Raw genomic sequence first — 72,089 nt, 5'->3', positions numbered from 1 at the left:
CTCATAGTCATTATTTCAGTGCCAATTAAAAAGATGTCTCTGACACTTTAAAACTGCACCACTGCTGTTCAGAAGAAATGTAAGACTCAAAAACATGTGACACCATGTTAGAAGAAATCAGCTGGCCACATCAAATGTTTGAGCAAAAGCATTCTATGGTAGTACAGATGGAACTTTCACAATATTTAGCTTAGATAAACAATGAGAGGGAAGAAATGATTAAGAATCATTAAAACAGTGGGGATATGGGTTAAGTAAAAAGATAAAACACAACAAGGACACATCTTTCTCAAAACACACAACAAACATTATCTTCACACAGTTGAAAAAATAAATAGGAACGGTGGCACAGTGAGCTATAAAAGAGTGCCATCATGCCACAATAGGAAGCTAGCACAACACAAGATTGACTGTATTATCCAAATATTATTAAAGTGAAAATCCACATTAAATACAAAATCGTACTCCTGTCGAGATAGGCATTTGCATGTGAACACTTTCCCAAAGCTGGGAAACTGTCACCAGTGTCGGGGCTGTTTTCACACGGCCTGCAATTTGTTTAAATCGTGTACCATTATAGGAAACACCTTTCAGTTTGAAAGATAGTGTGGACAAATAATATACCAGCAAATAGAGTACTGTTTACTAATTTTTGGCCATCATTCCACCGTTAACTTCACAACACACTTTTTGGCTACAGAAATACAACTGATATTATATCAGTTGAGGGTAAGCTGTGTTAGCTTTACAAATGTTATGTGTAGTATTGTTATCTAGATTGTGGTAAATGGCTCTGTCTGTGGTTGCAGCCATGGGTGATGCCAATGCCTGCAAAACACACATAGCGTCAAATGGGTGTAGAGTTGGAGTAGGATTTGACCATGTGGCTCTGTCCGGTCGCAGCCCCTGTTGACGATAAGGGATGATTTACAATTCTTTGGCTATCATTGGTATGCAACTTCCATAGCGCTGAGTCAGCAGAGGCTGCCTTGTTTAACCCATTTAGACCAGAGGCTGATTCTAAAAATGACTTCTAAATTCTGACCTAGGTTTTCTGAAAACCTAGGAATTACAAAGAATTAATTGCGACCGTCAGGGAGCAGTTTACTATGAAAACCTCCACCGGCCGTCCGTCCGTCGGTCGGTCACACGTCACACGTCACACCTTTGCCCTGCTCATATCTCCGCATCAGTATATAGGGCTTGTTTGTTTATTGTATGACATCACGCCACATCATCAGCTGTGGACTCTGTGATGTCATCGTATCGCATCAGTATATAGGGCTTGTTTGTTTATTGTATGACATCACGCCACATCATCAGCTGTGGACTCTGTGATGTCATCGTATCTCCATATATGGCCATCTCCGTATATGGAGATATAAGTCGTCCATGCCCAAGTATGGGCTGGTGAGGTCAGACTTTGTGTGATGCGTAGGTTATCTCCATATATGGAGATTCAACATTCCAGGCAATGCTCTCTTCCCTGGTGAGAATTGCCCCTTTATATAGGGCTTGTTTGTGTATTGTATGACATCACGCCACATCATCAGCTGTGGACTCTGTGATGTCATCGTATCTCCATATATGGCCATCTCCGTATATGGAGATATAAGTCGTCCATGCCCAAGTATGGGCTGGTGAGGTCAGACTTTGTGTGATGCGTAGGTTATCTCCATATATGGAGATTCAACATTCCAGGCAATGCTCTCTTCCCTGGTGAGAATTGCCCCTTTATATAGGGCTTGTTTGTGTATTGTATGACATCACGCCACATCATCAGCTGTGGACTCTGTGATGTCATCGTATCTCCATATATGGCCATCTCCGTATATGGAGATATAAGTCGTCCATGCCCAAGTATGGGCTGGTGAGGTCAGACTTTGTGTGATGCGTAGGTTATCTCCATATATGGAGATTCAACATTCCAGGTGTAACTATGGCTACCCGTATGACGTGAGAGGTGGAGGTTGTGATATTTGTGGAGATAAGCGACCAACGGTCGCTTATCTCCCGATTAGGGAGTCTTACTGGTGTTGCTATACTGTACATAGCAACCAGTAAGACTCCCTAATCGGGAGATAAGCGACCGTCAGGTCGGCAACCTCATGGTGGCGCTAGAAGACGGGCATGTGAGAAATCAGTGGTGGAGGTTGTGTTTTGCCAACCAAGGAGTGTGTGTGCAAAGTTTGGCATGGATAGGGGTAACGGTGCCGGAGATAAGAGTAGGGCCAAAAGTGTGACGTGGCGTGACGTGACGGACAGACTGACTGACAGCGGGTGGAGGTTTTGATAATAACTGCGACCTGACGGTCGCAACAACAACCTCGGATTGAAAGGTATAGTTAGGCGTATACCACTTAGGCATTGCCACATAGGCATAGATGCCTGGCGGCGGCGGCGGTTCGTTTCCCAAAACCTAGGAATTACAAAGAATTAATGTTGCTATACTGTACATAGCAACCAGTAAGACTCCCTAATCGGGAGATAAGCGACCGTCAGGTCGGCAACCTCATGGTGGCGCTAGAAGACGGGCATGTGAGAAATCAGGGGTGGAGGTTGTGTTTTGCCAACCAAGGAGTGTGTGTGCAAAGTTTGGCATGGATAGGGGTAACGGTGCCGGAGATAAGAGTAGGGCCAAAAGTGTGACGTGGCGTGACGTGACGGACAGACTGACTGACAGCGGATGGAGGTTTTGATAATAACTGCGACCTGACGATCGCAACAACAACCTCGGATTGAAAGGTATAGTTAGGCGTATACCACTTAGGCATTGCCACATAGGCATAGATGCCTGGCGGCGGCGGCGGTTCGATTCCCGATCACCTTTGCTGCGTGTCACCCCCCATCTTTCCCCCATTTCCTGTCAGTCTACTGTCCTTCTATCAATAAAGGCATAAAAGCCTTTTTGTGTCAACTTGAGAACGGCACTTCTGCATTCCCCAGTTGGTGGGACAACCTGGGACGTTGAATAAACGACATGACAGGGATGTCCCATCAAACGGGAGACGCATGGTCAGATTTTGCTCCAACTCGTCACTATATTACGACATGAGAGTGAGAAAATGTTGGTGATGGTTGTTAATACTGCTACTACAACCATATTAGTAGTAATTTTAGCTCTACTGTGATAGTGCTATGTTAGACTAACTGCATTGAACAAGGTACCTGCCAGTGTACTCTTTCACCACATATCGTTTCTGTTTGTGGTAGTACTCATGGTCGAAAGTCCCCGGTTTGATCAACATTGACATGGTGACACTGTAAAAACTGACCTGACAAACCAGTACGCGCACACACACACACACACACACACACACACACACACACACACACACACACACACACACACACACACACACACACACACACACACACACATCAGACACAAACATGCAGACACATGCACATACACACACAGGCACACACACACACACACACACAATATATTGTAAGACATTAAAGAGAAATGCCCTGTTTTGGGCATTTCCTGATGAGAGCAGTTTTTCTCTGGGCGGGGCTAAACATCAAACCTGATGACACGCTCAGGTGAGTTTCGGTGATGTCATCAATGTCATTGATGGCATCATTCCTAACTACACCAGTCTTCTGCCAAGGTGTCTCTGCAAGGGGTATTCAAGGTTTTCAGGCCAAGGACCCCTTAGTTGAGAGAGAGATGAAGCAAGGACCCCCCACAACCTTTTCATAGATTCCATATAGTTTCATTGTTTGACAGCACAATCGTCAGTGTATTTTGGAGTCATGTCAATTTGTGTTTTCAGATATTTAACCACTTGAACCATCAATACTTAATAAACTTGACCTTTCACTGTACTTAGTCTGCTCTTTTTCCCCCCAAAGCTCTTTGCCGAAAATAGCCGATCTACAAGCTTGTAGATCTGCTATTTTTGGCTAAAGTTCTCAGAATATGGACGCTATAGGGTTCAAGTGGTTAATGTAAAAAACAGAGAAAAAAAGTTTCTATCACACAAAAATTTGGAGGACCCCCTGTAGTAACTCTGAGGATCCCCTAGGGGTCCCAGACCCCCTGTTGAAGACCCTTGGTCTATGCTATACCCTCCTAGAGTGCATCGTCGTATTTTGGCTAGATCAATGGCTAGAACTGCCTATACACCTAGCCTATACTCATACATGGGTTACTGGGTGCATGGTAGCAGGTGGGCTACAGCAACATAAAAACACACATTACAACAGGAACACATAACAATAGGAATGTCATCACACATAACTGTTCATGACTCATGACTTATTTATGAACCCCATAAGTTTCAGCAATGACAAGGACAAACTGACACACACACACACACACACACACACACACACACACACACACACACACACACACACACACACACACACACACACACACACACACACACACACAGTACCATAGACACACACTAAACATATTATGCATATAAATACACAAACACAGACATTGCATATAGATGTATATAGACACACACACACACACACACACACACACACACACACACACACACACACACACACACACACACACACACACAAATATATGCAAATAGACAGACAGACAGACAGACAGACAGACAGACAGACAGACAGACAGACAGACAGACAGGCATGCACATGTAAGGGCACACACATACACTCTCGGTGTGTGTGTGTGTGTGTGTGTGTGTGTGTGTGTGTGTGTGTGTGTGTGTGTGTGTGTGTGTGTGTGTGTGTGTGTGTGTGTGTGTGTGTGTGTGTGTGTGTGTGTGTGTTAGAAACACTACATGCAGAAAGACAGCCTATTACACTATTGTTACAGTATAATAATAATCTGAGGAGGAGTACAGTGAATAAAAAGTAAGAAAGAAAAAACAATTAAAGGGTCTTCCCCAGATGAATAGTATTTTTGTACAATGTATTTTGTGCAAGACTTCTTAGCACATAAAGGATCATGAAAGTTGACAATTAAAGCAAGGAAATACAAAACAGTTGTTTCCATTTTGCTATTCATAGTATTCCATTACATCACCAGAGCCATTTGGCTACCTCACAGCAGTGCCATACCGTATTAGTGAGTTTGGCTTTTGCACATTTCAGTGGCAACCATGTTACCTCCACAGTCCTAGAGTATACTATCACACCATTTGGCACAATTATACCTTTGTAGAAGAATAAGAGCAATAACCTGACGTTAGACTTTTTCTAACAGTGTAGGAATATAAATATCAAAATGTATAATTCTGTAAAGGGGGGGGGGGAGTGGGACTGAGTTACTATAGGGCCCAAGGTGGAGGGGCCTTAATTATGTTATACTTTATCTATGGAAAGATAGCAGATATACAAGCTCACACCGTGGCACTGAGTGCCGTGCTGCGAGCTTGTAGATCTGCTGTTTTTGAAAGGTTGTGAAAATGTGTGCAAATCTTTGAATATATGTATTTTTAAGCGAACATTTGTATCTCAAATTTAGCTTCTGGGGGGTCCCCGGGACTAAATATTTTGAGATGGGGTTCCCGCAGTGAATCCTTGTACCCAGGGCCCAGAATTTGGTGCGACGCCCCTGGTCCAGACACAGATTTATGTTACACACTGCAGTGCAGTAAGAGCATCACTACTATGTCATACGTCATACAGTACACACACTGTGGAGTGAGAGCATAATTGTCTTACATCATCATCGTCTTCAGAGACCAGAAATAATGTCAGCTGAAATATGAACCTCTAACTCTAACCCAACTCCCAACCTCACCCTGCACACTGCAATGTTCCTAGACATATTCTTTTCACTCTGAGAGAGTAATATGGACCCAAATGAAACCCTTATTTTACCCTCTGTTTCTACAGATTCTTACAGTGTTAAATTAACACTGAAACTACATAATAACCACATAACAAATTGTAATAACATGTGACCTTCCTACTATTATTATTCAATGATAACAACTACTACAACTGCACAGATAGCAGAGTGTAAACATGTTATTTTTTGTTTGTCAGTTAGCTAATGCTCTTATTCAAGCAAGCTATGGCAGACAGAATAAAGAGAACGATTTTGCAAATCTCCCCTTGCTTCCAAATAGAATGACAGCCCTAAACCCAACATGAGCCCAAAAGCTAGTGGTCCGTACTGACAGTCATAGATATGCTAATCCAATTAGTCCTATGTCACTTGCAACAGACCTCTGCAACTTAAATTCCCAGCAGTGCTGTAACTGCTCACAAATGCCTGCCAAATGACACCCAAGCCTTTCTGATCTCTAAAATGCTCTCAAGCTCCCAGCCATACCTCAACAAGCTCTCAACCAGCCATAAATCAACAAACCTCTTATGTCCTTTAGCGAAGGCTTTCCCTATCTGCTCACAAACACCTTCTATTTGAATACAATTTGCATTAACAAATTGCTCTGGTGATACCAGGGAATACAATAAGCATCCATTTGGAGGCCGAATTGCCAGTGAATTGATGCATGCAGTCTGGAGTCCAAAAACAGCACACCAACAATAAACCCAATATAACCAAAGGAATCCTACACTCGCTCAGTGCATCAACAGCCTATTGGCTTCCCCCCTGGAGTCCATTTAACTACTTAGCCAGTCATTATGATTATATCACATGAAGAAAGAAATATCCATTGTTATGACAATCACACATGAACACAGACAGACCACTACAACAGTCATTCATCTCATCACATTGATTCTCCTGTAAAATCACTGCGAAAGAAATGACCACATGTCAATCATAATTGATGCAACATCATTCATCATCTTATTTATAGTCAGCTTGGGTAAGTTCCACATCACGTCTCTTGGCCCACTCCAACCCTCTTTCTGCTCATTTCCCATCCCTCTGTCCTACTTTACGCCTCACACCTTCCACACCTGACAGAAATAAGGAGAAAAACAACAGAGAGGAGAATAAAATAGTAGTTTTCTTACCCCTTGAGAGATCCTTTGCAGAGCCTTCCGTCGTCAGCCTGAATCCACTGGGAGTCAGCCTAAACCAAGTACTGGGCCATCAAAACCTCCACCACCCATCTCCCACGACCCCCACCTGCCTTTCCTTGGAGCCATATAAGGAGAGGGAATAGCCTATATATAACCAGGCCCCTTCAAGACTGTGCAGGCTGCTAGGACCAGAGCCTCTGAAGAAAAAGAGCTTGGCCGTTACCGTTTTCAATGGCAGCCATGTTGGCTCCAAAGCCCTGCTCCAGGGCCGTTGCTAAGTTACTGGAGATCCAAAGACAATTGGGAATCCCACCATGCTGATAGTATGGAGGGCATACTGTACATATATAACATGTGCTATTGGAGATAATAACCTACTGGAGCCATAGTACTGGATCCATAGTACAATCTGGTCAAGCTGTTTTTTCTATAATAATAGTAAAATAAATTACATCAATTCATCCTAACCCAATTTAATTGCTTGCTAGATTTTAAAAAAGTATTTCAAAGGACAGAACGGGCTACAGTGTACAGAGAGTTGACTTCTCAATGCTCAGTGTGCCCAATTTAGTTTTATAATTATTATAGTATACATTTTAATATGTATACTTTTAAAAGTCCCTAGCTGCAAATTACATAGTATTGGGGTCTATAGCACTTCTGCACATCTCTCTTAAACATCTTAAGATGCAGTGCTACATGCTGAACTTTAACCAGGGCCTATTTATAAAAGTAGCTACAGTTACAGAGCAGGACTATTCCTGACTCTGCTGAGGAACAGCAAGACACGCTTCACTTCAGAGCAAACCCTAAATAATATGGGAGAATGGTGGTACAGACTGTATAGGGAAAGCTGTGCCTGAGAAAAAGAGGGGGGAAATAGGGAAAAGTATTTGTGAGTCATAGACAGAAGGAGAATATGTGACAAACAGCTGAGAGACAGAAAGAGAGAGAGGGGGGAGAGTGAGTGAGTGAGTGAGTGAGTGAGTGTGTGTGTGTGTGTGTGTGTGTGTGTGTGTGTGTGTGTGTGTGTGTGTGTGTGTGTGTGTGTGTGTGTGTGTGTGTGTGTGTGTGTGTGTGTGTGTGTGTGTGTGTGTGTGTGTGTGTGTGTGTGTGTGTGTGTGAGAGAGAGAGAGAGAGAGAGAGAGAGAGAGAGAGAGAGAGAGAGAGAGAGAGAGAGAGAGAAAGAGAGAGAGAGAACAGACGCATCTACAAGAGTCACATGTTGTGAGCTTGTATTTTGGGTGCAGGGACAGATGCACAAGTAACTCTAAATTGGGTTTTTTCCTTCAGTGTGACTTATTACATTATCCAATATCAATACATTGCCTTTCACAAAGATTTATATTGGGTTTTTTATGCCTTTATTGATAGGACAGACTTACAATGGGGAGAGAGATGGGGAGTGACAGGCTGCAAAGGTCGTTCGGGATCTGGACTCAAACTGGCATTGCAGCCTAGCCCTAGGGTGTCTGAACCGACACATCGGTGGCTCGGGATGCAGTTCACTAATTTAAAAGCCATATAAGCTGAGTAGACATTGCATGGTAGGATAAACTACTGGAGGCTTACCTATCATTGAGGTATTAGGCACAGCATTCTCACCCACCTCTGGTACACCCTGGCATACATACGGGACACAAAGAGAGAAAACACAGGTGGTGGGTTTATAAGATTTGCACATGAATGGTTAGTTTTTTCTCCTTGATTTCTATTCTGTGTGCGTCTCTTTTGTTATATGTTCACTGTTCTCTCTACCCGTACTGTGTACATTTGCGCAAAACCTCCTATCTGAAAAATTCACTTTGTTGGGAAAATGAATAAGAACATTTGTGTTCAACATCAAAACCTATCTACTATTTCTAGTCACATGACATTTTTGGCAAAATGAGGGGCAAAACGATCTTGGACGTGCAGCATAGCCTGTTGTCCTCATTTCAAGTGAAATCCAAAAATCATGAAATTTGCAGATAGGAGGTTTTGCGCTTTGGCCATCGAATAGCCTTTTCATTCATGCGGGCATACCTGAAGAATATGTAAAGGGCAGGGTTTGAGCCAGAAAATGACATGAGAAATGAGACTCCACTATAGCCAAGAAGAGACAGACATGCACCACCCGTAATCATGTCATGGTCCACTAGTGTTCCATGGACCACAAATTGTTCACTCAATGACCTGGTGACCTAAGTTGTGGTTGACAGCAGTTGCTACTGGTAAGTATAGGAGGTCAAGAACTTCTTCAGAAAAGAGTGTTAGAATCTCAAGAAGGGGAAGTGTATATACGGTACACCAGATTGCCTTATTAGGAAATGTGCCCATGTATTTGGGTGTGTTTGTTTGCTCACTCATACATACGTTACAAAACAGTATATCAGGCTGGATTAAGAAATTCTCAAAAAACACTCAATCACTCAAAAATACTCCATGCTCAATATAGCATAATATAATTAATATTCATTATTTAAGAACATGTGTCCACGAACAATTTGTTGAGAAACAATCGTATAAGGGGTAATGCATATTTTTTGTTCTTATAACTATAATCATACATGGTTAAAAGCTGATTATAATGCATTATAGGCATGGGATGCATAGCAAGTGTTACCAAAAACACTAATTCCAGCCCATATCCCCACCCAACACAACAGCGGTCCTCTGGTTGATTATTAGTCGGTGATGTTCCCTGTTCACAATCTGAAAACCCCTGTATGTTAATTCATAAAGGCCTATATTCATTCATATCAGTTAGTCAATGTTGATAATGTATTTATGAATTATTAATGAATTGTTTCAGAGACCCATTGCAGATGAGTTGTCAGAGAGAGCCCTCTGCTGGTCATCGTGAGGCTTGTAACCTCTATGCTTGAAACATGATGCATGACTTAGTTTGGAGGGTGCCTGAAGACTGAAGTGAAGGGAAACACATTCAGAATAAAAGTAGGCTACATCGATTCATAATCATTCTAATGTCAAAGGAATTTAAATATATCATAAGTGATGCAACGTTTAGGAAATTGTCGCCTTGTGGCCATACCACAACAATATGACCACTGCACTTCCAAAATAGCCTAGCCCAGAGTAGAAAGTAACTAAACAGGCCTATACTTAAGTAGCCTACTGTACTTAAGTACAATTCTGAGGTATTTGTACTTGAGCATTTCCAGTTTTCAGTACTTTTACTTCTCCACTATATAGTAAAAAATTGTAATTTGTACTTTTACTCCACTACATTTATTTGAAAACTTAAATTGGTTTACTTTGTAGATTTTGATTATTATTGCAGAACATACATGCACTGACGTCAGCCATTTCCGATTGCAAGCATCGAGCTGGTGGTGCTCTCGCTATTTCAAAGATTTGTAGTAGGCCTATATTAGAAAACCTGACCTGTGGGACATTCTGCATAGGCCTAATGACTATGAGTAAGCTTTTGGTAGCCTACTTTAAGTTCATTTTGATACAATTGTAGAGTAGCCGAGTAGGCTATTTCTACATTGCAGATATTTTGAATTTGAGTACTTTTTCCACCACTGCCACAAACAAACCAGAGTCACGAAAGCTGTTTCTTTACAAGCAGACTGTCCAAAGCTGAAAGTGTGGTCAGTCATATGGTGACGCGAGGTTAGGTCCAAAGCTTGTCCACTCCAAAGCGGTTCCCCCTTTTCTTTGACGATGGAATCATGGGAGGGACCAATGAACTACAAAACTACATGAATAAAACTACGTCTACCAAAAGGGGTGCGCGTGCGTCACGTGACGAAGTAGGATCATGTGACAGACAGATTTTGGGGACGTCCTGTTAAAAGTGTTTGTATATCTATGACTGTAAACAACTGGGCTTTGTAGCTCCAAGAACGCGAAGAAAATAACCACATAAACTACAAACCTACAGCTCTACAGTACAAAGAACCACGAGGCTTTGTTTCGGTATCCTGGACAGTACGTGGACACGATCGAGGTGAGCATTTGGTTATATGGTTTAATACATTAAAACACTGCTGTCGATGCAGGTCGATTCAGACTCTTATAAGTTAGGCTCCTGACCTAGAGTCTTAATCGACCCAAACATGACCCTTTTCGTTTGTGGGTCTAATGCAATTTCAATTGGTTTCTCTTTTCTTGTTGGTTCTAACATCAGGAACAGTACAGACACAAGTGGAACAGAATTAAACTTGTTTGGCCCGCTACTTTGGAATCTGTCAAATGTTGATTATTATGTACAGTAGTTAGTTAATGACTTGATGTTAATGATGTTTGATCATGTAATCTTCTCACTGATTCTCTCACTGATGGGATTAGTCTGAATTTGAGCAAGTATTGCAACCATAAACATTTCCCCCCCACTCCAAGGCAATCAAGCAAGTTGATTGAGTTGAGTTGATATTGGTCAAGTTGATTCCCAAATAAGTAACGTGTGTGTGTGTGTGTGTGTGTGTGTGTGTGTGTGTGTGTGTGTGTGTGTGTGTGTGTGTGTGTGTGTGTGTGTGTGTGTGTGTGTGTGTGTGTGTGTGTGTGTGTGTGTGTGTGTGTGTGTGTGTGTGTGCGAGTGAGTGTGAGAGAAAGAGAGAAATGAGAGGTGCATGATGCATGTGGTCTGCATTTCTTTGATGTGGGCTCTGCTTTTTTTATTACTTCTTCTCACTTCCTCTTTCCTCTTTCCATTAATCATTATGATGTGTATGTGTGTGCACGTACTGTATGTGCGTCTGTGCATTTGAATACAATATAATGAGTAAGATGATGTACTTACTGTCTGTAGTCCATTTGTGGGCTCCTTTTTTTCTCACTTCTGTATATTGATAATTCAGAAAGAAAATCGTCATTTACATAAATGTCTCAGAGACAGACATGTACTGTAATGTAGTCTGGCTAATGGGATTCAGTACCACTGTACCAACAGATGTACGTTTGCCAGACGCACTAGTGCCAATTCCCACTTGCCGCCATAAATGTCTTCTTGATAATGTCACTCATTCTAAAAGCCTAACATGTGGCTTCTAAATCTATAGGACAGACATGAGCCGCTCAGCTACTCTCCTGCTATACCTTGGAGCTGCCCTGGTGTCCTCTGCCTACATAGGGCCACCTCCGTAAGTTATACAGTGTCTCCTGCCTTCATACTGTTGTGTATGTCACCTTCTATAATAGTACAACAGTCAATCTTAAACTGTAGCAATGGTACATACAGAGTACATACCTTCTTAATATCTAGTCATCCACCCATACATGCACGGATGCTCTGTTCTCTCAAAATTTCCTCCAGAATTTGAGGTACTTTCCATTATCAAAAACTAAGCTGCTTTTATTGGAACAAGAAGGAACAAGAAGTGAACACTCCATACATGCAGTGTTTTTAAATACTTTGTGTATACAGTATTTCTGATACTTTCTCTTTGTGTGTGTGTGTGTGTGTGTGTGTGTGTGTGTGTGTGTGTGTGTGTGTGTGTGTGTGTGTGTGTGTGTGTGTGTGTGTGTGTGTGTTCTTTTTCAGACACATGTGGACCAAGCTGATCCTAACTCACCACTGGCCGACCACCTTCTGTGGTGTGAGTTTGCAGTCATAGTCTTGTTCAGATTAAATTAAGATATACAGTTTAACTTCTTAGCTGAGTGTGTCTCTCTAAAACCTCTGTAAGCCTGAGTCAGCACACACCACTTTTGTTCCTATTTTGTCAACACATTTCGTGCGAACTGTCAATCCATTCCTGCATTTCACTTCTTCATTGCTTTCAAATGTTGCCCATAAGCAATTATTTGGACCTTAAATAGCATGTGACTTCTGTCAAGTCACAAGACTTGCTGTGTACCCATCTGAATTATTCTGATTGTGAGTGCGTAGTTTATCAGCTACACAATTCATTGCACTTAATAAAGGAATAGAAATGCATTTATTTTTATTCTGTTTTGTACAGGATTTTTTTTTACCTCCATAGATTAATACTTGTATTCCTGTATTCACAATTGTCTGTAAATGTTGCGTTGAGCACATCCCTAATTCATACACTTTTACTGTATGACTTAAATGACTTCTGTCATATGACTGACTGAAGAGAGAGTTGCGTAACTAGCATTGTACTGAGAATGGGATGTGGAGGTTCTCGAACTTCTCGTTCTCATTGAGGAAGTTACAATGTTTGGAACTACAGCCCATAGCACCCCGCTTGCTTTGCTGTGAGATCAAAGCGTGACGCAACTCTCTTCAACGGGTCTGGTCTGTCTGCACTAGGCTAGGTTTTCTTAGGTAAACATTCTCATTCTGAGAAGTCAGTGGTCAGTTTGGGTGCAGTGGTGTACTTTCACTTCCTCTAACAAGTTAGGTTCTATACCTATTAAATGTTCTTTTTTGGAACTAACATGTTTCGACAGTTGCACCATACCTTTATTTTATTTTTAAACGTCTTTATAATAGTAGTGTTATCATTCACTTAGCAAATCAGTTGCAAAGCAACAATAAAGTGGCCTAATAATAATTGTACTCTTTTGTATTGTAGATGGAACATCACTGTCATGCCAAAATTAACTACTGGACACTGCATGGTCTCTGGTAAGTCCAAAACATGTTTTTGTATTCCATCATCATGACCAACGCACCAATATAATAGTGCCACCCTGCTAGGTCTTACGGCTTTGGCTCTCATAGATAAATTAATGATGCATATTTACTGTTATAAAGACTTATATAGAGAGGAGAAAGTAGTTGGGAAAAAAGAAGAAGAAATTAATGCACCTAGGGTGCAAACTCTGCCTGCACCCATATCTCACCCATATATCACTCATTTGTGACCCAACACATAATCAGCCTACTGATCAATCCCAATCCCAGCAACTTTCATGAAAATCTGCCATTCCATTCTTATGTTATCTTTCTGGCAAATGAACAAACAGACAGGACAGATTAAAATACCCTGCCACCAACTGCTACGGGCAGGGTAAATATGATAACTATGCAAACGTTCTATTCACCTTAATAAACAAGGTCGAAATAAATCAAAGGGCCTGCTGTCACATTGCCTTGCTGGAACCACCTGTTTTATGCTACCCACATGTGTCTTTTGTGGGTGTTTTACAGGCCAGATAAAGGGATTGACTGTAATTCATCATGGCCTTTCAACTCCTCATTGATAGAGGTAGGACACTGTTAAGTGTGTGTGCGTGTGTGCATGTGCGTCGTGTAATCCATCATATTCTCCTCGAATTGGCTAGAGGTTGTTTATGAATGTATACATGAAGGATTCATCATTTATAACATATTAGAAACTGTCTTTTTCCAGTTTGGTATATATACTCATATATGAGTACTTAATTTCCAAATTAATAATTGTGCGTGTGTCTCCCAGGATCTGCGTCCAGACATGGAGAAGAGCTGGCCTGACCTCCTCAAACCAACCACCACTGAATTCTGGTATTGACTGATTTATATACTTCGTTGTGTGCCTTGTCACACACCAACAGCCCATTTACAAGCTCACAATGCAGCATGGCGCGATGAGTGTGTAAATGTTACTCTTTTTGGTGCGTGACACTGGCATGCAACTAAGTATAAATCCCCCGTTTAGTTCATTTGTCTGTCTGACAGGCTCACCGACCTGTGCTTTTACAGGATTGTATTTCCAGGATTCAAATATTATGTCTTATCTATTCATCCATCTCTCTCTTTCTGTCAATGTGTCACTTGTCCATCTGGGGGCCCTAAGCAGGTTTACGTAGGCAAGTCAGATTGAAGATATGTTTTTTGGGGGGCAGCTATGCCTTTATTGATAGGACTGTAGACTGACAGGAAATGGGGAGAGAGATGGGGAGTGACACGCAGCAAAGGTAGTCGGTATCAGGACTCGAACCAGCGACACACTGTCAGGCTATACTGAGCCTATGTGGTATGCACCTGGACCGGTAGGCCAGCGGGTGCCCCAGGCAAGTCAGATTTAAGACAAAAGAAAATAGAGGACACCAGTTACTGAGATTTAGGGTAAATTTCAGTTCAGTTCACCATAAGGTGATGCATACAATTCACCCTTTGTCAGCCTTCTGATTGGTCCCTGACTGACCAACCAGCAGACTCTTTCTGCCTTGTCCCGCCCTGGTTCCCCCTTTTCTATGTTGAATTTGCTAAAACATCATTTTTGGAGAAATAAAAACATGCCCAGTCACTATACTGCACCTGAGAGACTCCTTTTGACTGAAACCAAGTTTAAATAAGAATTGAATACACAAAATAACAATAAGAAGCAACTGAATTTCAATGGTAGTGGATGGAGAGAAAGGACTTTTGTCCCACCAAGACACAGCAACCAATGGGAGCGAAGAGGGGTGGGACAACGGGCGGGACTTGACAAAGGGTGAATTATGCCATACTTTGGAAAGATTTATGGCATGCAAAAACATACTATAATAATAAAATAAACATTAATTCTGTGTGGGATCGTTATTTGTATCCATTTTGATCCGCTTATCAGTCAGGTTCTTTATCGATCCCACAATTGATCCTTTTCTATTATTGGTAGAAAATTGGCAAAAAACGGAGAGTTCAATACCTCCGCTGAAATCATCATCGTCATGGATAGGATGATAATCGCTGCTAATATGAGGCTAATTAATGTTCCCCGACACATACCTACTGTACAACAATCCTCCCTGGCTCCCAAAACAAACGTGTCAATGATGACACTCGCTTGTTGTTCAATCAGTTCAATTGAACAGAAACAAACAGCAAACAAACCTGTTAGTTTGGACGGCAGCCTTCAGGGGCCCTAAGCAGCTGCATAGTTCACATATACTGTAGGGCGGGCCGGCACCGGCTGCAAAGCGAAACTATTTTAATTAGTCTGTCTGTCTGTCTGTCTGTCTGTCTGTCTGTCTGTCTGTCTGTCTGTCTCTGTCTGTCACTATTTCCCCAATGACAAGAATGTCCACAACAAAACAAATAGATTCATGTGTTCCTCCATGACAAAAAGTAAATGGTACCATTATTCTGCTACTCCACTTATCCTACACAACCGACTTCCTGTCTCTCTAGTTGCCACTCTTCACATTGTGTTGCGACTCACTGCCACTGTTTTGTCTGTCCATTTGAACAGGAAGTATGAGTGGCATAAGCATGGTACTTGCGCTGCCAAGGCAGAATCTCTGAACAGCGAACACAAGTACTTCAGCAAGGCACTGGAACTATACCATAAAGTGGATCTGGATGGGTACAGAACACACACACACACACACACACACACACACACACACACACACACACACACACACACACACACACACACACACACACACACACACACTTGTTGTCATTGTGCTGTACTTGGTGTGGTGATGCCTAAAATCTAAACATTGCCTTTTGCTTTCACCACAGAGCCCTGAAGAAGTTTAATGTCATCCCATCAGAGGAACTACACTACAAGGTAACCTTTTTGTGATGTTGTATTTGTTAAGTAAATGTTGTATTTTATAGTTGACATACTCAGTGAGCATTTTAATTAGTTATACCACTCTGTAAGTCAAATCATGTCATATTACAAGAGCTTGTGACTAAATAATACAACTACATTGGATCCATGGGGCATAGCAGGGCGTGGTTTTATGGTGTCAATAAGAAAAACGTCTGTTCTTTTGCATAGAGATTTACACAAATATTCATACCAATTGTTTTAAGCCTAGAACCAAGCCATCAAGGATCATGACCATAAAACCGTGACTGTGAAAACATTTGAAAATCGCTAGACAAAGGGTATTTATTAAATATAGGCCTTGTATATCATATAATTAAACGCTATTTTTATTTCAAGTTTATTTCGCCATTTGCATTAAAATCTTCATTACAATGCATTGGAATGTCTTGTTCACAAGCCACACACAAATAAAACAACACATACATGAACATGACACTACAGAGTAAGACATGGGGCATATCGGCTCAGTGCATCAATTGTATGAAGGAATACAAAGTAAAGTCTGCAACAACTTAAACAATAATAAGATAAAGTTGTTGCTATTTCACAGAAACAAAGATTTTTTTTTTCAAGATATTTTAAACCACGCCCACTGCTATGCCCTCTTGGAACACATTCTTTTTTCCATTTCCTGAAAAGTAACATAGAAGGTTTCCACCTTACAGCGAAGAAATTATGTCCATACATTGTTCTTTTACCACCTACGGTGGTATGTAATGCTCTTTGCTCTTTATGTGGACATACCTAAATAAACCATTTAATATCTCTGTAGTTTGCAGACATTGAAGCAGCCATTGAGAACGTCTATGGCTTCAAACCTAAGATCCAGTGTGCTCATGAAACCCAGGTACAAATTCACATCTATTGTAGACAAAAACAGAAATCCAACAGGAATAGATTACTGAGTGCAATTAGTTTGATGTCTGTTGTCCTAAAGCATCACCAAACAGTAATTATGACAATATTGTATTACTCAGTTTTCACATTACACATTGCATTTGGTGTCCTGAAGGTTTCCCATGTGGGAAAGTGAAGCTTAGAACCTAGAATATAAACTTTAGCTTAGTTTTTATGAACCACTTAAAACCTTTAAATCAGTTGCCCGTTGTCCCCAGTACCTACTGTATACTTGGACCCCCCCTTTTTTTCCCTGTACACCAAAACTTCAATAAAATAGCCCATCTACAAGATCATCACAACGATTTGATCTTGAAGGTTGGCTATTATCACTGAATGTTTGCCTATTTTCACCGAATGTATGACAGAGCAAGAATTGAGACGCTAAGGTTAAAGTGGTTAAAAAACAAATCTCCACAATCGCCAGATCCTCTCATGAAGAGTTCCTCAGGTGGGACTACAGTAAAAGAGGCTTCCCAGATAGTCTGCCACATGCATTTGTGTGTATTGATTTGTGTCTGTATGCATGTATGTGTGTGGGCTGTTTCCAGGTTGTTGGTGTTCAGATCCTGGGCCAGATTGAAATCTGCTTCAGCCCTGAATTCACCCTCGTCGACTGTGAGAAGCAGATCACCATGGAACATGTTGCCCGGGGAGACCAGTTCGTTGCTGCACAAGGGTTCAGGGTGTGTGATCACGACGTGCCTGTTTACTATCCACCTGTTCCACAAACTACATTCTAAAATAGTCCCATACCGTATGTATCCATTATACAGCCTCTATAACAAACCATTACATGCATGAGCACGCACGCACACACACACACACACACACACACACACACACACACACACACACACACACACACACACACACACACACACTCTTCTCAATGAGCTTCATGGAGGTAAACCACTTTCAATCTCCTTATCTGCAAAGATTTTCAAAAATAGTAAATCTACAAGCTCACAACCGTGTCGCAATCAGGTTTACGTGCTTAAGTAGTTAATGCAGATTTTGATATATCAACGGTTTAATGCTGGAGCTACTGTCCTCAAGAGTTACTGTGGACTTTGACAGTGGCCAATATTATTGTTATTGTTTCTCAGGGATGTGGCTATCTACTGTATGAGTATAAAACATTTTATCACACAAACTGAAGTGTATAAAGTGTTGATTCTATGAGTGTAGTTCAGTCTGTAGCATGGTCTTATTTTGTCGGTTAATTATTGCAATTATTCGATTAGTGCAATTACAGTATGGTACGAATTAATTAACAGTTTTAAGCAGCTATTTTGTGTAAGAATAATTAAAATTTTAGCAATGATTAAATGAATTACTTCTTAATTGTACTTGACCATTATTAAATGTGTTCCAAGTGTTAACAAAACATTCGGTTTCTTATTTATTGTGCTCTCTGGCATTCATTTAGTTCTCTTCAAGTCTCAGATTTATCAGTGTTCTTTTAGGCATTTGTTCATTTGGTGCCACCATGTGGCTAAAGCGATTCACTGCATCTCTAAAAACATGCAGTTTCTGTCAGGCAGATAACGATTCATACGACACATAACAAGTTATTACAGCATACATTAATATACAATACCTCCAGAGTCTATTATGCTTTAGGAATTTCCAATATAATCCTATAAAAAAGGGACCTCTGGTCATTTCTATTAAAATACAATAGGAAATCATTCAGAAATACAAAAATGCTATAAAACCATCTTTAAAAAAAATCTTCCCTATTGAAATACATTTCTGCTCATTACAATATCCTTTTACATTACAAATGGTTAACCTGACTTGCGCCAGATGATAGCAGCAGTGCGTATTGCTCTGCTTACTATCCATCTGGGATTGCTCCGGCAGACTCGATGTAAGGGGCGGGCCATTTTTTGAAATTATTTAGCAGCTGATTGGATGGGGCCGTCTGTCTATCACAGTCTGGGAGTGCCAACTCCAACCACTCATATTGGCCTGTCTGCGTGACGTTCCACCCAGAATCCGCCTCCTGGGTTTCCACGTGGTCTGCAATCAGACTCTATTGGCTCAGAGCCGCTCAGAGCCCGCCCGTAGCTGCCGCTGATTGGTCCGGCCCGGGGCTTTACGAGTGTTATCAACTCTCACCGAGAGAACTCAGATGGTAAAGTAGAGCGGTAGCCTACGCACTACTGCCACCATCTGACGAAAGTCAGGTTAACAAATGGTAGGCTAGGCATACAGTTAATAAACATGAGTTAAATTATCACCCTTCGTACTACAATTGTATATACTATATATTAGTAGAGTACAAGACCACAAGTAAACCACCCCACCCACAAAAAAGAACAAAAAAACAAATTGTCTTTAAAATACAAATTTCCTTTCTTCATTTTTTTAACCCAAGAAGCAAGAACATAAGGTTTTACAGGGAAAATGAAACTGGTACAACCGAAAAAGGTTGGGCAGGGAGGAATGTTCCAATGTGCCATCACTACCGTTGTCACCCGCTTGTGACCGAAAGGAGGTTGGGTCTGGGATGTTGGTTATCACTGTCGTCCATCCAAGCAAATGTCATTGTCTTGTCCAGGGTAGTGACGCTCCATCACTGGTAGACAGGGTCACCCAGCATCCATTAACCTCGTCACTGGCGAATTTCGCAGTGCCATTCAGAATCGGCAATTTGATCCATCACGCCTCTCTCAAATCTTTGGATATACCTAAAGAGCTGTTATGGTGCTTACTGTTAAACCAGAAGTCCAATAATTGCTTTGCCACGCCCAATAGAACATACTTACTTATGCCTATCGCTCCTTTTCATGGAGCATAGGCCGTTGATTACAGTCCGCCAGAGTCCTCTATCCTGGGCCTTCTTTTCCAGTTCTCTCCAATAGAACACAATGCCTATCAACATGAACACTTTTCACCTTGTCAAAGCCACTGAAGGGATTCAAAAGTATTAATTGCAAGTGCAACCCTTTTTTTCAATCCCATGGGTAACTTCATCTCCCCACATTCAACAACATGGTTGTGGGCTCTTCTCTCTGCCTCATTAGGTGGATAGACTCTTATGTAGCCCTTTCCTTTACTGTAGCTACGACCCAGTTTTTTTATTTAGTCAGTGCACAGCCATATGCACCATTGAATTGATCACGTATGCCTTGAACCTTATCTCGGGCCACTGCATCATGCATCCATCTTCATCCTCCTGATCATAGTCCAGAGGTTCTGGGAATCAGGGACGTGCTGGCCATTGGGAAAAGCGGGACAACTCCCGAATGGACGGTTCATTCCCGGCCGGTCCAGGCCGGCCATTAGGAAAAAAATTAACTGTTTGCACAAAAGTAAAAAAGTAAACTGTTTGCACAAAAGTTGTGAAAACAGCAGATCTACAAGCACACAACGCCTCGCACCGCGTTGTGTGCTTGTAGATCGGCTGTTTTCACTAGTTTAAATCATTTTTTAAATGATAAATACAAAACAAACGGTTTTGGACATACAAGGTTTCCACCCGACAACGACGAAATATAACTCATGTAATTGGCCCACTGGCTTGTCACTTGTCATGATCTGAAATGGCAAATCTTTGAGTAGCAGCAGCGCTATAGAGAGAGATCTCTCTATAGCGCGCAATGAGGGCCTCTCCAACTCTTTTTCCTGGGCTGAATCGGGCCCAGCACGTCCCTGCTGGGAATCAGGAGGTCCCCGGCCCGATCCTCAGCTCCTCCTGGTTTTAGTGACAAAATGTCCTTAACTAGGCTCTGAGCCTCAACCGTACCCTGAGCGCTGTTAAAAATAGTTGTCCACTGCTACTAATAGGATGGGTAAATGCAGAGGACAAATTACTGGTGCTGTATGTGCAAAATGTTCTCGAGAAATACTCCAACAACAGTTAAAGAGGATAGAATTGGGACGCCCGCTGGCCTACTGGACCAGGCGCATACCACATAGGCTCTGATGCCTGACAGCGTGTCGCGGGTTCGAATCCCGATCCCGACTACCTTTGCTGCGTATCTCTCCCCATCTCTCTCGCCATTTCCTGTCAGTCTACTGTCCTATCAATAAAGGCATAAAAGCCCCCACATTTTTTTTAAAAGAGGATAGTGTAGTGATGCATGGATTGAACCCGGGACTCCCACTCGCCAGTCCAACGCACAACCAGTTGTGCTAATAGGGCTGAGCCCGATTAGCAGGGCTGTTGTCGCTGGTTCATGGCTGGTACTAACTGTGGGGGCTACAATCACCCCCCTGATCTTTGGAGCGCGCCCTCACGCTTCACACTTCACGCCGCGGACCGCCGCACATGACGTGGACCTGTCCCACATGCAAGGATATCACGCTCCTCATCCTGCCGACAACGCCAGATTGTAGTGATGCGCGCAAGCGGGGATTGAACCCAGGACTCCCACTCGCCAGTCCAACGCACAACCAGTCGTGCTAATAGGGCTGAGCCCGATTAGCAGGGCTGTTGTCGCTGGTTCATGGCTGCATTGGCTGGTACTAACTACAATAGAATTAATATTATTAATTCTGTTATAAAAATAAATAAATTGTCAGAGTAGAAGGAACCACTTTTTCCAGGATAACCTTGTACATGGCTTGAAATTGGCCCGAATCCAGACGTGTTTTTTTTTGCTTAAAAAAAAGAATCCCAATGCCAATTGTGTAAACCAGGGGTAAGCAACCTTTTTGAAATGAAGTGCCATGTTTTTATTTTCTAGATAGTCAGTGTGCCATGTCAACATACAGTACATTTTAATGACACCCCATCAAAACTCTGACATATCACCTATCTCCTGTAGCTATCTAGCTATCTATGCATGATCTCAGCCCTGGCAGACATAGGAGGCTGTTTTTTTTTACTTTAGGTCACTTGATGTCATCCTACAGTGAGTGTCACTGAAATGAGTTGGTTGTCATCCCAGTCAATGGAAAGTAGTTTTTGCCCTCTGCCCATCTGGAGCTTTGATGTCCACAATGTCTGCAGTATGACCTTGTTCTTATGAACAGCCGTGTTTGCATTTTTAAGGATGGGAGCAGCCTGAAGCTCATTGTATCCCTCTGCCAGTAACCCCTTTCGTCTCTCAAAACTCAACTCTTTTGGCATCAAGTCTCATTCTAATTACTTTTGAGGATACAAGCTCTGTTTTTGCCAGCAGGTGCAAGATAGTGATGACCAGCATTTCTATTTGTTTGATCAAAGATCCTTCATTTGACCGACGCACACAAATGTGGGTGTGGTTGCCTTTCCCCACTACCCTCATCCTCTCACATCACGTCTCCATTGGAATTAGGAGAATCTCAGGACCTACTTCTGGTCTCCTAAAGAGAAGGGCACGCACATCACTCAGGTAATCTATCAAAGTTTGGAATTCTTAACCCTAACCCCTGCCACTGGTGGCAAATGTGTCTGTGGCAAATTTTATATTTTCTGTTTTACACACCATTAGAATGTTCTTAATTTTTTTTTCATAATACCCAATTACTGAATGTCAAGTCTCCAGGTTTTCTTCAGAATATGTATGACAATGATCTACGACGACACCATGGCACATTAGAAGTCCACTACATTAGTACTGGTGGTTCTCAAACGTTTCATTTGCAAGGACCCCCATATCTCTGCGAGTGTTCAAATCAGAGTTACAGACCTGTTGTGGTCATTCAGGTCTATCTCTTTATGTGTTTCTGGTAATACTCATTGTGTATGTCCGAGGCAAAAATGTAATTCTGACAAAAATGACCACCACAAGCCAACATGGTGATGACAGGTGGGCTGTGAGGATATTGCATGTGGGCCCCCAAATAATTGGCGGCAAAACCCCAAGATTTTAATAGTAATATAACATTTTCAGAACAACATGTTTATAGCCTGACTGTCTTTATCCGATAAATGTGTATGTGTACGTATATTAAATGTCAATATTATGAACTCTTTATGGAGCTTTAATCCCATCAGGATGAAGTCTGTTTCGTAATTCGTCTGTGGGAACACAGGCATCTGGCTAGTGTTGCTACTGAACTGAATATAGCAGACAGACAAAGTCAGTCTGATTACGGTTCCAATAGTCATTAATCCACTTAATGTGCCTGTCAAATATATCTTTAAATACTGGTCAATAACACTTTAGATATGGTTTAAATATAGAATAGAGCAATTTACATGAAAAATGCAGTGCTTAGATTAGTCATGTGTCTATCGAGGGTCTCACCCGGAAAATCATATTGTTGTTTTTTGAATAAATATTTAATTCATACAATTATGTCTTCCCATTATCGCCTGACCACGCCAACCCGCCTTCCTCCCTCTCCCCCTCCTCCCGACCCCCTCCTCTGTCCCCCTTCCCTCTCTCCCTCTCCGTCTCTGTCATTTGTTTCTCACATTCTCTGCTCTTTCTTTCTCTCTCTCTCTCTCTCTCTCTCTCTCTCTCTCTCTCTCTCTCTCGCTCTCTCTCTCTCTCTCTCTCAATGTAACACTCTCTGCTTATGCAACACTGCAGTTCTGCAAAGCTGCTGATATGACAGTTCCAGGTAAACATATACACTCACCACACACACACACACACACACACACACACACACACACACACACACACACACACACACACACCACACGTGGTTCACACAGTGCGCTCAGGGATCAACCAGATCTGTCTGTAACTATTATGTGATTGGTGCCCTAGATTTCTCTCTCTATTTTGTAGAAAAGGCCATTCTTTCAATGGACACAGGTACATAGGAGCAGAACACTTAATGTAGAAACACTGTCTTCACTTACATGCAAATGTATTATGCAACGTTTGCACAACCTTCCATCAGGCAACAGATGCTTCATGAAGGTCGTGTGAACGAAAGGTTGTATTAATACATTTGCATGTAAGTGAAGACAGCGTGCGGGATTACTCTTACCCTATTGAGTTTCACTAACTGTTGTCTGGATAACAGATTATTCTAGATCATCCTGTGCAACAGATAATACTTTTCAAATGTTCACACATTACTGCCTTGAGTCGTGACTACTTGCCCCGTCCTGCACCGACTCCTTCAGTCATTTGGCTTTCCATGTGCTCTTTTACTTTGTCAGCATCCCTGCACGCGTGTGTGCATGTGTCACTGGATGTGAGGGAGGGAGAGAGACAAAGCAAACCATGTGGATGGAGAGAGAGAAAGAGAGAGAGAGAGAGGTAAGGACCATGTGACCCGGCCAGCTGTTGCTGTTTGCTGGTGGGAGAAAAGGATGGGGGGGGCTAGAGGAAGCAAGGGATAACAGGAGGTGAGAGGAGGGGTGGAGAGAGGAGGTGGTAGGGAGGGCTAGAGGAAGGGAGGGGCTGGAGCTCTTTGGCACACAGTGTGACCGGTGACAATCCCTTGTACTGCAGAAAGAGGATACAAACACACTCAGTCAGGACAGACAGAGAGACAAAAAGAGAGAGAGAGACAGAGAGAGAGAGAGAGATCTCCCACACACCTCCTCCTCTCTGTCCTGATTCAGCGGAGCATTAATTTCTCGACTCGTGTTGCCAACCGACCACCAGTAGAAGATAGAAATTGGGAGCTAGAGGACCGTTTCTGTGTCCCTGCCTGCGTTCTCCGTCTCTCTCTGCATGCGTAGGCTTCCACCACAGGTGCCGGTTTGCGAAGAGTGAAGCGAGCAACAATGGATGAAATTCAATAGGCGGGGAGGAGGAACAAGGAATGAATCATGTAAGAACTGTTTGTGCTTTTGGAGGCAATCAAGGAAACTGGGAAAGGAATAACAAATCATATTGATCTCTCTCTCAATCTTTCTCTCTCTCTCTGCATCTGTATGTTCTCTACCAGGACCCTTGCAGATTGATGAATATGGTTATGGGATAGGCAGACCGGCCACCTTTGTTACCATGGATACCAGCTTGCGTAAATTCACTGTGAGAAGATGGTTCTCTATCTATCTGAAGAACAAGGCAGCACGAAACAAAAACAACACCAGCATCTGTCAACTAGAGGTTAGTTGAGGCTCTCTATTATCTGTCTGGCAGGCCTGTAACCTGTAGGAGTGACTGACAAAACTCCCTCTTCCTTCAAAGAAGGGAGTCAGAAACAAGAATGAAAGTTCTGTCAACTAGACTAGAGGTCTGTGTGTGAGTGACAGAGAGAGTGTTGCATTTAAAAGAATACAAGTTGGGTTCCTAAGACACTATCTCTGTATACCTGTGTGCATACATCGGTATGTAAGGGCATACATGTGCCAGTTCAAGTCTTCAGGCTTCACTGATATTTTCCTGCAAATGGATTTTTTTCCACAGGTTTCTTTCCTGGTTTTGCCTTTCTAATTTTGATAAAGAATTGAGCGTATTTTTGCAGAAACCCACAAATGGCAAGAAACCACTCCATTCCCATTGAGAAGCAGAATCCACCTTCATAGATAGATTTAAACTTCGAAGTCAGAGAAGGTCATAAAAATAGCTGATCTACAAGCTCAGTGTTCTGCCAATCCACTAGAAATCTACTGTCTTACAGGACGTGTGAAGTTTTGAAATGGCACATCTCTATGTGTGTGTGTACTTTCCTGTGTGTGTGTGTGTATGTGTGTGTGTGTGTGTGTGTGTGTGTGTGTGTGTGTGTGTGTGTGTGTGTGTGTGTGTGTGTGTGTGTGTGTGTGTGTGTGTGTGTGTGTGTGTGTGTGTGTGTGTGTGTGTGTGTGTGTGTGTGTGTGTGTGTGTGTGTGTGTGTGTGTGTGTGTGTGTGTGTGTGTGTGTGTGTGTGTGTGTGTGTGTCTGTCAGCTTGTTTTGCCTGTATTATAGTACAGGAATGTTTACCATTCCCCTGCTGTCTCTATAGCAGGGGTCTATTTATTACAAAGGTATAAAAATAGATTCCAAAGAGACGTGACGACTGACGAGAGTCGTGCCGACAGTCCCATCGATTGACAATTCAATACAGATACTGACTGGCTGGTGGGAGGAATGGGGCGGGAGCATGGTTCTATTTATATCACAGACGGAGGAGCAGGAGATGCCACAATGGTTGCAGATCATTTACCTGTGTATTTGGGATATAAATAGACACAGCCCTGCTGCCTTGATATGGCCCAGTGCTGCTGGTCAATGACAGTTATAACCTCTCGTTGTCTCTCTGTCTGTCAATATGTCTTTCACTTACACCCATCTATAGCTGCATGGCTGCCTGTTTTGTTTCTGAATGTCTTGTTTTTCTGTTTACCTATTTCAGTGACATACAGTATAGTGAGCCTGCATGTATGGATGTTTTCACTGCATACTGCATTGTCATTGTCATGACTCTTGACATTAGATGCAAGCTTTATTTGGAGGTATTTTGGACATACGGGACGAATAAGGAGATCCATTAGTCGATTTCAGATTTTTTTTTTCCAGATTATTATTGAAGGGATAGCCTCGTGAGATGCAGAGGGGGTCCCATAAAGACACGTGCAACAGACATACTGTAGATACATACAATACAAGTACAGATACAATACAGATATGTTCGACTGTGACTTATCACAAGGCACAACTGCCAGTCAAAGTGACTAATGGCCAACTCACTGATTTGGCGCTTTTATCCGCTCTGTAACATTTTGCTTAGCCACCTGACCTAAAAGGTTGTTGGAGGCCGGGCGCTCCAACAAAAACAATTGACGGGGTTTGAGGGTGGGGAGGACGATCTCTGTGGCTGCACTAGTGACTCCTACAGGTTGGTGAGGGTTCCTGTTCAGAACTACAGTAGGAAGGATAACATGTTCCTGCACATGCATTACGCCCCCCTGGTTCTGGTGAAACATGAGTTTCACCAGAACTTCTGTCCATGAGATTGGTTGAGAGGACCAATGGGGAAAGCCTAGATATGGCCTACATCCTGGGCTGGCACAACTGCTCAAAGTTTGTTGTTCGGTCAAAAACCGGGGGTTAGCATTCACCAACCTCGGCCTAATGACACATCGAAACAACGTTACGCGCCCAAAAATACATGCAGAGATAACTGTGTAAAGCTGATTCACTGGGATTTGTTTTCTTTTGTAATTATAATTTTCTTCTTTTTTCCTCAAAAAATATAAACATTGGTAAGGAAAGGAATACAAGCATCACTTCACACTAGGTGTGATGTTTTTCTTCACATGTGCACATAATGCACAGCTAGCGGCTTATGAGCAATACAGTTGTTTGTCTGAGCCAGGTATTGTCTGAGGTTGTGTCAGTGACACTGTTATGTAAGATGTCTTTTTAAGCCTATTCATTTTGCTCAGAGCGGTATTGCTGAATGATCTGGCTTAAAGTATATTTTAGCTTTTCTTAAAATGTATTCATTTTGACAATGATCCCCAGTCCCCACTATTTGGTCTTCAGTAGGCTGCAGACAATCACATGTCTCAGTACATACATACTATTAGAAATATACACTAATGTTATGGTTAATCTTATAGAAGTATAATTATATAACCAGTAAAAATGTCAGTGTTACAGTAACTTATCCAATTCTATCTCAGAGACTGTACAAATGTACCCTTGTGGGCCCATTTGTTAAATGGTGCATTTATATGGTAAGTGGTGCCTTTATTAGTGCCTTTATCCAAAGTGCTTTACACCAGTGGTGGAAAAAGTACTCAAATGTTTTAATTAGGTAAAAGTATACTGCAACGTAGAAATGCTCTGTTAAAAGTAGAAGTCCGGAATTCAATGTTTACTTGAGTAAAAGTACAAAAGTATTAGAATCAAAATGTACAAAGTACAAAAGTAGAATTGATGACGCTTTATTAAACACTGCTATTGCAAGTGACGACTATTTCTCAGTGCTTGTTTTATTCTCTCTCTCTCTCTCTCTCTCTCTCTTTCTCTCTCTCTCGCTCTCTCTCTCTCTCTCTCTCTCTCTGTCTCTGTCTCTGTCTCTGTCTCTATCTCTGTCTCTCTCTGTCTCTCCTCTCTCTCTCAGGATGACAGTATAGTGAAAGAGATAGACATCAGCCACCATGTTAAGGAGGGCTGTGACAAGGCAGACCCCTCTCAGTTCCAGCTACTTAAGGTGCTGGGTCAGGGCTCCTATGGAAAGGTGAGTTAGCACATATTATCCTCCTATCCACTTTTACTACTTTTAAAGTAGTAAATGTAGTAAGTAATGTAAGTAAAAAATAGTCCCTATTATGTACGTCAGCTAAAACCTCAACAAATTTCACAAATTTAATTTAAATAACATGTATTTTTTAATACCAGATCTATAAGCTCACAACTCTTCATATCATGATGCGTTTTTAACTTGTTCAGTATACTAGCTATTTTGGCAATTCATTGTACGATGAAGGCTTATTGGTTATTCATCATCCCAAATCAAATATGGTGGATTAAAAAGATTATCAGATTATATTGTGTAATATGACTAGGCGGCATTCACACAGGCACGTTTTATTGCGATTAAAACGAATCCTCTAACGTATTGTCGGAAAATACACAACGTTTGGGCATTCTTTTTCGAATCAAAGAAACAAATGCAAATCCACAAAAAAACGGTGGTTTCGATTCGCTACAGCAAATGCTTCACTGTTGGTGTGAATCCATCCTTCTCAAATACAGGCAATGAAACATTGTGGTTGGTTATATAGAGCCATGTGCGGGTTAAATCCATAGTTATTTATAAAAGGTTAAATCCCCCTCCAGAACGTCCGCTCTCATTAGATTTCTGACCATTCTGGCCGCCTCCTCCCCTCATTGATTTAATTTCTGATCACCGCTCCCTCGCACATGGTGTATTATTTGTGAGGAGTTGCTCACAGTTAGATACAAGGACCACTGGAGTCACTTGTATATCATATATAGGCTATAGGCCTAATATAATATAGGCCGATGTGTGGGTCTCTCGCCCTTGATCGCGCGCACGCTCTCTCTCTCTCTTTCTCTGTGCCAAATCATGTCCAAATGGAGACGCTTTACGCACGGAGCGCAGAGAGGGAGCCAGGGAGGGCAAGACGAGGGGCAGAGAGAGAGAGAGAGAGAGACGTTCTACTCTTTGTAGATATTCATATCTTGCTAAAGTATTTTCTGTCTGGTTTATTGCTGGTAGATTTTGCGAGTCCCTCCGGCCGCCGCTGGTTTTATTTTTTGATCGCCCGTTTACGACCGCCGACCGCAGATAAATAGGCTAACGCCTGTGCCGCAATTTTGCGGCGGTCCTGCGGTTACATTGTGAGTTGAACTTGAAGAATTAATAAACACAGGGAGATGGAGGAGGCATTATTATGCAGCTTGGATACATGTCCCATGGACAGACGTGGACGATTCCTTGTTTCGGATGACAAAGTGCAGTGGGAGCGCAAACGTATCAATTAAATATGCAAGAATGTAGCAACTTCACCCCTCCCATTCGCACGACTAAACCGAATTATATTATGAGAATGTGGCCTGCCAGGAACAACAAATAAAATCTGTACTCATACTTGAACCAGAATTCTCCAGTGTGATGATGCTAATAACATTAGATGATCATAGAGAGGATAATGACAAGTGGTGATGGTTTGTCCATCACCACTTGTTTGATGGTGTAGGTTTGTCCAATATATCAATATTATAAAGATATTGTCATGCCACTATCTGGGATTAGAATATCCTAATGTGATATAGGCATACTGTAAGTGTTGTCTTCTCCTGGTTTTAATCACTTAAGCCTTATTTTATGCTTTAATTATTGTCAAAGAAATGTCAAAAATAGCAGATCTACACAGCACGTTCGCTACTTTTGATTTTTTTTTTTTTTTTTTTTTTTTAAGATTGACAATACAATGTCATCGTTGAGGTGTTTGGTCAAAAATATTGTGATAATTGATGTTGTCCATATTGCCCAGCCCTATCGTGATGTATGATGGTTATGATCTTATTTGCAGGTCTTTCTGGTCAGAAAGATCAGAGGACTGGACAGAGGACAGCTTTATGCCATGAAGGTGCTGAAGAAAGCCACACTGAAAGGTAATTGACTTGAACAGTAAAATCCTCCTTTAATCAGCAAGCTATGGCAAGGTTCTCATACCAATATTTGAGTTTTGTATGAAAACAACATAATAATGTCCATCTCTTCCAAAAGTTTACACTTGTTTTAACCCTTTGAGCCCTAGCCTAGCGTCTCTATTCTGGGGTGAACATTAAACTTTCAGACTGTCAGCTTGTGCATCGTCTATTTTGGGTGATTTGGTGTTGAGGGAAAAGAAGTGGACCTACAGTAGAGCCCTGGGGCTAATCCTAACCCAGAGATAAACTCTCAAAATTCCAGACATGCAGGTTAAGAGGATTAACGCTTGCTCAAAGATACTGGATAAAACATTCAAATTTAGTATAACCCTGTCTAGTCGGGCATAGCCACAGGATTTAGACATTTAGACATTTTCTTGAATTTCTTCAAATCTAATCTAATTTAGTTGCAAATGCAATTCCTACTTTCATTTAAAAAATAAAAAATAAATATGAATTCTATACACGTGATTTCTATTTATTTTGGGAGCAGAACACATTGTTTGGATTAGGCGCTGTGATTTCCCAATGCGCACACATTGATTGCAATCAATACAATTTAATTAATCCTACTAGGCCTAATAAGAATGAAAACAAAAGGTTTGCGCTATTATGCATCTGAGTCTCCATAGAAAGATGAGTGTCAGGAAAGAGAGAAGGAGAGAAAAAGAGATGCATTTATTTATGTAAGTGCCATCATCTTAAACGTCATGGCACCTGACAAAGTTAAAACATGGGATGCCTATTTCTTTCTTCTCCGTGTGACAGAAAAGACTTTCACGTTGCGTGCACAAAGCTGCTGAAGATCTGGTTAAATGCTACAGGAAATAGCATTGGCAGTCTATCGACATTAGTTATGGCAAAACTATGGCACTAAAAGTGTTAAGATGTCATTTAAGCCCCATAGATTGTGAATGCGGGTTTCCATGAAGCATAGCTGCGGACTGTGTTATTATTGTTTTTGTTGTCATTTGTACTGTAGCTGTTATCGTTGTTGTGCTTATTATTGTTGCTGCCCATCTTTGTGTCTCCCCCTCTCTCTAAGCTCACAACTCGTCACGTCATGATGTGTTTTGATAGGGTACAGAACTTATTGGTTAAACCAGTGGTTCTCAACCTGTGGGTCGGGACCCGCAGATGATCATTGTTTTCTCACTCAACAGTAAACAAACCAACATAAAGTTTAAGTGTGTACTGTAGAGGGTATCTGCACATTTATAAAGTGACAATTTAAGGACTTTGTAATACCTCTAAAATGACAAATTAAACATTGGCCAAATTGTCAAATATTAGGGGCAGAAATTGTTGAAATAGCCGATCTACATGCTCACAACGCCTCGCAACACTCTCTCTATTTTCGCAAACAGAACCGAGTTATACAAAATGTAATTCCTCAACTCTTAGTGCTGGTCAGGGTGGGGGGTCCCCAGTTCAAATATGATTATTTTGGGGGTCGCAGCCTGAAAAGGTTGAGAACCACTGGGTTAAACCACATTCATCATCCCAAATCTCTCTTGAGGGAGATGTCATCAATGACAGGTCTTTAAACCAAATTAAGCATGGGACGCTAGCAAGGTTCCTATAGTGACTCTATCTCTCTCTCTCTCCAACATGGTCGAGGCAGATGTCCACCCACCAAGACCTGTTTCTAATCTGCTCTAGGTTTTTTCCTTGCCACTGTTGCCAAATGCTTGATCAGGGAGCAAACATTGGCTCTCTGCCCTGTGTCTGAACTTGTTGTGATACACTATTATTGACAAATAACTCTCTCTACACAGTGAGTGAATTAAATGTCCCCTCTCTATCTACTCCTCAGTTCGAGACCGTGTGCGGTCAAAAATGGAAAGAGACATTCTGGCAGAAGTGAACCACCCATTTATAGTCAAATTGCACTACGGTAAGTCTGTCTACTTCTGCAACTAAACGTCTGACTATTTATTTCAGAAAGTTAAAAGTAAATGTATTTTGAAATCTAGCTGTTCTCCGGCTTTCCAGCCACCAAACCTTATCAACAAAAGAAGTGTCCAGAGGAACTATCTTATACCACCAGACTTTAATGCAGATGAGAAGCTTAAGGAGCTGTACAAGAGTTACAGTATAAACAGCTTAGCGCAAAAAAAGCTGAGTAGTTGATGGCGAATGTCCGGGGTGATTATGGCTCACATAACCCTTCATTCAGCGCTAATGCCTTGAATCAGCAGTGTGGCTTTAAGCTGGAAGGCTGGCTTACTGCTGGTTTTCACTTGCGGTACTAATAAGGTTGCTTAAATGTCTTCCTGTCATGTTTTTTGACATTGTCTGTGTTCGTGTCCGTGTTTGTGTGCGTGCGTGCGTGCGTGCGTGCGTGCGTGTGTGTGTGTGCGTGCGTGTAGCCTTTCAGACAGAGGGGAAGCTCTATCTAATTCTAGACTTCCTCAAAGGAGGGGACCTGTTCACTCGTCTGTCAAAAGAGGTAGGATTTTGTTACCTTTTCACAATCAGCAGGCTCATGACTTTGGGTCCTTGGGGAGGGCTGAGCACTTCACGGTACAATTGTCCATGCATGCACATTTTCTTAGAATACTGTACATTTTATAAGAAGTGAAATATTAATCTGGAACACTGAAGGGGTTTTGTGCAACCAATCACTAGTTCCTTAACCACATGAAGTGTCCTCCTGACTCTGGGGCGAACAATGGGGGACAATTCATGACTACATTCAGCAAATACAGATTTATTCATGTCAAGGGTCCCCAAGTTGACACTTATTACCCCGCGGACCCGCATTTGAAAATATATGCCAGGGATCCCCATAAAAGAGGATTTGTATGGCTCTAGCATGCAGTGATTCCCAACCATGCGTCAAATGTGTCCTCTAGAACATATTGTTATTTTCCAGGTAAACATTGTGTGTGCTGCAGCTACCGTATGTACAGTATCATAACCAGTAGGACGCGCTAAGGGCGGGAAACGCACATGGGCAGCTCAACGTCGGCAATGGAGCACTTTTCAATGATTAAACAGGGAGAATTCCCAGCGTTGACGCGCACGTGACGCCCAATGGCTGCAGTGGAGCCCTGGTGTGAGACATTGCCTTCACGAGTTGGGTGTTGATTTTGTTTTCAATTAGGCTATTATAGTGCTATGTTTATTTTAATATTTGTATTTTCTATGGTTAAACCTTTCTTTGTTTTTCTTTTTGCTCCAGGTAATGTTTACAGAGGAGGAGGTAAAGTTTTACCTTGCAGAGTTAGGCCTGGCCTTGGACCACCTCCACAGCCTTGGAATCATCTACCGGGACCTCAAGCCTGAAAAGTACACGCACACTCGCACACACATGCGCGCATCACACTTGTACATCTGGCATTTTCCATTGACATTTTTTGCCTTTAATAACATGACCAAAATAGGAAAAAAATACCCTAAACACCAGTAAGACTCCCTAAATCGGGAGATAAGCGACCGTCAGGTAGCCAATCAGGAGGGCAAAATCTGTAAGAACAGAGTCCAAAAATGTGTTTTTAAAAAAACGGCCAGATGGTGGCGCTAGATGGGACAGATGCTTTTTGATGACATGACTGTAGAGATACTGTGTACCGCTTTGCGTGATTTTAGGGCAAAATCTGTAGGAGCAGTGTCCAAAAATGTATCTTGCAAGAATTGGCCTCATGGTGGCGCTAGAAGAGGGCCATGTGAGAAATGAGCCAAGGAGTGTGTGTGCAAAGTTTGGCATGGATCGGGGCAACGGTGGCGGAGATATGAGTAGGGGGAAAGTGTGACGTGACGGTCAGACTGACTGATAGACTGACGGACAGACAGCTGGTGGAGGTTTTGATAGTAACTGCGACCTGGTATGAACTATGAAGTATGCAGTCAAGAGTTAAGCTCACTGTATGCCACAGAAACAGGGAGGGTGTATAGCAAAACATTCTGAAACAAAACAACATGCAGCCATAAGACAGGTGTAGGTGAAACCCAGAAACATATTGACAGACAGAGAGACAACTAGAAAAATATTGTTCCTTCGAAACAATTGTGGGCTCGCTTCAAGCCAGAAAACAATGGCTATAAAAGCACAAAATGTCAAGATCGCAGGCAGTGCTCTCTTTGACGTTACTGACGTCAAAGATTGGTCCATTTTGTTCCAAAAATGTGTTGTGCAAAAGTTGACCCGCTGGTGGCGCTATAACAGGCCAATGTGAGAAGGTTAGTATCTGTTCCTTGACCTATTGGGAATGTGCTTGCAAGATTTCACGCACATCCCAGGCTGTGTTCATGATTTGAGGTGTTTTTGGCTTTGGCCACTTTATCGCTGCTTGCAGCTATATTTATTATTATTATTTTTTTTTTTTTTTGTGTGCACTTCATAGGCATGTTAGATAAAGGTCCTTAGATTGCGTGTAGAATGTTTCATGCAAATTGCAAAAAAAATCCTAGAATAAATTATATAGCGCCCCCCCCCTTTGGCCATTTGGGGTAAGATTGGTTTCAGTGATATTTGAACTAACCTTCTACCACTTTTTCGAGTCACGTGTTCAAATACTGGATTCTGATTGGCTAAATTCCGGAGGTTATGAGAGAACTACTGCCGCAAAGTTGTGTGAGGACTTGTCCGAGATCAATGAGCCTCAGTGTACATCCGGGGACTTCAGGAGGTAGTCGGAACACCTTTCCCCCAACCAACAAATGACCGTGGCAACGGTCCTATGTTCACTAACGTGCATGCTATAGTCGCCGATTTATTTGGATCCAATGCAATCCGCCAACTTTAAAGCCCCTTTTCTCTGAACCTATGCCTTTCTGGAAGCGAACAGCCTCTATTTACGGCCGGAACGGTACTTCTAACTGACGTTAGCTTAGCTGTAAGCTAGACGCATGGATTAGTATGGAGTTGGCGCCATCTGTTGGTGAGTAGAAGATGTTGTTGGTGGAACTATCTGCTGTCTCGCGGAAGTTTTATAGGCAATAATGATTGTAACTTAAGATCCTTGCAAGTTACAACTATGTGTTTTCTTTCATGTATAAGGGAAAAAGTGGTAGAAAAGCTATTTACCACTCGGGGTCGGACATTATGCTCTGATAATGTCCTGTGTTAGGGTGTTATCGGACTCGGCTTCGCCTCGTCCGATAACACCCTAACACAGGACATTATCAGAGCATAATGTCCTCTCACTCGGGGTAAATTGCTTACCTCTACACTATTTTGTCATGAAAATGTGACTTTGCATGTATGATTTAGAGGCAGAAGAATAATTTGCATAAAAATGCAATATTGTTTGAATTATTTAAAAAAGCATGTTTCAATGTTAAAGAAATCCGATCTGACAGATCTTTAGATATCGGTCCAAAGTTCACGTAAAAAAAGTTTTGTGCACGTGACGCGAAAATTCCAGAATAAAAGCGGGTTTACGCGTTTTACAAACTGCTCAAAATGGCGGAAAATTTAAGGGCGGAGCTTACTTAACAACGACACAGATGTCTTCCGCTTGAGTCAAAGCACGCGTGTAACAAGTTGCATGTCTTCAAACGAAACGAGTCATGACTTATGCCCGTTTGAAGTTTGAATTTTCAGACACTTCGTATAGCGCCCCCCTTTGGCCGATGGGAATAAAATTGGTTTCAGTGATACTTTGACTAACCCTCCACATCTTTGCCAAATGCCATGAACGTGTAACTTTGCATGTATGATTTAGAGGCCGAATAATAATTTGCATAAAACCGCAATATATATTGAATTATTAAAAAATCATTATTTAACGTACAAACTTCTCACCACATAGCCTGTGTAGATATAGGTTCAAAGTTCATGTGAAAAAAGTTTTGTGCACTTGACGGGAAAATCCCAGGAGGAGATAGATTTTTACTGTTTTTCATATAATTCCGAATTGTGGGAGACCTAAAGGTCAGAGGTCAAAAGTTAGAGGGTAAAAGTTGTTCGGCATGAGGAGACGCATACGTGTATACAGGTTTCATGGCTGTACCTAAAACACAGCATGAGCTATACCTGTTCAAAGTTCGCACTTTCGAAGGCTTCCTACAGCGCCACCATTTGGCCGATTGCTATAAAAAATAATAGCACACTTCGCTACTGTAAGCTGAACACATTGATGTTTTTATTTTCATTTTCTGTCTAAGTATGTAGGAGTAGAAAGGAACCGAAGTTTTGAGGAGAACTTGATATAGTATAGTATAGAAATAACTCGAAAAATATTGTTCCTTCGAAACAATTGTGGGCTCGCTTCTAGCCGGAAAACAATGGCTATAAAAGTACAAAATGTCAAGATCGCAGGCAGTGCTCTCTTTGACGTTACTGACGTCAAAGATTGGTCCATTTTTTCCAAAAATGTTATGCAAAAGTTGACCCGCTGGTGGCGCTATAACAGGCCAATGATAGAAGGGTGGTATCTGTTCCTTGACCTATTGGGAATGTGCTTGCAAGATTTCACGCACATCCCAGGCTGTGTTCATGATTTGAGGTGTTTTTGGCTTTGGCCACTTTATCGCTGCTTGCAGCTATATTTATTATTATTATTTTATTATTTTATTGTATGCACTTCATAGGCATGTTAGATAAAGGTCCTTAGATTGCGTGTAGAATGTTTCATGCAAATTGCTAAAAAGAAATCCTAGAATAAAAACGGTTTTAAGCGTTTCACAAACTGCTCAAAATGATATAGCGCCCCCCTTTGGCCAATTGGGGTATGATTGGTTTTAGTGATATTTGGAATAACACTCTACATCTTTGCCAAATGCCATGAACATGCTACTTTGTATGTATGATTTAGAGGCAGAAGAATAATTTGCATAAAAATGCAATATTCTTTGAATTATTTAAAAAAGCATGTTTCAATTTTAAAGAAATCCGATCTGACAGATCTTTAGATATCGGTCCAAAGTTCACGTAAGAAAAAAATTGTGCACGTGACGCGAAAATTTCAGAATAAAAGTGGGTTTACGCGTTTTACAAACTGCTCAAATTGGCGGAAAATCTAAGGGCGGAGCTTACTTAACAACGACACAAATGTCTTCCGCTCGAGTCAAAGCATGCGTGTAACAAGTTGCATGTCTTCAAACGAAACGAGTCAAGACTTATGCCCGTTTGAAGTTTGAATTTTCAAACGCTTTGTATAGCGCCCCCCTTTGGCCAATTGGAATAAGATTGGTTTCAGTGATATTTGGACTAACCCTCTACATGTTTGCCAAATGCCATGAAAGTAACACTTTGCATGTTTGATTTAGAGGCAGAATAATAATTTGCATAAAACCGCAATATGAATTGAATTATTAAAAATTAATGGTTTAACGTACAAACTTCTCACCACATAGACTGTATAGGTATTGGTCCAAAGTTCATGTGAAAAAAGTTTTGTGCACTTGACGCGAAAATCCCAGGAGGAGATAGATTTTTACTGTTTTTCATATAATTCCGAATTGTGGGAGACCTAAAGGTCAGAGGTCAAAAGTTAGAGGGTAAAAGTTGTTCGGCATGAGGAGACGCATAAGTGTATACAGGTTTCATGGCTGTATGTATAACACAGCATGAGCTATACCTGTTCAAAGATCGCACTTTCGAAGGCTTCCTACAGCGCCACCATTTGGCCGATTGCTGTAAAAAACTAGAAAAATATTGTTCCTTCGAAACAATTGTGGGCTCGCTTCAAGCCAGAAAACAATGGCTATAAAAGTACAAAATGTCAAGATCGCAGGCAGTGCTCTCTTTGACGTTACTGACGTCAACGATTGGTCCATTTTGTTCCAAAAATGTGTTGTGCAAAAGTTGACCCGCTGGTGGCGCTATAACAGGCCAATGTAAGAAGGGTGGTATCTGTTCCTTGACCTATTGGGAATGTGCTTGCAAGATTTCACGCACATCCCAGGCTGTGTTCATGATTTGAGGTGTTTTTGGCTTTGGCCACTTTATCGCTGCTTGCAGCTATATTTATTATTATTATTTTATTATTTTATTGTATGCACTTCATAGGCATGTTAGATAAAGGTCCTTAGATTGCGTGTAGAATGTTTCATGCAAATTGCTAAAAAGAAATCCTAGAATAAAAACGGTTTTAAGCGTTTCACAAACTGCTCAAAATGATATAGCGCCCCCCTTTGGCCAATTGGGGTATGATTGGTTTTAGTGATATTTGGAATAACACTCTACATCTTTGCCAAATGCCATGAACATGCTACTTTGTATGTATGATTTAGAGGCAGAAGAATAATTTGCATAAAAATGCAATATTCTTTGAATTATTTAAAAAAGCATGTTTCAATTTTAATGAAATCCGATCTGACAGATCTTTAGATATCGGTCCAAAGTTCACGTAAGAAAAAAATTGTGCACGTGACGCGAAAATTTCAGAATAAAAGTGGGTTTACGCGTTTTACAAACTGCTCAAATTGGCGGAAAATCTAAGGGCGGAGCTTACTTAACAACGACACAAATGTCTTCCGCTCGAGTCAAAGCATGCGTGTAACAAGTTGCATGTCTTCAAACGAAACGAGTCAAGACTTATGCCTGTTTGAAGTTTGAATTTTCAAACGCTTTGTATAGCGCCCCCCTTTGGCCAATTGGAATAAGATTGGTTTCAGTGATATTTGGACTAACCCTCTACATGTTTGCCAAATGCCATGAAAGTAACACTTTGCATGTTTGATTTAGAGGCAGAATAATAATTTGCATAAAACCGCAATATGAATTGAATTATTAAAAATTAATGGTTTAACGTACAAACTTCTCACCACATAGACTGTATAGGTATTGGTCCAAAGTTCATGTGAAAAAAGTTTTGTGCACTTGACGCGAAAATCCCAGGAGGAGATAGATTTTTACTGTTTTTCATATAATTCCGAATTGTGGGAGACCTAAAGGTCAGAGGTCAAAAGTTAGAGGGTAAAAGTTGTTCGGCATGAGGAGACGCATAAGTGTATACAGGTTTCATGGCTGTATGTATAACACAGCATGAGCTATACCTGTTCAAAGATCGCACTTTCGAAGGCTTCCTACAGCGCCACCATTTGGCCGATTGCTGTAAAAAACTAGAAAAATATTGTTCCTTCGAAACAATTGTGGGCTCGCTTCAAGCCAGAAAACAATGGCTATAAAAGTACAAAATGTCAAGATCGCAGGCAGTGCTCTCTTTGACGTTACTGACGTCAACGATTGGTCCATTTTGTTCCAAAAATGTGTTGTGCAAAAGTTGACCCGCTGGTGGCGCTATAACAGGCCAATGTAAGAAGGGTGGTATCTGTTCCTTGACCTATTGGGAATGTGCTTGCAAGATTTCACGCACATTGCAGGCTGTGTTCATGATTTGAGGTGTTTTTGGCTTTGGCCACTTTATCGCTGCTTGCAGCTATATTCATTATTATAATTTTTTTGTGTGTGTGCACTTCATAGGCATATTAGATAAAGGTCCTTAGATTGTGTGTAGAATGTTTCATGCAAATTGCAAAAAAGCGTTTAAGCGTTTCACAAACTGCTCAAAATGATATAGCGCCCCCCTTTGGCCAATTGGGGTAAGATTGGTTTTAGTGATATTTGGACTAACACTCTACATCTTTGCCAAATGCCATGAACATGTTACTTTGCATGTATGATTTAGAGGCAGAAGAATAATTTGCATAAAACTGCAATATTCATTGAATTTATTTAAAAAAGCATGTTTCAATTTTAAAGAAATCCGATCTGACAGATCTTTAGATATCGGTCCAAAGTTCACGTAAAAAAAGTTTTGTGCACGTGGAGCAAAAATTCCAGAATAAAAGCGGGTTTACGCGTTTTACAAACTGCTCAATATGGCGGAAAATCGAAGGGCGGAGCTTACTTAACAACGACACAGATGTCTTCCGCTCGAGTCAAAGCACGCGTGTAACAAGTTGCATGTCTTCAAACAAAACGAGTCATAACTTATGCCCGTTTGAAGTTTGAATTTTCAAACGCTTCGTATAGCGCCCCCCTTTGGCCGATTGGAATAAAATTGGTTTCAGTGATACTTTGACTAACCCTCCACATCTTTGCCAAATGCCATGAACGTGTAACTTTGCATGTATGATTTATAGGCCGAAGAATAATTTGCATAAAACCGCAATATACGTTGAATTATTAAAAAATCATTATTTAACGTACAAACTTCTCACCACATAGACTGTGAAGATATAGGTTCAAATTTCATGTGAAAAAAGTTTCATGCGCGTAACGCGAAAATCCCAGGAGGAGATAGATTTTTACTGTTTTTCATATAATTCCGAATTGTGGGAGACCTAAAGGTCAGAGGTCAAAAGTCAGAGGCTAAAAGTTGTTCGGCATGAGGAGACGCATACGTGTATACAGGTTTCATGCCTGTACCTCAAACACAGCATGAGCTATACCTGTTCAAAGTTCGCACTTTCGAAGGCTTCCTACAGCGCCACCATTTGGCCGATTGCTATAATAAATAATAGCACACTTCGCCACTGTAAGCTGAACACATTGATGTTTTTATTTTCATTTTCTCACTAAGTATGTAGGAGTAGAAAGGAACCAAAGTTTTTGATACTTGCACTAGTATATAAACTAGAAAATGTGCAATTTGGGAAATTGCGAGTGTGGTTGCCCGCCCCGCCCCGGCGCGAGCGGCGGGTGACGCGCCTCCCCGAGAACGTTTGTGTTTCGTTTTGAGAGGGTCGTCCACCCTGAAAAACGCGTTTTGGCATGAAACTATTACGTTTTGCGCGTTAGTGGGGCCCCCTATGGGTCGAAGGGGAAATGCTTTTGGGGATTTGTTGAATATCCCACCCGCAACTTGTGGTTAAAATTTGGTGTTGACTGGATGTTTCGTTTGTGATTTATGGCTACTTCTTACGAAACGGGCTCCTCCCGCTAACTTTGGAACCCTGTTACGGAAGAACGGTATGGACTATCGAAATATCCTTTGAATATGTTCATCACATGGGTCCATAGATCATGTGTACCGATTTTTGTGACATTTGGAGAAAATATGTAGGAAAAGGAGCAAAAAGTGTGTTTTGAAGAAAATTCAAAATGGCGGAAAATCTATCCTGACGCAAATGGGCGTGGCCTATATGAGGAGATGCGTCATGACCCAAGGAATCCAGGGAAAAAGGAATTTTAATTTTCCGACCTACGGTTCAAGAGTTACAGGCCGAAACGTGAAGTGGACTGTTATAGCGCCACCATGAGGCCAACTGACGAAATTATTTTTTATTTAATCCTTGATATCATTATACATCTATACACAAAAATATTGAATGTGAGTTTTTGCAATTCCCATTATAAGTCAATGGGGAAAATTAATTCACTAATAAATTAATATCAATTAAACTATACAACTTTTCTCTTAGAAAAGTAATAGCACACTATTCCCGATCAAGCCGGTCGATTTGACATATGGCGCGAGTGTGTGGCGCAAAAACTGTGGGAGGAGATTCGCGCCGAAAAAAAGGTTACATTGAAAGAATAAAGTTTGCCTAGAACTATAGTGTGTTGCCCTGTAAGGGCAACCACACTAATAAATAAATAAATAAATAAATAATGACAATATCTAAAGTGTGCTCGCCTTATAGGCGAGCCCACAATAATAGCACACGTCGCCACTGTAAGCTGAACACATTGATGTTTTTATTTTCATTTTCTCACTAAGTATGTAGGAGTAGAAAGGAACCGAAGTTCCCGTCTACTGTCTGACTGATAGATAAATAATGACAACATCTAAAGTGTGCTCGCCTGTTACAGGCGAGCCCACAATGACAACATCTAAAGTGTGCTCGCCTTATAGGCGAGCCCACTAATGAGAGGTTAGAACTGGATTGACCAGCAGCACTGGGCCATAGCAAGGTAGCCGGGATGTGTCTATTTATGTCCCAAATACACAGGTAAATGATCTGCAACCATTGTGGCTTTCTCCTGCTCCTCCGTCTGTGATATAAATAGAACCATGCTCCCGCCCCATTCCTCCCACCAGCCAGTCAGTATCTGTATTGAATTGTCAATCGATAGGACTGTCGGCACGACTCTTCTGTGTCTCTTTGGAATCTATTGTTATGTCATTGTATTAAATCCCGCTACATAGACAGTGGGGAAATGCCTGTATCTATAACATGTGCAACAAAACACACACACACACACACACACACACACACACACGCGCGCACGCACGCACGCACGCACGCGCACACACACACACACACACACACACACACACACACACACACACACACACACACACACAGGCCTGGGCCACAGGGTAGTGGTCCAGGCACCTAGGCTGGTACCAGCCCTTGCAGCGTTGCAGGTTCGAGTCCCGATCCTGATGACCTTTGCTGCGTGTCACCCCCCATCTTTCTCCCCGTTTCCAGTCAGCCCTACAAACTGTACAAAGGCAGACGTTTTTGGACAAACCAACTTATTTGTGTAGCCCATGGTCATATTAACCTTCATGATATTGGGGGATGAACAATTACATCAAGAACAGATATACAATCAGTGTAATATCACTTATATGCCTATATCTCATTTGCCTGATCAGTTGTAACACTTTTAAACCCCTTTCTTGGTGAAATTTCTGTTCATAGTTACTGCACTCTGCCTTTGTAGGGCTGTACACCTGTAAATATCTTTAAGCCCCATTCACATTTGCCAGATCCCGGGCCCGATTCATCCTCGGGCTGAATTTTATGACCTCCCCGGGAAAATCGTGAGTTCGGCCCCGGACTCGGTCTTGGGTTTGAACGGGACCCCGACACGACTGGATTATGTTAATGGACTTTTTATGACCTCGGAAGGGCCTCCGAGAATATCTGACAAGCTGAATATTCTCGCACCATCGGGTACAAATCCTTGTCGTCTGAATGAGCGAACAGGATTTCTACAGATAATATACACAAGCCACCTCCTCCTCTGCCTTTTGCATTCCTGAAACTAGTGACAGCATAGCAGTAGTAGTGTGAGATGATTTTATCATTGGCAATAAAACACAACACAAATTATTATTAGTTTGTTGTCAACTTTGATGTCAATTAATCATGCGAGACACCCGTGTTATTAGGCTAAGGGGTCTAAATTGACCTATACAAGTGCAAAGTGCAACTCTGACTAACCCTAACCCCAGAATGTACTATCATTATTACGCTGAAGCAAATAGTGATGTTAATTATCTTTTTCTTAACACAGTATTCTTTTGGATGAAGAGGGACACATCAAGATAACTGGTTAGTACCCTCACTCAATCATGGTACAAGGTTAGATAGACACTTTCAGCAGTAGTCCTTGTCCAGCCTAGTCAGGAAAGCAGCTATTGGCCGTTTGCAACACATTGCATGAGGGACACTGGACATCATGTGGGTTTCTGGGGAGTCATCAATGACTATTAAAAGCCCCCCTCAGGGTCCGGCAGAAATAGGAAAGTACAAACTGTGCACGTTTTACAAAAGTTCCAGATTCCTCAGTGCTGTACTTTCTCTTTAGCTAATTATTTTCCATCTGATCAAATACAGTATACAACCTACTGTAGTTCTTCTCTATGACTATAGATACTGTACCAATCTATACATTATGCTTTCTTTCTTCTTCACTCTCTATGATTCTTATTTATCCTGCTTTTCTTTCTTATGCTGTAGCCCATCCCGAAGATCTTCGGGATTAATTAGGGTCATTAAGCCTTGCCTATCCCGAAGATCAGCGGGTTATATACTGTATATACAGAAAAGCTCGCAGTCTGGCTAAACGCAGGCACTGGCAGAAGTCCGTGATTTTTTCCGATCGCACGTCCACGTGCACGCAAAGTGCTCCCCTGCCATTGAAAACAATGGCTGTTCAGATTTTTAGTCCAATTTCTCGAAAAAATCGCCAAGTTGGGATCGGTGAGCTCGATCACTTCCGATCCTTCAAAATAAGAGAGTGGCCGCTTATGGACGAAAATCATGGCACCAGTGCCCCCCTTCTGCCCGAAAAAATGATGGCACAAAATCGGTTAATGTCTCACTACGTGTATACCTTTTGATTTTCTTCCTTTTCATTCTGTCTCCACTGCTGTCTCTTTTTAGACTTTGGGCTGAGTAAAGAAGCAATAGAACATGATAAAAGAGCCTATTCCTTCTGTGGAACTATAGAGTATATGGCTCCAGAGGTCGTTAACAGGAGAGGGCACACACAGAGTGCTGACTGGTGGTCATTTGGGGTATTGATGGTAAGACTCTAACCCAGTCTTATAGTTATATTCCACTTTGGAATATATATATATCGTCGTTGTCGGGTGAAAACCTTGTATGTCCAAAACCGTTGGTTTTGCATTCATCATTTTAAAAATGATTTAAACTAGTGAAAACAGCCGATCTACAAGCACACAACGCCTCGCACCGCGAGGCGTTGTGTGCTTGTAGATCGGCTGTTTTCACTACTTTTGTGCGACAGCCTTGTATGATGAAGCAGAGCTTTACTTTGCGAAAGAACGTACAAATTTGAAACTTGTAGATAGATAGATATATATATATATAAAGCAAACTGTTTTTTTGCTATACATAATATTGTTCTTGGTAGATAGTGCATCATTTTGAGTTCATGTAGTTGATGCCACTTTTAATATGCCAGAACCCCACTGAAAAAGTATAACCACTTAATCAATTGTTTGTTTTTGTTTGTTTGTTTGTTTGCTCCCCAGTTTGAGATGTTGACAGGATCATTACCCTTTCAGGGAAAAGACCGAAAGGAGACAATGGCACTTATTCTGAAGTAAGATCATTTCAACATGAATCCAACTTTAAAGTCATTTTAAAGTGCCTTAAATTAACTCCAATCCTAATAATAGATAACGTCCATTAAATCATAACCTAACCCCAATCATATTGATAATACTGTAGGTTTTGATTTCATACACAATAACAAAAGACAGAAATTGTTAACTCTGCATGAAAAAAAGAACAAATCAATTTAATGTTGACTTTAAGCATGCACTGATCACCAAAACTAACATTGGAAAAATAAAATGAAGATTGATTTTGATGAGTTTATTACTGACTATATTAGTGTGCTTTCTCCTTATTTATTTTGTATTATTATATTTTTTTAAATATATATTTTTATTGGATGCACTATACATTACAAGTAAGCAATGTTATGTTACCCATTTGTTTTTCTTCGTAAAAAAAACAAGACTTAGCACGTAACAAGACACGACCACCACTCAACAGCACTCAACTGCTTTCTCCTTATACCTTGTGTGTCTCTAGGGCCAAACTAGGAATGCCACAGTTCCTCAGTCCTGAAGTGCAGAGTTTATTGCGGGCGCTCTTTAAAAGAAACCCGGCTAATCGACTGGGTAGGTACAGTATAAGCATCACTACCTATGATAAATGAGTTTATCAATAATATTATTAAACATATGTACCCGTACTGTACCTGCCAATGGATCTCTCTATCGCACCCTGCTACTGGATATCAACCAGCGATCAGTCTCATAGGGAGTTACTGTAGCACTGACGTGCGTGTGTGTGTGTTTGTGAGTGTGAGTGAGTGTGCCTTGCCTCGCCTGGCCTGAACAACAGCGCCCCTCCCTTAACATGTGTGGTCAGAAAAGGTACTGCAGGCTACAGACAGACAGACAGACACGCACACACACACACATACCCACACACACGGCCACGTATAGGAGACGGTGTCACCTGAGGTTAGGGTTAAGGTTAGGTTTAGGTGCATCTCCGTCCCCCCGACTTTTGGCACCTCCGCACAGCCAATCACAAGCTTCCGCTGCCTGAACTGAGTTGCTTTTTTGATACACTCAGACTGAACAACCTGCAAAGAATACTCTCCCAGCCTGGCAGTAGCAATATCAACTGCAGTCTTGTTGTGCCTACTGCTTCCAGAATAAAGTGCATTTGCAGTAGTCATGTCAGGAAGAAATTAAAGTTAGAGGAACCTTTCTAAAGTGTGCAGAGGGGAGGAATGACCCGATCTTGGTTAGCCGTCTCAGTTGGCCAAAGCAGTCAAAACAAATAACACCCACGTTGTGTGCCTCTTCTTGTTTTTGTTATCAGATACGAGGCACTTAGGATAGAGGAGAGATTGTTATTGCTGTTAGTGGCAGGGCCAGAGGGAGTCATTACCATTCCAGACTATGAGATAATAATGATCTCATGGTCCTGCGGTTTGAGTAACAGAATAAAATGATGTTAACGACTCCATTATGTCAGGGTTATTGGTTGGATTGACAGGTGTAAATGATTGTCAACCCATAATGTGACCTTCATGCTGTCTGTCTATTTGACAGACAGTCGTAGATACTGGCAATTTGTCACATTAAGTGAAAATGATTGACAGGTTATTCATTATATTATAAAAAGAGGTCATGACTGCTCTCTCTCTCTCTCTCTCTCTGTGTTTATTGGATTGGCAGGTGCAGGACCAGATGGAGTGGAGGAGATTAAGAGACACCGTTTCTTTGCACCAATAGACTGGAACGTAAGCAGGGGTGTCACACCAAATTCTGGGCCCTGGGTACAAGGATTCACTGCGGGCCCCTGTTCTTGACAGGGGGAGGGGGTTTAACCCATTTAGACCGCATTATTGGGAACGCATTATTACGCGTTATTTTGTGCTTCAACTATTGAAAAATAGCTGATATACAAGCTCACAGCGCGGCACCGAGTGCTGCGCTGCAAGCTTGTAGATCTGCTTTTTTTTTAATCATGAACATTTGTGCAAGTCTTTGAATATTTCAAATCCTTCTAAGGTTTTTTGAATGTTTCTATGTCAGTGGTGCTCAAACCTTTTCATGTCAAGGACCCCCAAATTGATATGTATTTGGCCACAGGCCCCCATCTCAAAATATTTAGTTCCAGGGACCCCCCAGAAGCAAAATATGAGTTACAAATGTTCGCATAAAAAATACATATACCGGTATTCAAAGATTTGCACACATTTTCGCGACTTTTCAAAAATAGCAGATCCACAAGCTCACAGCGCGGCACTCGGTGCTTGTAGATCTGCTATTTATCAATAGCTAAAGTATAAAATAATTAAGGCCCCTCCACCTTGGGCCCTAGAAACTCAGTCCCACATTTCCCCCCCTTGTGACTCCCCTGTCTGCCAATATCATCAAATGACGGCCTGAATTCCTGTATTCCAATGCCCTTTTTCATTCACAACTTGGGGACACATAAACCTGTCATAATCTGACACATACAGTGGTGTAACAAAGAGTGACAGTGTTATTCAAATACACCGTTAATCATACCATCATTTTACGACTTTTGCTCAAAATGTACAAAAGAATATTGCAACCTGATTGTTGCTAATAATAATGCAAAGACAATTACATAACATAAGCAGCTTACAATGTGCATTTTGATTGGTGTAATAGGCTAGTGCAAACAGGAGGGGCAAAAACAAGCCATCAAACATAATCCATGATGGAGAATAAACAACAATATCAGTTCGCTATAACTGCAGCAAACCCATAGTAAAAATAAATGATGTGTGTGTGTGGAAATACAAAGAAAAATCATGTTTAGCGTTTCTCTCTAGTAATGACCCGTTGTTAATGCTAATAATAATGATGAGACCAAATTGATGTTTTGTTTTGTCCTGTAGAAGTTATACAGGAAAGAGGTGAAGCCTCCATTTAAACCAACAGTTGGAAGACCTGAAGACACTTTCCATTTTGACCCTGAATTTACCTCCAGAACACCCACCGGTAATTATCACACACACACACACACACGCACGCACGCACGCACGCACGCACACACACACACACACACACACACACACACACACACACACACACACACACACACACACACACACACACACACACACACACACACACACACACACACACACACACACACTAATACAGTATGTAATTATTTTGAAAGTGGAATATCCCTTTAACAACATACAGTATGTACTGCATTCTTACAAGCATTATAGTTGATGTACTGTAGGTGCGTGTAGCTTAATCACCTCAGTTTCGGGAACAACAGGGCAGGAGGGAGCATTGAGGCAATTTTAAACAGATTCAAATATGACACCACTTGTTTTTCTAGGTGGGCATATCAAAGGAAAACATTTCTTTTTTTTCTTTTTTTTTTCTTTTTTTTGGGGGGGGGAGGGGGGGGCTTTTATTGATAGAACAGTAGACTGACAAGAAATGGGGGAGAGATGGGGAGTGACACGCAGCAAAGGTCGTCCGGACCGGGAATCGGACCGGCAACGCTGCCAGGCAGGCATCCATGACTATGTAGCAATGCCTAAGTGGTATGCGCCTGGACCAGTAGGCCAGAAGGCGCCCCAAAGGAAAACATTTTTTTATCATCCACGGAAAGCTCATGTTACTTGCAGCCTATAGCTGCTGCAATTTAGCCTGGAACCAGACCAATCCGCAATCTGCAATTAGGATAAAAGGTAGTCACCAAAAAGCTATTTGTACCATTATGGTCAATGCATTTTGATTTCACACCGTTTTAAGTGCACTGCCACCAACCTATAGTAGTACATCTTATTTCAAACTTGAAAAACCGACCTTACCATGTGCTAAATCATGCTAAATCATGGCACCACGTGCACTCAGTCCATGCTACAGTCGAGAAATTGTTCAGTGTTGTGCTATTTAGTCAGGTGTTTAGTTCAAGTTAATTTAACGGTGAACTCACATGGTATCATTCCAGCTACAGTGTAACGTTTGTGTATTTGTCTACTTAGATTCTCCAGGCCTTCCCCCCAGTGCCAACACACACCAGTTGTTCAGAGGATTCAGCTTCGTAGCAACCAGTCAAGAGCCCACTCCAGCAAGTTCACTAAGGCAGGAAGTGAACAACATCAACCCCATATCACAGGTGAATATGTTATCAGGAAGCTACGTTGATTGATTGATTGATTGATTGATTGATTGATTGATTGATTGATTGATTGGCCTTCCCAATAATTGTATTAATTAGTTACAGAGGAATCTGTTCTTCGAGACTGACTAATTAAAAAAAAACAATTGATCAATGAACCACAGTAGACACATCAAATATATCTAATGTATTCTTAATTCACCTCTTTGGGGCAATTAAATATGATCTAATTCTATTTGAAGACAATCTTTCAGTAGTTTTCTCTCACCATGTATATCTTTATTAGCGGACTCAGGTCCATTAAACAGGGTACAAGACATAAAACAGTGTACAAGACATAAAAGAAACACGACAGGCAATAAAAATCAATAAGAGAATGTAAAATAAATAGTACATTACTTAGCCCACAGGAAAAACACACTATTTTAGTCAGTGTACCCTTAAGCCCTTTGCACACAGGACAGTTGCGTTTTTTTTCGTTTGCGGCATGAATAAAACGCATTGGATTTGGTGTGCAATGCTGTGCGGAATCGGCGCTGCGGATCCAAAAAGGAGTCATAAAAGGAGTGATGAGTTTTTTACCGCATGCGACAAGACGCACGAATCGAACTGGTTTCGATCGAGAAAAAAACGCACGGCGGCAGCCACTCGTCGCACGGCTAATTCGGAGCCGGTGTGCATGAGGTCATAGAGAATCATTGTTTTCTTTTCAAAAAATGATATTGTCCGTTTTATCTGTGCGGTTAAACGCGCCTGTGTGCAAAGGGCTTTAGTCTGGATGTATAGCGTGAACTGCTCATAAGGGGGCTAGAAAGCACCACAATGATGCCGTTAGTAGGCCTAGATACATCCAAACGTTTCATGAATTTGAACATTAAGTTTCTTAAAAGTGCTTTAAAAGTCCTCACTCCAGCAGTGACATATATGTCACACACACACACACATATATATATATATATATATATTAGTGCTGTCCGAGTTAACTAAATTAATCGCAATTAACTCACCGTTATGTTCCTCTATTGAGACATTTAGATTGTGTCAAGGGTCATGTCTCACCTAGACATCAGGATTAATTAATTTCAAGATTAAATTGATCCCCTAAGCAAGCAGGCAAGCTCTATTGGCTCAATGGTAGAAATGTCAGCACTTGCGCAAACTGTGAAACTGGGTCCAAATCCAGGGTAGAGGAAATATACACACTGTACATACATTTAAAGTTAAGAATATGTTAGATACTAAATTATATTCTTAATATCCGCTTTGGGACAATAAATACGATCTAATCTAATTGAATACCCTCCAATCTCTTCATCTCTCTCTCACTTGTACACAGAAATTCCATAGGCCTAGTGATGTGCTGTTCGGTGATGTGTATGAGCTGAAGGAGGAAGTTGGACAGACAGCAATGTCAGTATGCAGGAGATGTTTACACAGAGTTACTGCTGTGGAGTATTCTGTTAAGGTAAGGAATCCTGAAGTCTAAACTGAGAATATCGATGTGAATATAGAAAACACATGAATGAATGGAAAGTGCTGCAGGGCTGGTTATCCTGACGAGAAAAAATGAAGAAAAGAAAAAAAAGTCTTCAAATCAACTTTTCCCCAACCTCAAAATACAAATGACCATACATTCATGATCTTTGTTTCAAAAACTTTCACTATGGAAAGTCATGTACTGGTGCTACATTGTGACATAAAACGGCAAAGTTATGGTGCCTTGTTCAAAGAAAAGAAAATGTGTTGTAAAGGACCAAGTAAAGCATGCCAGCATCCTGCATTACTGTACCCACAATATTATTCTGGACATAAATGCTGAGTCACTCTTCCGCTGTGGAAAGGGCTGGGAGGACTGAGTCATGTAAAGATATAGCACAATGCGTTCCCCATTTCCAGGTTGTGTTATTCACTGTTATTCACTGTATTTCTTTACTTACAGATTATTGACAGATCAAAGAAAGATCCATCAGAAGAGATTGAGATCCTGTTGAGATATGGACAGCATCCAAATATTATTACTGTAAAGGATGTAAGTGTAATCGACATACGCCACTCACAAAACATAATAAATACATTATAATACATTCAATACAATCAATACATTCATACAAAATGTGTCCTACTCTTGTCTGAAGGCAGTGATTAAACAGCTCTAATGCCTAACTCAGGGGTCTTCAACGTTTTCAGGCCAAGGACCCCTTAGTTGAGGGAGAGATGAAGCAGGGACCCCCACAACCTTTTCATAGATTCCATATGGTTTCATCGTTTGACAGCACAATCATCAGTGTATTTTGGATTCATGTCACTTTGTGTTTTCTGATATTTAACCACTTGAACCATCAAAACGTAATAAACTTGATCTTTCACTCTGTATTTAGTTTGCTCTTTTACCCCAGTACACAAACTCTTTGCCAAAAATAACGCCTCGCGCTGCGAGGCATTGTGAGCTTGTAGATCTGCTATTTTTGGCTAAAGTTCACGGAATATGTATATATGGATATGGATATATGATATAATATAAAAAAGGAGGGAAACAACTTTCTATCACTCAGAGATTTGGAGGACCTCCTGTAGTAACTCTGAGGACCCTCTAGGGGTCCCGGACTCCCTGTTGAAGACCCATGGCCTAACTTATACTGCACTGCGCAATGGTCTTGTGTGCTGAAGATGGCTGATCAAGGTTGTTTGTGTGTATCCTGTGTCCTGTGTGGGTTTCTGTGCAACGTATAGGTGTTTGATGCTGGACAGTGTGTGTATTTGGTTCAAGACTTACTGAGAGGAGAGGAGCTGCTGGACAGAATCCTGACCACCACAAACTTTACTGAGAGGGATGCATCAGACATCTTCTTTACACTTTCCAAAGCAGTAGAATACCTACACTCACAGGGGGTAAGATATCCTGTACATATATACAATAGATAGTTTTTAGTTTTTAGTAAAATTATTATTTTTATTGAGTAGATGTGTAATAAGCGGGATAACGTCTGGCTCAGTGGTCGTTATCGAGAAATAAAAATCTCTTCCGTCTGATAATTCCCTCTGCTTCGCCTCGGGGGTTATCAGCCAGACATTATCCCTTATTACATTGTTGGTAGTACAATGTTAGCTTGCTACTGTGTGCAGCAGCAATATCTGTACCACCTACCTGCACAGTGTTTACTTTGGTTTAGTACAGGGGTGGGCAACTTTCATGATGGCAAGGGCCACTATATTTCCACCTTCACTCCAGAGGGCCACATTGCATATTGCTACGTTCTACTTTGTCATTCTAGTATCTTATACAAAAGTTTTGAATTGGAATCCTAAATATTTTTTTGCTATTTTTGAATTGGAATCCTGAAATCTAACATTTTGATTTCATTTCCAACGCATTTAGTTATATACTTATGTTAACTTTATGAACTTAAATACAAATACATTGGACATAAAAAAAAACATTTTAATACTACTATACCAGTCATTAAGCTACTAAGATATCAGGTCATGTTTGGTATTGTAACAGCTGAAATCAATAATATATTAGTATTCCGGTATTAACCTGTGGGCCGCATTAAGTGAAGGTGGGGGCCGCATGTGGCCCCCGGGCCGCCAGTTGCCCATGTATGGTTTAGTAGGAGGTGAGAGTGCAGCAGGGATGACATTACTCATGCCATTATTTCCTACAGCAGATTTCTAGATTTACTGTATATAATTTATGTCATACTGTATTTTCTACTGTAGATTATACAACATAAGTCCTGGTTTTAGGACTCCAAACTGTAGCACGCTAACGGAGAAGATCAGAAATGTTGTAAGCAATGCTTCTTTGAGACAGAGTAAGAGCATTGTGTGGTTGTCCTATAAATGCATGCAGTGTTAAAATAATCTTCCTATTAGTAGGGTCTCAAACCAAGGTTCTGTGACCATCCTCTGGCAAGGATGTTTTGATGATTGATTTGACGTCTATGGACCCTTAATAAAAGATTTAGCTCCCAGGTCCCTCGCAAAAGTCCCAGGCTTTTTTGCTAGAAGCTGCTAGAGTTGGTGTCCCATTAACTTTACATTACAGGGGAAAAAAGCTAAAAAATAATCTGTTTTAAGTAACATAATGAGGGGTCAAACTAGGGGTTTCTCATGATTCTGAATCCATTGGAAGCATCTGTTTTGCACAAAAAACATTCCTTGGGCTAAAAAACGGCACCACAAGACTATGGTTTAGTGATGAAAAGTGATGAGTCATCACTTTTCACACTTCTGTGGGGGCCGTTTTAGCCCAATGCATGTTTTCTATGCAAAACAGATGTTTGCAATGGATTTAGAATCATGAGAAACCCCTAGTTTGACCCCTCATATGTTACTTAAAGCAGATACATTTTTAGCTTTTTTTCCCTGTAATGTAAAGTTAAAAGGACACCAACTCTAGCGGCTTCTAGAAAAAAAGCCTGGGATTTTTGCGAGGGACCTGGGAGCTAAATCTTTTATAAAGGGTCCATAGAGGTCAAATCAATCATCAAACCATCCTTGCCAGAGGATGGTCACAGAACCTTGGTTTGAGACCCTACTATATGGTGTAAAAATGTAATGTGTGACAGCCTGTCTACTTGTGTGTACTTATCTCTGCAGGTAGTGCATCGAGACCTGAAGCCCAGTAACATTCGCTATGCCGATGACACTGGACATCCAGAATGCATTAGGATCTGTGATTTTGGTTTTGCTAAACAACTCAGAGCTGAGAATGGATTACTGATGACGCCTTGCTACACAGCTACTTTCATAGCTCCTGAGGTATAATACTAACTAGACCAGGTCAACCTGGTTGTGCCAGACCCCCTGTCTGTCATCATCCTTTTGTAGGCATGTCATCATCATGTCATCATCATATATACCCTTTATATAGAAAACCCGGACAGACCGACATTTGCTTATGTAGGCCTACCCATTTCATGGGTCTGGCAATAACTGGAAATACTGTTCCTACGAAACAGTGTGGGCTCGCTCGTGACTATATTCTGCAGCGTGCTAACTGTCATGTGAAGCTCAACCAATACTCCAGCTAACACCACTCCCAGATTTTCCGCACCTCAATTGCACCTCATTGGCTAAGGGTCCTGTCTTTGTACTGTCGTGGCGGAACTTGAAATAAATAATGAAGATAACTTATTGTTCTGGCCTTTCAAGCAAGCCCACAATAACTAGAACTCCACTCTGTCGAGGTGCCAACTTGCGTCTTGTGCACAAGTAGGCCACGTATGGTCTACTTGTGTGCCAGCAGAGCGAGCAGCATCACCACCGGCGATGCCAGTGACATCACCACCACTGGCATCACAAGGAAAGCTGGTCCTTCATTGGCTGTTGATGATGACGTTGCCAGAAATGCTGGTCCCTGATTAGGCTACGAGCTTAAACAAACACAGACACCGACATACAAGTACATACATTGGGCTGATTTGGCCTCAGGCTTAAACAAACACAGACAACGGCATACATACATATGCAGCTGAACGCAGTACGTACACGCTCTGATGGCGCAAGTAATAATAATAATAATAATAATAATAATAAAAATAAATGTATTGTTCTACAAAAGGTTTATCACACAACTTAACCCCAAAGGGAGAACACTTAGAACAATGACCATACAGTCATGTTCTCCGCAATAACAAGCAATTGTTTGTATGTGTGTGTGTGTGTGTGTGTGTGTGTGTGCGTGCGTGCGTGCGTGCATATGTCATAGGTAATGAAGAAACAGGGCTATGATGCAGCCTGCGACATCTGGAGCCTGGGGATCCTGTTATACACCATGATAGCTGGGTAAGTATTAAAGTATACTGTGCTACAGCCAGAGTATCACTGCACAGTTGCATTTGACAGCAGAAGGCTGTCAGTTTATTGAGCAGATCCTACAGTAGATGTGTATGAATTTAGCCCTCTGTTTAAAAAAGGCATTACAGTAACAACAAGCATATTTCCTCCTTGTAAACCAGACAATGCTTTTTATTTGTATTTGTTTTCATTTGCTTTCAAGTTTGTATTATATGTACAGTATATATCTGAAATGCTGTCTGCTGTCTGATATTAACTTAATAATTATAAAATATTTATATTGTGTCTCTTTCTTTCAATCTGGTCAGTTTCAGTCCATTTGCCAGCAGTCCTGAGGACACTCCAGATGGGATTCTGGCCCAGATCGGCAGCGGGAAGGTCCTAATCACTGGAGGGAACTGGGACCTGGTATCAGACATGGCTAAGGTTAGCTAGTAGCTACTAATGTTTGTTGTCCTTGATATATGCTATTGTATCATACCATGGTGTCAGATGTTCCAAATGCTAAAAGTAACAGTTTTCTTTGGCTGGTAGATCAGTGGTTCTCAAAGTGGGGTCCGGGGACCGCCAGGGGTCCCCAGTAAAAGTAGTTAATAACTCACAATCATTTTAACCACTTATCAAAAAGATATTAGAATGTGAATAATTTAGATTTTCTTTTTTTACATAAATCTTCCCCTCTGGAGTCCTGTCGGAAACTCTTTTCAGATGGGGGTCCACGGCCAAATACATGTCAGTTTGGGAGTCCTTGATATGAAAATGTTTAAGAACCAATGTGTTATATAATGCTACCTGTAATATTACAAAATGTCCTTAATCTGAATTTAAAAATATAGACATCGCCTAGGCATTCGTCGTAGCCCGTGGTTGGATAACCTCAGGCAAGGGTGGCAGCCATAATTGACATGGTGAGGTCATGCGTGATGACAGTTCAGTGCACAGGGTGTGGCATGTTAGCTTGTGCTAATTGGTCAGCTACTGCCATATCAGCCCTAGGGATGATATTAATTAGCCCTAGCATGATATTATTTATCATTTTGGTCCTTTTATCACTCCGTTCACCCAAGAGAAATAAAGGCTGGTTATGGGTTGAGCATAAATTGTAACTAGAAATACTGTTCCTACGAAACAGTGTGGGCTCACATGGAACCCCATGTATGGGCCCACACCTCTGGCTTTGTACTGTCGGACAGTTTTGAGGAGATTAACCTTATAAAGATTTGGGAGAACAAACTGACCGAGAACGCTGCTCCCTCATTGCACCTCAGTATTTTTAACACTGCTCCTCATTGGCTAAGGGCCTTGTTGTTAATTTTTTTGAGGAGAATAAACTTGACCTTGCAGTCCGTGAGGTCAGATGTAGAGGAATTGACCAGCTCCATATATGGAGATCTGGGTATGATCCAGTCGTCTCCACGTATGGCTATCCAGGGTTTGATGAGGTCAGTGTTGCGATCTTCATATATGGAGATCCAGGTGATGATAGTCAGCCCCATATATGGAGATAATGTGGAGCTGTCTTGGCCATATATGGAGCGTGACATGAGAAGGGACTGATGGTAGATGCAGGTTTTCATAGTAAAATAATAATAAATAGCACTTTTCAAATAAAATAATAAAATGTAAATGAAATAAAATAATCAAATCATAATTACAAATACTTGTCTGACCCTAGAATATTCATATAAAATTCAAATTCTTTACAGAAACTGTGTGTGTGTGTGTGTGTGTGTGTGTGTGTGTGTGTGTGTGTGTGTGTGTGTGTGTGTGTGTGTGTGTGTGTGTGTGTGTGTGTGTGTGTGTGTGTGTGTGTGTGTGTGTGTGTGTGTGTGTGTGTGTGTGTGTGTGTGTGTGCGTGCGTGCGTGCGTGCGTGCGTGCGTGCACTGTATGTATATCTGTGTAACAGGATCTTGTGACCAAGATGCTACATGTGGATCCGCACCAGCGCTTGACTGCCCCACAGGTAAACTCAAAATAAATGCACAGCTAAATAATTATTGTTGTTGGAACATGTTACAATAGAGGGTATGCACGTCCTCTGGGACCCGCCCCCCTAATCTAGACTGAGTGGCAAAACATTGAGCAGCATGGAGCATTGGAGTTTGGATGTGTTAGTTGCAAATCATTCAACGGCCCTGCATACCACCTGTTTCTAATTTGCACATAATGCAGGAGGCAGCAGGATGTTGTGTTGTTGAAAACGAGTGCTTCCAAACTCTGACACTTGGAAAAATAAAAACCTGCACAGAATGTCTTGACACTAAGTATGCCTATGGTGGATTTTTATGAAACAAAAACTTTGCAGATAGAAAGAGGATAATTCAAGCTTTCAGTACAGCCGCAATGTTGGTGAGTTAACTTTCTTTAATACAATCAGATAGGACTTTTCTGTTTGGATGTATGGGCTGTCAATGGCATAAATGAGTTTTTTGCCACTCAGTAGGCGTGTTCCCACATAAGTTCCAGCAACAGTGATGTCACGCGCATACCCTCTATATAGTACATAACATTATTATTACCAAAGACCAAACATCAGCGTGACGTTCTCCAGGTTCTTCGTCACCCCTGGATCGTACAGAGGGATCAGCTCTCAGACAAACCTCTCACCAGACATGACCCGCTGATAGTCAAGGTGATGGTGTGTGTTTCCGTTTTGTACTGCATGCGTACGTCATTGTGTTTTGTGTTCACTTGTAAATCAGTTGTGTTTCTGACTTGTTTATTGAATGGTATATTCAATTATTTGGTTGTTGTTAGTCTTGTTACCCTTTTTGTTACTTGTGTTAGGCCTACTACTTCTCTACGCTTAACCTGTGTCTTTGTTTCATATGTACTGTCTGCGGTGGCATTCCATTGATTGAAGAGTGTATTAGTCAGAAATGTAAACAGCAGTAAGACATTAAAGCTAAAAGGATAACACAAAAAAGTCCTGGGGACTTGTGGCCATTGTGGTCCTATGTATTCAATTCACCAACATAGCATAAACAATTTTCACAATAATACATGTCATCAACAAATACACATTATATACAAATAGATGAGAAATGACATTTATCTGCCCTTGTGGTCTCCTGATAGATGTGTTTGCAGGCCAACCAGTGTTTCACATCCCATAATGGATGAGGTCGCAGGCTATTCCACATTTTGGTGGTAGAATAGAATGAGTTTTCCCATGTTTGTTCTAAATTTGGGTTGTAGGCTACCAGATCATTGTAGAACCCTATGACAACTCAATTTCCAGTGGATTAATAGTCTCTTGTAGTATATACCATTGTATACCACAGAGACTTTATTAATTCTTAGTCCTTAGCTTGGCCTGCATAATTTTCTCTAAACGCGTTTGGAAGCAATGTGGTCTAATAATCATAGCTAATAATACATTAGAACGCTACTTTAAATTACATCTGACCACGACCTACTGCGTTTAGTTTTATAGATGGTGTTAATAAATAATGGATAATGGATGGATAAACTGAGAGGTTTATGTGAGACAATGTCGTTCTCCTTTCTGTCCACCAGGGGGCACTCTCTGCCACCTATTCTGCTCTGAAGCGTTGTCCTCCTACTCCAGTCCTGGAGCCTGTTCAGTCCTCCAGCTTAGCTCAGAGACGAGAGATGAAGAAAGCAGCTGAAGCTAAAGAAACTGAGCTTCCTCAAGCCCAAAGAAATGAACTGTAATCCCAAATAATAACAAGAATCCTCAATGAGTTCATTCATGGGATATATGTATGATATATATTTTTTGTTTGTTTGTCTTTTGCTATAGTTTTTTGTTTAAGAAAATCCTCTCCTAGGATAGAATTGGAAGTAATTGCACCCCATGGAAATATACCAGCTTCATAACACTTACTGTAAGCGTCGGCTACACCCAAGTGTCACTACTTACTCTGTTCTGTAACCCAGACTAAATACAGACGCTTACTGTAATTAAGTGATCTATGCCTACTCTTGCTGTTAATCCTAATCAGGACTGCGTAGGTAAACTGAGAAGACGTGAAGAAGAGTAGACTATAATATCCTTTCTCAATAAACACTTAACCTCACTTACACGTACACAGTCAAATCCTTAGTGTTTATTAACTCTGAGATTGCACAAATAATGTGTACGTATACAAATGTATAAAACAAACACTGAGGACTTTACTGTATCCTCACTGTATACTTATCCTGACCTAGAATCAGACATCATTTGTTTCAGATTCTGTACGTTTGCTGGGGCGGTTGTCATTTTTACCTCCTTTCTGGCAGACAGTCAGAGTAAGTCTACATGTGTAAAATGTGTGTTTTGGTAGTAACTAGTAAACTAGCAAACAAATTTTGCACTAGTAAATGTAGACAGGCTTATTATAAGACCGGTATGACTACAGTAGTCCTAATCTGTGGCTGCCAATCACTCTGAACACTGACATTTTGCTACTGTTTGGTTAGTCATATAGTTTAAGGTATAACCTACTGTACACACTTTGACTGGGACCTGATCTATGTTGTGAAACATCTGGATCTTAGTTTGAATGAGTGGAATGTATTTTTGTTGATCAGCTGTGTCAACATGTTCTGCTGGAAGTGAGAAATAGTGTATTACTCTGGACGCCAGGACAAGAACACAGTGCCACTTGAATCTTTGAAGCAATACGCCAATGAAGTAAATAGTTTCTATTTTCTTTTGACACGTAATGTGTTAAAATAGGGATTATTAGGAGAGTATGGTGATTTCACTCAATATTCTTCTAAAGGTGTCAAGTATAATTTATAGTTGGCAGTGACCACTCACTCGTGTTGTTTTCTTCCAGTGCAGTAATGCAGATTTAAATTTGTAAATTCTACTGTATATTATTGTATTACTAATGTGCTTCCATCAGCTCCATCTGATAAATTGAGTGTAGTTCCCAAATGTGTAGGAACTTATTCTGTATGCGTTAAAAGGATAATCCATGTTTGTTTCTTTCTTTCTTTCTTTTATGCGATATTGAAACGGTTCGTTGGCCAAAGAATATTGAATTTGAAAAAATGCATCCAGCACTGGCACTGATGTGAAATGCAAATCCTGATTTAATGTCAGGTTGTGTGAGTGTGAGTGTGTATGCGTGCTTGGCCTGCATCAAATAGTCGCCCCTAGGCGTTCGTTTGCTGGATTTGATGTGAGAGCTAGAACACAACTGAGAGCCACTATGTCAGAGAAATATATTTTGTTTACTGCGACTGGTTGTATTGTATATATTGAGTTGCACAATAAAGGGGTCAGATTGTACCGGTTATTTTTATTTCACTTTATGTTGTACATATTGTGTTGCACAGTGACTATAACCAGGTAAAATCCTACTTTCACCCAATCATCTGAACTAGGACTGTATGTAGGGCTGTCACAATTATTACATAATCGTCTAATCGTGATTATTTGACATTATCGCAATTATTTTGTCATAATCGTCATAATCGTGAATGTTGAAAAATTTCCGAAATAGTGGAAATAGCAGATCTACAAGCTCACAACGCGTCGCATCGCGACGCGTTCGCGACGCGTTGTGAGCTTGTAGATCGGCTATTTCCACTATCAAAGTTATTTTTTACGTAGTAAGTTGTCAAATATGGCAGTAATTTCTTTGTATATTTAGGTTGTGTGTCATATCTACCATGTACAACTTCAAAGCCTAAAAGCCAAACAGGAATGTAATTATCAACGACAAAAACACAATTAAATCATTAATCGCCAATTATTTGAGTGAAAATTAATCGTCATGTAAAATGTCATATCGTGACAGCCCTAACTGTATGTACTGCGTTGTATGACAGTGGGTACGTACGGTACATTATGAGGTGAGATTGGGTCATTTGTGTTCAGTTATATTGAGATGTTCTGTACATCCCTGTGTTTTGCTACAACCATAAGTGAGCGTTAAATCTGTATGTTCCTATTGTATTGTGTTGTGTGACCACTAGTGATTTTGGAAATACTGTGTATATCTGACCTATCATTGAATTGGTTGGCTTGAATGCCAATGTTTTACAAATAAACAAAGATAAACAAGGCTGTGAAATAATGAGTGATTATTTTTTATATTTAACATACTGTAGGACAGTCTTTCATGTCACAAACACCAAAAACGAGAGAGTTTCGATTATTATTGTCTACTTTCTAAACTTGTGAGGTCCCCACTCCCCAGATGACAGTGGACTGACAATTTAACGGACTGATAATACCTGAAAAATAGTCAAATTGTTAAATAATACAAGAAAGAGGCAAAAAAAACAGCTTTTTCACAAGATTCAAATATGATTATTGTGGGTGGTCCCCACTCCCCAGTTCAAATGTGAAAACCACTGCTGAAGGCTACATGATATAACGTTCTAATTTCTATCATACAACATCTTCCTGTGTAACTCATCCACTGACACCCTATGCACATTAAATTAATATTATGTCTTTGTAGCATGTGAATTGGAAAATGTTTTGTACCAGGCAAAAGTAAGCTCAAATGGTACATACAGTAGGAGAAGATAATTATTGCAAGGGGGTTAGGGTTACCCTAAGCCTATTTTTCATGTCTAATGTTTCTCTTCAGTCATTTGCAGCCGCAGATACCAGTAACAACCACTCGATGGCAACCAATCACAGCCTATGTGCTCTGTCCTTACTGTTGTCTCATATAATAATATACATTTCCTCATTTCCTTAAATTAAACATTGACAATATGTAAGTAGCCAAGGGAACATGATTAAAAAGCAGTGCTCTGCTTCAATCACAACCCAAGGCAAACATCTTGGTACAGCCTGGAATCACACTTGCATTTCAACAGCTATTAAGATAAGTGCGTACTAACACCTTTATATCAAGGATTAAATAACTTACAGTACAGCATGTCTCACCGGGATTAGGAAGAACCTTAGACTTGACTACTGTAACAGCATCTTTACAGGCCTCCCTAAAACATCCATCAGACAGAATGCTGCCTGCTGCTCAAGACCTTAATTATGACCAAAAAGGTGGATCATATTACTCTTTATACTGGCACCCTGCCTGTATATATATATATATATATATATATATATATAAACTTGCCCCTTGGAGCCATAATATAAAATATAATAGCCTACAATATATACAGTATATAAGAACCACTTTTATAACAATTTAAAAAAAAATCTAGCAGGATATCGCTCTGTTCCATAAAAGCTTTTAGCTGGCGTGTCAGGTGGGTGTGGTGGACTCATCAGCTCTGACAGAGAGATGAATAGGATATGAGTAGATACACATGACAAGGCCCCCTACTAGGATGATTACAGAGGAATGACAAGAGAGGACCAAACAACAGATAGAGGAGGGAGATGGCAACTGGAGGGAAGGTATGAGGGGCAAGAGAAAAGAAAAGGGAAATCATAACCCATCCCAACAATTAAGCCAAATTTATATTCCTCTGTACGGCCGTGTCGCTTGCCAAAAACAACAGATTTTCAGGTGAAAGGACGACCAGGTCGTAAGATGAAATATGAATAAAGCTTCAGTGATGTAGCCATTACTCTTTATTCTTTATCCACCTCTTGTGAATCATGTATTGATTTCATGTAGCCTACAACACAACGTCTTTTCAATAGCAAAATTTGATTGCCACGTATGTAATAATCATAAAACATTGGAGAGTCTCTTAATTCTGTCTGCAAATGAATAAGAACAAAGAGAAAACAATTACATTAACAGTAATCCTTAAAGGCAACCCAGTAGTGTTCAAAATGGCATTATTTTTGTAATAAGCCATTTTTAGTTTTGATTAGTTTTGCTTTCACTTTATTTATGCACAATGATGTTCTGTAGATTTTAAAGTCTTGTGCCGCGATATTATATCCATCCTTTGCTTAAAAAATAAGCAATGAACGATAAACAATGAGGAATATTGCCTCTAGGGGATATTTATAAATTGCTTGGAATGCTATATGAGTATTGAGGAATGCTATGAGTATTGACAAGGCAATAGATAGAGTCCTCTAGTGGTCAAACAGTGCTCTACATCACCTGACAGGACTTCATATCTATACTATAATTTTGCGAATGTCTGAGTGAGTGTCTGTCTGAGTGTCTGAGTGTCTGTCACAGCGTTTCTCCTCAGTGGCTGGAGCAATTGATCTGAAATCGCATCACCATAAGCATATGAACACACCTGACATAACTGTGAAGCCTGTTTGTCACTTTCACAAATCGTATGCTGTATATTAGCATTTTTATGGTGTATCTACTATCTATTCTGCATCTAGCATGAGGCACATCTATTCTGCATCTAGCATGAGGCAACATGTTTAACCAGCTCTCTCTGTGTGTGTGTGTGTGTGTGTGTGTGTGTGTGTGTGTGTGTGTGTGTGTGTGTGTGTGTGTGTGTGTGTGTGTGTGTGTGTGTGTGTGTGTGTGTGTGTGTGTGCAGGCAGGCGGGTGTGTGCGCAGGCGGGTGGGTGGGTTGGTGGGCTGGGGGGTGGGGGGGGGGGGGGGGGATGGGGGGGGGGTAGCCATTAAACGAAACGGGTATTTCTTACATTGATGCTCCTACATATTATCATGCAAGCACCAGTTAAAGTTACTTTCCATCCCTCATATACTGTATGCACAGTGCACAACCCATAACCCACACACTGCACATCATTTTGGAGCTCATATCTTTGAACGGGTAAGGGCTAGTAAGAAATAAATAGAAATTCAGTGAATTTCATGTTCAGAACGTGATGCTGTCTAACACGCACACGCACGCGAGTCTAGGGAAAAAGTCTAGAGACAGACACATCCTGACAGAAATGAGGATGCCACCACCTATGGCACTTGGTGCACACACACGCACACGCATGCACATGCACACGCACGCACGCACGCACACACACACACACACACACACACACACACACACACACACACACACACACACACACACACACACACACACACACACACACACACACACACACACACACACACACACACACACACACACACACACACAGCCCATGGCACTATGGCCAGACCTGCCACATGGACACTCACCGAATCAGACGGACAAATCTCCAACAGACGGCCCCTGACAGAAAGATTAGCAGTGTGACAGGAGAAGCGCGCATGCATGCTGCCACTGGCCACAGAATGGATGGGTGGATGGATGGAGGACTCCTAACTATCTGGGCTCTTATAGGGTTGCCAACTACCTGAAATTACAATCAGGGACGCCCAGAGGTTTTATATTAACCACTTGAACCAACATGAGCCAAAACTAGACTGCACTCTGCGAGGTGCCAACTTGCGTCTTGTGCACTTGGCCATATACTGTATGGCCTACAGTACGTGTGCGCCAGCAGAGCGTGCAAGTAATGCGATCGGTGCTGGGCATGTGGGTATGTGATGACACGTGTTGGCTGGTGGTGACGTCAGAGAACGCTGCTTGCCTTTGTACGGTCAGCCACATGCATACAGACAGCACACTTTGTACTATTATCCGGATACAGACAGCCAGATACAGCCGGATGCTGTCTGTATGCATGTGGGTGGGCAACTTGGCCAACTTTCTTTTGCCTTTGTTATTTATATCAGGTCACACTTGTTGGTGGTGACATCACCAAGAACATGGCTTCCTCATTGGCTAAAGGCCCTGCCTTTGTACTGTCGGACGGAAACAGACAGCCGGAAACAGACGGACACCGAACGCATTACTTGCCCGCTCTGCTGGCGCAAGTAAATAGCAGATGTACAAGCTCACAATGCATCGCAACACTTTTTTGGCTATTTTTGTCAAAGAGATTTGGTGTAGACAGAAAAAAACGGTCCAAGTAAAGAGACAACAATCAACATCCTTCCGTCCCTAGAGTATATCGTCACTGTCGGGTGGAAACCTCGTATCTCCAAGTTTCAAAGTTTTATGTTCTTTCGCAAAGTAAAGCCCTGCTTCATCACACAAGGCCGTCGCACAAAAGTAGTGAAAACAGCAGATCTACAAGCACACAACGCCTCGCGGTGCGAGGCGTTGTGTGCTTGTAGATTGGCTGTTTTCACTAGTTTAAATCATTTTTAAAATGATAAATGCAAAACAAACGGTTTTGGACATACAAGGTTTCCACCCGACAACGACGATATAGGGCACCTCACCAGTGGCCTGGAGATGAACTGGCACTTCTCCAGCTACCAGTCCACACTCCAGCTGGTCTGGTCTTGAACCGGCCACCCTTCGCTTTCCAAGCCAAGCCCCGCATTGACTGAGTGCGGCGTCCCTGTCTACACTAGTGTCAAGCGTTAAATGAACAGAGGGTTTTATTGTATACATTACAGGCTACAATGTACAGGTTATCCACATGAACCCCAGCATCCTAGCCATGTCATAATAAGTGAACTTTCAGTGAAATTACTTTGAAGTTGCATAGCATATGCACACATACACCAGTATGACAGTCTGAAGCTGGTTGCACACTGCTGCGTTTTTCGGGCCGAATATCGGAGTGAATTTTGGAGAGCGTGAATAAAAAAATCAACCTCACGTTATGTCAGTCAAGTTTGCACACTGCTGCCCGTTTCGTGCACCACTCGGTCCCTTGCTCTCTCTATCTCTCTCTCTCTCCTTGCCCTGAAAAACGCATTTTGCAACAAAAAACGCAGCAGTGTGCAACCACCTTGATTTGTTGTTTTGGATTAACAGAGATATTAGATGGCAAAAGGTATCTAAATACCTCTTCTGTCTGTTTCTATTCTACAATACATATGTCACACACACACACACACACACACACACACACACACACACACACACACACACACACACACACACACACACACACACACACACATACACACACACACACACACACACACACACACACACACACACACACACACACACACACACACACACACACACGATTTTAACAGAAATCCTTAAACGCTGCTTCTATGTTCCTTCCATTCCATGTGCCTTAATGTTCAACGGCAAATACAGTGAGTTGTTTAATGATAAAGTCCAACTGGCATTGTTGGATTTAAAATGTATCTAAAGGAAGTTTGTTTGGGTACATTACTAGTGGAACGCTAATTGCATAGGTACTGTTCATTTGTCTACTTGATATATTTCAACCGCTTGCATTCTGCAAACAAAGATTGTACACATTGCAAATTGATACATTGATACAGTATAATACAATATAATCATGTAATCTGTCATCTATACACACACTCACGTCAAAAGTGCCAGTGGAGGATGAGCGAAACGCTCCACAAAGTCAATTAATCTTTTCTCTGGTCCCCCTCTCCCTCCTCCCTCCTTAAAAGCTTCATTTACCTCCTATGGAGAACGGATAGAAACACCATTAGTGTGACGATGGCACGACGTGAAAGAGGAAGAGCAGAATCTCACAGTCGGGTGAGCTGAAACAGTGTAGGCCTTAAAGCCCCCGTGTCTCCCACAAAGGCGAGAGCATCTTCCACGTGGATGAGCTCAATTAGGCTGTGTCGTGATTATCAAAGGTAGCGTTCGCTGTATAACTTTTAAGGCGGAAGTGTGCTTGAAATACTAGTTGTGACGGAGAGAGAGAAAGGGAGGGGGGGGGGCCTTGAGAATTGATCTGATAGTAGACACGTGGCAGACGGTCTGTGCTACCATACAAATGTTAGACAGTAGTTGAGTGAAAAAAGTATTTTCCTATCAAACTGAATGTGTGTGTGTGTGTGTGTGTGTGTGTGTGTGTGTGTGTGTGTGTGTGTGTGTGTGTGTGTGCGTGCGTGCGTGTGTGTGTGTGTGTGTGTGTGTGTGTGTGTGTGTGTGTGTGTGTGTGTGTGTGTGTGTGTGTGAAATGCCAGTGAGCATATAGGCTTTGCTTCACTGAGCTCGGCTGGCTACTGGAACACAATTGGGGGTCTTCTCTGTGTGAAAGGGGTCAACACACACACACACACACACACACACACACACACACACACACACACACACACACACACACACACACACACACACACGAGCATACGCACATACACAAATAAGGAAGTTCGGTAGAACACTCAGACTTCAATAATAAAGAGCCATGCAAATTAATCCCTTTTTTTCCCATGCTGAGTCTATTCATGTTTGACCAGAAATAAGTATACATCCGTAATAAAATAATAATACATCCGTCAGTGTACACACTATAGTCACTGAGGGATTTGATCAAACTCATTGGTATAAAATGTATTCTTTTTAGTTATTGATGCCAGTTTTTTATCCAACCACTTGGTTTTGAAACTCTTTGTTGGGAATGACCCCTGGAGATGACCCATCTCGTTTTCAAGGGGGTCAGCTGATTAAAAATACAAAATTCATACATAGGCCTAGACAAAATAAATGACATGCTTTGTTGTGCAGGGGACTTTCGATCGGTGGTCTTGCTTGTGGAGCTACTGTACAGTACAGGAGCTACTGTAGGTCTTGTAGTGGTATAGGAGACTGGTTCTCAACCTGTGAATCGGGACCCCCAGATTGGGGTGTTCCCCGATGATTAACTTAATGTGCAACATTGTTTTCTCACTCAACAGTAAACAAACCAACATAAAGTTTAAGTGTATCTGCACATTTCTAAAGTGACAATTTAAGGACTTTTTAATACCTCTAAAATGACAAATTCAACATTGGCTAAATTGTCAAATATCAGAGGCAGAAATTGTGAAAATAGCAGATCTACATCTACATGCTCACAACGCCTCGCAGCGCCTTGCAACGCGAGGCGTTGTGAGCATGTAGATCTGCTATTTTCACAATAGAACCGTGTTATACAAAATGTAATGCCTCAACTCTTAGTGCTCGTCAGGGTGGGGGGGGGGGTCCCCAGTTAATATAATATATGATTATTTTGGGGGTCGCAGCCTGAAAAGGTTGAGAACCACTGGTATAGGAGACAGAACCGTGTCTTACCCGGGGCTGAAGAGGTGAGGAGGGCTAAGTACAGGCAGGAGGCCCACTCTATCTTCTCATCATCATTACAGCGTGCTTCAGAGGAGCCCAGCCTCTTGTGTCACATCCATAATGACAGATATAAGCCGATAAAAAAGCATACTCTTCCCTACATGTTCCATTAAATGCTGCCATTAACATGCTCCCTATATGCTGACCTCCACTAATCAATGTAATCTAATTAGGAGGAGTTCTGCTTTACTTCACCTGAGGACTTGTTATTTATTCACTGATATCAATGTATTTCTATAGCTCCTACGATAGCAATAAAGAAAGAAAACTGGACCCTAAGGGTGCAGTTTGGCCATAGACTGTGAAAAAATATGGACGGTGGAAAGCCAAGGTTTCTATGCTGCGAAAATGAAGCTTTTTTTGGCTGTTGTATGGGTGACGCCATCATTGTAGAAATCAACGTTCATTGGTAGAAATGATACCATCTCAAATGCTATTGGCTGCCAACGGTCACGTGCAACCGCAGGGATACATGGGACATTGCTACATGAGCTTGCCGAAAATAAAGCACATGAAGAAGAATCATCACAAGCCCCTCCTACAGTATAGTAGTATACCCTGCTATAACATCAAATATAACATAAATTGGACCATATTATTGAAACAAGGCTTTAAACTAGTGGCAGGAACCATAAAGTATTTATGACAATGTTTATTAACGTAAGAAAATCAAATGTAAAAGTTTGGGGGAATAAAATGGAATCCTATGGAGAACATGTTACTTCTGGTGCCAGAACAGCGCAACTAGCGGCCACTCATAGGAACTTTCAGTCCGTGTTTGATTCATTTTAAATCGGGACAACTACACCCCTGAGTTTGACACAACGTTAAATGCGTACTGTATATAAATTAGATTTGCACTTAGGAGCAGTTGTCTTTTACTTCACCCGATACTTGTTATTCATGTATTAGTGTGGATCTATGTATCTAGCAACTGCCTGCATGGCAGCAGGGGCAGAGAGTGTCTGTTTGCATGTGCATAGATGTGTGCACTACAGTAGTATGTAAACACATGTTTCGTCCCAGTTAACCAGGTCCCAGTTGGACTATACATATTTGGCACTGCTCCACGGATGCTGGTTTGTATGGGTTTTGCTGCAACATATATATATATCCAGGCATATGTGTGTGTGTGCAGCAGCCGGGGGGATAGCATGCTGCTGCTGACACTGGCCCTGCATGCCTGGTATATGGCTGTTTCTGCACCAGTAGAGCTGGCACGGCCTCCGCCCAGCCCGGTCACAGCGCGCCAGCTGGGCACTACCAGGAGAGCCCCAGCGGAGAGAGGACTCAGGTCAGCCATGAGAGGCTGACAGAGATACCGGTAGAGGTGCAGAGAGAGAGGGAGCGAAGGGGTCGGGGCTGGGCAGAGAGCGTTAGACAGAGAGAAAAGTTGTGAAGAGGACAACAAGTGCAGATATTACGGACTGGCCCTCTGCATTGTGAAATGTGTTTTGATTAGTCTTTCAGACACAATATGAATGGCTATTTTCAGCCCACTTAGTAACGTTCCGAGTGTTGACTCAGGCAGCAATCACAGAACAGCGTTGCTAGCCAGCGATAGATTACATTAAAAGAAAGCACCAGTGTTTTATAGCTCATTAAATGCTTTTCGCCTTGACCTTCACCAAAAGACTGTCCCGTCTGCTGTTTTTATATTGTAGGAGAGGAATAAACTGAACAGCATATGGTCTCAGATCTAGTGGTACTGCTCAGTAATGTTATACCCCCCCTCCCCCCCTCCAAAAAATAGAAAATATGAACATATCTGTTCTGGATCCATCGTGATAGAATGATAACATTCCCAAGAAAAAAGGAAATCAGTTGAACTGCTTATAGAAATGTACCATGGTAGTGGTCACAGCCAGTTAATGAAGTAAGTAACAAGGAATGAGAAATTGAATAATTGACTGTATCCTGCAGTCGGCACTGGCAAGCAAAATAGTACTCAAATCATATTAATTAATTGCTGTATGTACAGTATACTAATACTTTATACTGAATAACATTATTTAAAATAATCTAATCTAATAACCATGGCAAGTAAGTAATATGTAAGTCAAACTTATGTGAAAATAATTTAAAAATAGCAGATTTACAATGCAACACGATGAAACTCATTGTGAGCTTGTGTACTTCGCTATTTTCCAAAAAATAAATCCAAGCTTTTAAATTGCTTATAAAGTTCTAACAGTATACACAATGTTGATTGCTTTAAATGCATTCTAAAAACCACCCTTAAGTGAAGTGGTGGCTGGTCATTGAGATGACATCATGATGCAGTCACACTGCATGTTCTGACGTTTAATTAAGCAAATTATACAGAGATAGGCCTACTGTACATTTGGATGTGATACAAAAACATGATGTTCTAATAAGCAGATGAGCTGATGTTACATCAACAGTATTGTTTGGGCCTGCAGTATCGGCATCAGATACATGCTTAGGCAGCACAAAAGTGATTGCGACCGTAGGTCGCACTTACTATCAAAACCTGCACAAACTGTGAGTGAGTCCGTCAGTCCGTCCGTCAGTCTGTCTGTCACACCTCACACGTCACACTCTTGCCCTGCTCATATCTCCGCAACCGTTGCCCCGATCCATGCAAAATTTGGCACCCACGTTCCTTACCTGCCAAACTACAACCTCCAAGGACCCCCGACCCACAGATGTAAAAAATGACCAAATGTGCTAAACTGACCAAATGACCACCCCAACGGGGCTGCTCACGGGGAATTCCCGGGGACCACCCACTCCTGGTGCTCCAGAACGGATGCAAAAGTGGTGGCGCCCCCAGTGGAGGACCCCCTACACTGCAGCTCACATAAAATGCCGTAACTCCGGCTAGGAGCGACCGGGACAGCCGGGGCCGGTACCTATTCGTCCGCCTTGCCGGCGCGGAGACCCCACCCCTCATTTCTCACATGGCCCTCTTCTAGCGCCACCATGAGGCCGATTCTTGCAAAACACATTTTTGGACACTGCTCCTACAATTTTTGCCCTAAAATCACGCAAATCGGTACACAGTATGTCTACACTCATCCCATCAACATGAATCTCTCCCATATAGCGCCACCTCCAGGCCGATTTTTAAAAACACATTTTTGGACACTGCTCCTACAGATTTTGCCCTAAAATCACGAAAATCACTACACAGTATGTCTACACTCATGTCATCAACATGGATCAGGAAGATTTTGGCAAAACACATTTTTGCCCTATTTGTGGAGATAAGTGACCTACGGTCGCTTATCTCCCGATTAGGGAGCCTTACTGGTAGTTACGGTATATGCTGCTGTACGGTGTGCAATATTAAAACACACGCAAACACACACACCGCACGTACACACACACACACACACACACACACACACACACACACACACACACACACACACACACACACACACACACACACACACACACACACACACACACACACACACAGGAGCACTACAGTGTCAGCCATAGCGCAGATTCAATTGAGCATTGATCATTCTTGACAAAGTGTTACATTTTAAACTGACATCATTAGTAATATCAAATGAGTGTGTGTGTGTGTGTGTGTGTGTGTGTGTGTGTGTGTGTGTGTGTGTGTGTGTGTGTGTGTGTGTGTGTGTGTGTGTGTGTGTGTGTGTGTGTGTGTGTGTGTGTGTACTTGCATAACAGACGACTGACAATGACATGTTCCAAAGTGAAACTGGAATGGGAGGGAACAACAGTAATATTTATCTGAACAAGATATTTTTAAAAGAATTATCCACAAGACCTTGGTCATCATTATTATCATTAACTACATTACTTTTATACAAAAAATAGATATATTCAGAAAAGGAGCACCATAAAAATATAATTGGTCAATGATTGTAAATAAATATAAAAAAATATATTTTTGTTACTTTAACTTTTTTTTTTGCATGAAAGTATTTTTATATATATATAATACTAAATAGGGTCTGGCAACATAAAGACACATTTTCACTTCTGCTCCACAACCAAATCAAATCATTGGCCTTTTGTTTCATTGTGCCCCATGGGAGGGACTAGGGAGTGAGGAGGTAAAAGAGTGACGAAAAGAGCAATTATAAGTAGTGGAGGTAATGGTCTTGATCCTAATGATCTAGATTTAGACACCCGGCCTTCAAATCCCTATAGTCAGCTCTTTTTACCCTCTCTCAAAGAGTGACGTATAAGCTAATTACTAAGACAATGCACTTCCCAACGCTTTAGCCATGTCAAAGGTCTGACCCACAACCACAGGATTTTTTGTGGAAGATAAA

General features: G+C 41.4%; 3 protein-coding genes across 3 annotated transcripts in view; 2 read left to right on the top strand and 1 right to left on the bottom strand.

Moving 5' to 3' along the window:
• The window catches only part of myom2b (myomesin 2b), a gene marked incomplete at both ends in the record, with an annotated part of 56,352 nt that extends 53,098 nt beyond the window's left edge, over positions 1-3,254 (bottom strand). Inside the window, one exon of the mRNA XM_080730075.1 lies at positions 3,169-3,254. Coding sequence (XP_080586201.1) covers positions 3,169-3,254 — 86 coding nt within the window. The remainder of the gene's footprint in view (positions 1-3,168) is intronic.
• A 7,489-nt stretch (positions 3,255-10,743) lies between these two features.
• rnaset2 (ribonuclease T2) lies at positions 10,744-18,665 on the top strand. The gene is made up of 10 exons (XM_080729456.1): positions 10,744-10,900; positions 11,952-12,032; positions 12,434-12,488; positions 13,434-13,486; positions 14,012-14,069; positions 14,280-14,344; positions 16,017-16,130; positions 16,295-16,343; positions 17,164-17,238; positions 17,840-18,665. Exons 2-10 carry the CDS (start codon positions 11,959-11,961, stop codon positions 18,029-18,031), a joined length of 735 nt encoding a protein of 244 aa, XP_080585582.1. The 5' UTR covers positions 10,744-10,900; positions 11,952-11,958; the 3' UTR covers positions 18,032-18,665.
• Positions 18,666-25,144: 6,479 nt separating this feature from the next.
• On the top strand, positions 25,145-58,542 carry rps6ka2 (ribosomal protein S6 kinase, polypeptide 2; the record flags this gene model as incomplete). Its single annotated transcript, XM_080730074.1, has 22 exons — positions 25,145-25,249; positions 28,192-28,308; positions 30,131-30,212; positions 32,068-32,148; positions 32,624-32,703; positions 33,439-33,545; positions 43,399-43,436; positions 44,271-44,413; positions 44,885-44,955; positions 45,453-45,541; positions 46,616-46,680; positions 47,812-47,914; positions 48,925-49,058; positions 50,398-50,526; positions 51,001-51,090; positions 51,792-51,950; positions 53,664-53,825; positions 54,775-54,851; positions 55,172-55,289; positions 56,771-56,827; positions 57,416-57,496; positions 58,384-58,542. The coding sequence occupies 22 exons, from the start codon at positions 25,145-25,147 to the stop codon at positions 58,540-58,542; spliced, it is 2,247 nt and encodes a 748-aa protein (XP_080586200.1).
• Between the last annotated feature and the right edge of the window lie 13,547 nt (positions 58,543-72,089).

This window comes from Nannobrachium achirus (assembly GCF_963921795.1).
Source record: "Nannobrachium achirus genome assembly, chromosome: 7".
In the NCBI taxonomy this organism is placed as follows: Eukaryota; Metazoa; Chordata; class Actinopteri; order Myctophiformes; family Myctophidae; genus Nannobrachium; species Nannobrachium achirus.
This window is presented reverse-complemented; position numbering and strand designations above follow the sequence as displayed.

What these genes read in the sequence shown, in the direction of transcription:
- rnaset2 (XM_080729456.1), top strand. Translation starts at nt 11,959, where the DNA reads ATGAGCCGCTCAGCTACTCTCCTGCTATACCTTGGAGCTGCCCTGGTG. An exon ending in CAGAGGAACTACACTACAAG is followed by an intron (nt 16,344 to 17,163) that starts GTAACCTTTTTG and finishes ATATCTCTGTAG; the next exon opens with TTTGCAGACATTGAAGCAGC. An exon ending in AGTGTGCTCATGAAACCCAG is followed by an intron (nt 17,239 to 17,839) that starts GTACAAATTCAC and finishes GGCTGTTTCCAG; the next exon opens with GTTGTTGGTGTTCAGATCCT.